Below are 60,700 nucleotides of genomic sequence, written 5' to 3' on the forward strand. Positions count from 1 at the left end.
TTCCCCCCCCCCCCCCCCCCGCCACCCACCCCCACTGGGGGGACAAGCAGTTCAGTATAGGTTGTACATGTGTGGCTAATGCAAAACAATAATATAGTAGATGTATTGTAAAAGACTGACTATTTTTCCCTCCCTCCTATCCCACCTCCCACTTGTTCTATTCTCTACTTTGATCCTGTCCCTTTTCAAAAGTGGGTGCTTCCAACTTCCCTCCCCCCGAGCCTGCCCTCCCTTCCATCATCCCCCCTCACATCCCCTTCCCCCCCTATTCTCCTGGAGGGTGAGATCCCCTATTTAGTGTGTATTTCCCTCCCTTCTCAAGCCAGATTCAATAGGAATAATGTTGACCTATTCCCTTTTGCCTTCCTATTCTTCCCCTCCATTGTAACCATTTTCCCTTGCCTCTTCTGTATGAGATAGTTTGCCCCACTCTGTCTCTCCCCATCTCCTCCCATTATATTCCTCTCACCTCTTAATTTCACCTTTTAAGTATCATCCCTTCCTGTTAAATTGGTCCCATGCCTTCTATCTATGTATACCTGTAAACGTATATATACACATTCACATATGTATTCATATGCCCACATACCCTCATATAAAGACATATATATTTCTAATCCCTTCAACTACTGAGAAAAGTTTCATAGGTTACAATTATTGTTTTTCCATGTAGGAATGTTAATAGTTCAACTTTGGCCAGGTGGCTCAGTTAGCAAGAGCACCGGCTCCAGTGCCGGGACGACCCGGATCAAATCCGGGCCCAGAGACTCAGCACCACACCCAGAAACAACAACTGGCCATGCAACCCCGAACAAGCCACTCAACCCCGATTGATTCAAACAAAAAAATAGTTCAACTTTGATAAGTTCCTTATGATTTCTTTTCCCTGTTTACCTTCTCATGCTTCTCTTGCTTCTTGTATCTGAATGTCAAATTTTCTATTCAACTCTGGTATTTTCAGCAAGAATGCTTGAAAGTCCTCTATTCCAATGAATGACCATATTTTCCCCTGAAACATGATACTCAGTTTTGCTGGGTAGGTGACTCTTGGTTTTAATCCCAGCTCCCTTGATCTCCGGAATATCACATTCTAGGCCCTTCGATCCCTCAGTGTAGAGGCTGCTAGATCCTGGGTTATCCTGATTGTGTTTCCACAATATTCAAATTGTTTCTTCCTGGCTACTTGTAATATTCTCTCCTTAATCTGGGAATTCCGGAACCTGGCTATAATATTCCTAGGAATTTTCTTTTTGGGATCTTTTTCAGGAGGTGATTGGTGGATTCTTTCAACCTCTATTTTGCCCTCTCGTTCTAAAACATCAGGGCAGTTTTCTTTGAGGACTTCCTGGAGGATGCTTTCCAGGCTCTTACTTTGGTCATGGCTCTCAGGCAGTCCAATAATTTTTAAATTATCTCTCCTGGATCTATTTTCCAGGTCAGTGGTTTTTCCCATGAGATATTTCACATTGCCTTCTATTCTTTTATTTGTTTGGATCTGTTTGACCGCATCTTGATTTCTCATAAAGTCATTAGCTTCCATTTGCTCCAATCTAATTCTGAAGCAATGATTCTCCTCAGTGAGCTTTTGAGATTCTTTTTCCATCTGACAAATTCGACTTTTTAAGGCATTCTTCTCCTCATTGCCTTTTTGAGCCTCCTTTGCCATTTGAGTCATTCTGTTTTTTAAGGTATTATTTTCTTCAGTCAGGCTGTTGACTCTCATTTCATAATTTTCTTGCATTGTTCTCATTTGTCTTCCCAATTTTTCCTCCACTTCTCTTATCTGCTTCTTAAGGTCCTCTATGGCCTGTAACCAGCTTGTATTTTCCTTTGAAGCTTTTGGTGCAGGAGTTCTGACTTCACTGTTTTCCTCCTGTTCCATGCCTTGCTCCTTCTTATCCCCAAAATAGGAGTGTCATGTTGGAATCTTCTGTCTGCTTTGTTTCCTTTGCCTGCTCATTTTGCCACTCAATGATTTGACTTTTGGGCTTTTTGTCACAGTAGGACTCTGCCACCAGACAGGGGAGTTTTCGTCCCAAATGCTGGGGTTTTCTCAGCTGCTGGAGGTATTAGATGGGTGCCCTCTCTGAGGTCTCCACACGCTCTGGCAAGCTGGACACACACCCCAGGACCTCCACCCTAGACTGCAATCCAGATCCAAACAGGTTAAAGCAAGAGCAATGACCCCTCAGACTGGTGCTTGGTCCCCCTACACTCTGCAGGCCAGGAGCTGAAGCCGCCATGTGGGGCTGGCAGGCTGTGCTGGCGTCTCAGTGGTTTCTCGCTCCGGGGGTAAAAGCCACGCACTCCCACTTCCTGGGTCCCAAAGTCCAGACTGCACTGGCCTCTCACCTTGTCCTTCGCATCTATGTATTGATAAATCTGGAAACGGCCACAGCTGCTGCTGATCTGGAGTCCCTCTGGCTGGCGGCTGGTCAGACCCGCCCTGGGGGCTAAAGCCTCGGCGTGGTGCTGGGCTCGGCTCCCAGAGCATTGCGCTGGCTGATTCCTGCTGGTCTGCCGGGATGTCCTCAGCGGGAGGTTAGCTTCTCTGTGTCATTTTGTGGGTTCTGCAGCTCCAAAGTTTGTTTAGAGTCCCCTTTTTACATGGATTGGGGAGGGTGAAAGCCGGAGCCGCGGGAAGGTCGTGCTTCTACTCCGCCATCTATATTTTAATTTCTTAATTTTAAATTTACCAATACATAATAAATCTAGAAAAATTCAACTCTTTTTTTAAATGCTTATATTAACTTCTGATTTACATCATTCATTTCCGCCAGATTGAGTTACAAATTTTCTCCCCGTTTTTCCCCTACCCATCCCCCCAAAAAAGCAGTCCCACAGGATATCCCCTCCTCCAATCTGCTCTCTCCCATATTTTCTCCGATACCCCTTTCGACTTTTCCAGTGGATCTCTATGCCCCAGTGTGAAAAATTCAATTCTCAATTTTAGTATAATTTTGTTCTCATTATACCATGCATTTATATTCAAAGATCGTATCTGATTTTATTCATGTATTTTCTTCTACAAAGTCATAAATTTAGAACCTTTTCCATAAATCTCAAGCAATAAAGATTAAGCACCTACTGTGTGCCGGGCACTGTGTAAAACTTAGAAGAGGAACATCTTTTCCCAACTCAACTTTATTCCTATTATTTTGTGTGATATCTTTCTGTCCCCTGGTTGACCAGACAAAGGGAAGGAAGAGATCTCTTCCTCCAAACAAGGAAAATTCCTGTTTTCTTTTTTACTTGGTTTTAATGTTTATCCCTTATCAATTAAAGTTTAATAATACATATTCATGATCAAGAAAAACAAATTCTTAGAAATATTTGCTAATAAAAAAGGGCAATAACTGGTCAGTTTTTTCTGGAATACATTTCAATTTTAGCTTTGGTAGACTCTCAGCACTAACAATCATGTAGGCTTTTCTTTCTTTTCTTTTTATCATAGACATTTAACTTTTCTGTTCCTTTTTTTTTCCTTTGCAAAAGGTTTAATTCTTACCAGGTGCTACTATCTGTGAGACCTTGAATGTGTCATACACACTCTGGAATAGTTTGTATGTCTGTCATCCAGACCAGATGAGGGTTTTGGACTAAATGAGGAACCTTAGTTACTAGATAAGGTTCCTTCCAGCTCTGAGTTGTAATGCTACAGGACTGTGCTTGATTCAAAAAGCTGCTTTTATTTCCATCTGTCACCATATGAGGAAGATTGCTGTTAAAAATATGAGCTTTTGTTTCTGGGAGAAACTGAAGTCATTAAAAAAACACTGCGACTAATCAGTTCAGCTAAGATGACAAAAAGGAAAATGACAAGTGCTGGAGGCAATGTGGGAAAATAGGTTCACTAATGCACTGCTGGTGTGAGCTGTGAACTAGTCCAACCTCTCTAGGAAGCAATTTGGAACTTTTCGCAAAAAACTATTAAACTGAACATACTCTTTGACTCAGCAATGCCACAACTAGGTTTATGCTTCAAAGAAATAAAAGCAAGAGGAAAAGGGCCCATATGTGTAAAAATATTTATAGCCACTCTTTTTGTGATGACAAAGAATTGGAAATTGATAGGAAGCCCAGTTGGGGAATGGCTGAACAAGTTAGAGTATATGAACGCTATGGAATACTAAAGTACTTTAGGAAGTGAGGAAGAGGAGGGTTTCAAAAAACCTAGGAAGACTTGTATGAACTAATGCAAAGTGAGCAGAACCAGAATAATTTATATAGTAGTAGCAGTATTATAAAGATAATTGATTCTGAAAGACTTAATAAACTCTGATCAGCATAAACCAACCACAATTCCAAAGAACAGTTTTTTTTTTTTTTGGAACATGGCTAACACAGCAATTTGTTTTGCATGTCTATCTGTATTTGTAACAGGTTTTATATTTTGCCTTCTCAATGAATGGAAAGGGGGAGGAGAAAATTTGGAACTGAAAACAAAATAAAATTGAATTTTTTAAAACTGTTCGATTCCCCAAAGGCAATCTATTCTTCTTTCTTCCTTCTGTTCATTTTTGGGTCCATCTTCTTTTCTGATTATATTATATAGCTGAAACATGGAATATCAGATTCTGATGAAATAACTGTGTGGGTTATCCAAATGCAATGGAGAAGTTCATAGTTTTGTGAGACTAGGCTGCAATACATTATTGACCTAGAATTATGAAAAAGTTCCAAAATGAGGTCATCAGGGATATTGGTCCAGAAAGCAGGTGGACCATTTGGTAGTAAGAATGAGGAATAACTGACAAACAATCCATTTCTTCCACTTTTATCTACTTAATATCCAGATGACTCAAGTGGGGACTCCTTGCAAAAGGATTTCTGGGAAGGTATGAACAGGAGCCAAATAGGATGAGAAATTGGTGGGCCTTAGATTCACTGAAGTATCCAAGGCAAACAAGGAAAACCACACACCAGGTAAAGAGTGCAAGTCACAGAGGAAGATGTTACCTGAAAGGATCATATGTTCCTTTCTCGGGGGGGTAAACTTAGAAACATGGCCAAGTGTAAGGGTTATGGGATTTAAAGATCTTCCATGCCCCATTGGACTTGCTGACGTAGCAGGAAGGGGCAGAGCAAGAGGAAGCGGAAGCCAAGCTAGAGTTCCTGCGGTGGCTAGCAGTGGCGGCGACGTCGACGGCAGCAACAGAGGCAGCAGCAGCGCGAAGCCCTTTTTGAGTCAGCCAGAATTTCTGCTAAGGACTACTGCTGAGGACTGCCAGGGGCCGGAGCTGCTGGGAGCACGCTTCCTGGAAGCTGGGTGGTTGCTGTGAGTGGGGAGAGGAGGACCTTTGCCTGAGGTAGCCTGTTCTGTTTTAAAGGCTTGAGAATGTGGGTGCTTTCTACTTTATCTACCTGTGCCAATGTCATAACTACTCTGATGGCTTTCACTTTCTGGTTTTGGGACTCAGTCTTTTGGTATTTTAATAAATTTTCTAGCTTATGCCCCCATATGGCAAGCATGATGTATTTTGTGATGGATAATTATATCAGCATATCTGTAATTTCCATAGGCATTGTGAATATGGCATTGCTGATACACCAAGTGAAAACGCATTTGTCATGTATTTCTGTAACTGCCAAATCTCTCACAAATTCAAGACAGATCAGGCTATTGCTTATACAGCATTCTCAAGGTTTACAAAGTGCTTGTCCTGAAGGATTGTATGTTATTTTGGAATCTTTCATCTGTGTGCTAAAAATAAAAGTTTCAAGCTCTTCTCAATTATAATATTCCTTCCCATTGCACTTTACAATGCAATGAAAACTGTTTTTTTTTCCTGTCTCTATGACTACTAGTAAACCTTTCTGAACATAACTTATAATTACTTTTTCTTCCTACAACACAATGAATTGCCTAATGTTTTAAATTTTAAAGTGTAAGTCTAGAACTATTCAAAGCCTGACTTGTGAATATTTTTAATGGATTGGGGCTTATTTTTTTGCCTCATTTTCTCCCTTTTTTTTGGAGGGGGAAAGGCAAGGCAGTTGGAGTTAAGTGATTTACCCAAGGTCACACAGCTACCGTGTTTCCCCGATAATAAGACCTATCCCGAAAATAAGCCCTCCCCTTACTAAGATTCCTCTAAAATAAGCCCTCCCCCGAAAATAAGCCCTATTGAGATTGCCACTGTAGTGAAGGTGATCCCCTGCACTACATGCTACATTACAGTATCCTCTGTATGCACCGTCCCCCCCCCAGTGAAACGCACGCCGCGCTCCGAGCTGCATCCAATCAGAGCTGCAGCAGTGAGCATGTCATCCTGTTCTTTATTGAATTCATTATTGAATAAAGGTACATTTTTTTGTTCACATTTACCTGTTTATTAAAATTGCTGTCAATGTTCATTAAAATAAGCCCTCCCCTGAAAATAAGCCCTCTGGTGTTTTTCTGTCCAAAAAAAAATAATAGGACAGTGTCTTATTATCAGGGAAACACGGTAGTAAGTGTGATCAAGTGTCTGAGGTTGTATTTGAACTCAGGTCCTCCAGACTCCAGGGCTGGTGCTCTATTCACTGTGCCACCTAGCCACCACTCCCTTTTCTTTCCATTCTCTAACAGGTTAAATCTTAGCATGTCATTTTCTATTCCCATAACTGGTTGTATATTTTTGTATGGCCAGTGCCTTGAATACAGGTGCTTAATGAATGCTGATCCAGGTGACTCAGGGTCCTAGATTGCCTATGTAAAAACCACCTTTGCCCTTCTCACCCTCCTCAGATCTATCCTGTTCTGCCTCCCCTTCTACTGTGCTTCCTAGAAACCTATTCTATTATAAACTGTCCTTCATGCTATAAAGCTATACGGCCGCCTCTCATATGCCTTCCATTTTCGTGCAATCCCAGAAAACTAGCTCCACCAGAAGAGGTGATATCCTTGATCACTGTAAGACTCTGTGCCATTGTCTTCTACAACAGCCCCTCACCCCACTCCACCCCCATGTCATATGCACTGCACTGGGAGGAAGAAGTGTATTATATGTTGCTACCTGGGTTTTATTCATAATATTGCCACCATCACTACATTATTTTTCCTTTGAGTTTCAATCCATCCAGATGTAACATCCTTTCCAGATCCTGGTACCAGTTAACTACCAGTCTTTCTCAAGAAGTTCAAGACCTGGCCATTAATCTCTCTACCTCAAGCTTTATCCTTCTACTTGGGGAAATTAATATATATGTCAAAAGTTCCCTCAAAAAACAGGCAGACCTGACATCACAAAGTCCTTATTGTTATAAAATAGCACTCCTGGTTGTGCTCACTGCACTTGGCATCAGTACATCCAAGTCTCCCCAGGTTTCTGGTCTCAACCCCTTTAGTAAGGGGTGACTCCCTCAGTCTGTTTCCTCATCTGTAAAATGGGGATGATTATAACACTTACTTCCCAGGACTGTTGAGGATAAAATATTTAAGTACTTTGAAAACCTTAAAGAACTATATAAACGCTAGTTATTAGGTTTTTCCTGTATGACTTTTCAGTGCAAACACCTCAATACCCTCAACTGCGTCTTCACTCCACCTCAGCCACCCAGGTGGACTCCTTTGCTATAATCACCCCAAATTGTCACACCTACATGCTATGTATCTCTGAGATCCTGATCAATGCCTTCTAACCCTTCCATCTTTTCCTATGCTTGACTCCTCTTAAACCTGCCCTCATCCTAGTGATAAGGATATTATTCCATTAAATCAAGTAACTATTCAGAAAGACCTGAAATGCAGTTAGAAGACACCTTCCAGACTGTAGGACATCTTTTATTACAAAGCACCAATGACTAAAGAAAGATGACAGCATACAGGCTCGTTTAAAAAAATTTAAATTGTATATTTTCCCATCACCAAAATCTGCCTTCTCCCTCTCCACATCTCCCCCCCACCCCTCCCCCACACACACTGAGAAAGAAAAGCAAAACCTGGGGCGGCCAGGTAGCACAGTGAGTAAGAGCACCAGCTCCAGTGTCAGGATGACCTGGGGATCAAATCTGGGCTCAGATACTCAGCACCACACCCAGAAATAACTGGCTGTGTAACTTTGAGCAAGTTACTTAACCCTGATTGCTTTAAAATACAAAAATTAAAAAAAAAAAAAAGGCAAAACCCCTGCTATAAAGGTGTAGTGAAGGAAAAAAATTCCTGCATTGGCCATGTCCCCTAAAACATGCCTCCATTTACACACTTAAGTCTTTCATCAGGAGGTGGGAGGCATGTCTCATCATGAGTCCTCTGAAATTGTGTTTGGTCCTCGTGCTGATTGGAATTCCCAAGTCTTTCAATGTAAATTGTTCTGGTTCTGCTTGTTTCACACTGTATCAGGTCATACAAGTCTTTCCAGGTTTTTCTGAACCACCCCTTCATTTCATGCAGCATAACAGTATTCCATCATATTCACATGCCATAGCTTATTCAGCCATTCCACAATTGACAGGCATCCTCCAAGTTTCCAAATCTTTGCTGCCACAAAGAGCTGCTCTAAGTAATTTTGTATATCTTTAGGAATTTGTTTTCCTTGGGATTAATTCCTCCCTTAATCTATTATCCCTCTTTCTCCCCACACCTTTCCCTATCAAGTGAAACGTATTATGGTACCAATCTGGTTTTTTTTTTTTTGTTTTGTTGATTTTTTTTTATTACATTTGCAAATTACCACTTCACGTCTCTTATGACAAAGTTAGTGATGTAAAAGTAATAATATAGTAATCTCATCTGAAAGTACATGTAGTATTTCATTAATTGTTGGCATAGTTCGGCAAAGACAATATCCTTTATTCATTTGCTGTGAATCCTCTTCTTTAATTTTTGATACTAGTGATTTGGTTTTCCTTTCTTTTTTAACCAAATTAGCTAATAATTTATTGGTTTTCTTTAAAAAAAAAAAGCAAAGCAGCTCCTAGTTTTATTTTTGTTTTCAATTTTGCTAATTTTGTTTTGGCATTTAGTAGATATTTAAAAAATTTTTTTTAAAGTATTTTAAGTTTCATTCCCAACTCATTGAACTTTTCTTTTTTTGTTGTTGTCAATATACATTTTCCCCTAGGAACTGCTTAGGCTAAATTCCAGTAATTTGGGAATGTTGTTTCATTTTTACTGAAATTATCACTTCTATAATTTGTTCTTTGACCCAACAGTTCTTTCGAATTTTGTTAAGTGTGTTAGCCTTAAATATTTTTTTTTAGCAAATCTTTGATATAAATTTTATTGCATTGTGATCAGTAAAGTTTGTATATATTTCTGCTTTTTTGCATTCGTGAAGTTTTTGTGTTCTAAAACATTCATTTTTTGTAAAGGTGTAAAGTGTATTCCTATTTATACTTGTTGCCTCCATTTTCTAGTCTACTACTTGCTTCAAAATCCCTTTCGATATGATTTCTAACTCCACCACTCAATTCAAAGTGCTCTCCAAGGTTATTAATGAGTAATTGCCAAGTCTACTAGGAAGTCTTTTCTCAGTTCTCATCCTTCTTGAACCTTTTAGATTCTTTCTAGTTTTCTTGACACTGTTCTCTTCATACCTTCTGGGATTGTCTACCCACTAACTGTGGGTGTCCCCCAAAGCTGTCTTAAGTCCTCTATTCTGTCTATATTCTTTGGGGAATCTCATTAACTTCTCCTGGGTTCGATTATGTCTCTGCAAGTCAACTATGTATTAAGCACCTGTTTTGTACCAAGTATCTATTAGGTGATAGGTGTCAAGGATACAGATATAAATAGCAGTCCCTCTCCCCTTCCTTTTCCTCTCCCTCACTTTCCACATTGTCTTTGGTCAAAATATTGTCAATTCTCCCCCGAAAGAACCTCATCTCTGCACTAATGAAGCAACCAATCTAGGTCAAGAATATTATTGTCTCTTGCGTAGATTACTGCAACAGCCTTCTATTTCAACTGCAAGCGTCCAGTTTCTCTCCCCTCCTCAAACCACTCTTGATATGGGGGACCAAAATAATCTTCCTAAAATACAAATCTGATGTTATCTCCTACTCAAAAATATTCACTTATTTCTAAATGCTTCTAACTCCCCAGGTTAGCATTTATAGCTCTTCACAATCTGGCTCCATTCTATCTTTCCAGACTTACTGCATGCTCCTACTACCTTTCAAGATCTCTGTGTGCTGGCCTAAGCTGCCACTGAATGAGGCACTCCATCCCACGCCAACGTCTTTGTATAAGCCACTTTCTTTTCACCTTCAAGGAATTCCTAGCTCAGCACAGGGGCCAGAGAAGGCACTTAATTAATGCTTGTTGGATTGGATTAAATAATGTTATCTTCATATTACATGCCATGAGAGCAGTACTAATTTTAGAGGATAATGATGAAATACTTTCCCTTCTTAAGTGGAGATAGGAAACAGGCCACTGATAGTGACAGGAGACAACACTAACAGAAGAAGTTGTAATTTTTTTGTTTAACTGTTTTTATTAGGAGAGGTCTGAGGGTGGGGAAAGATACACTGGGCAAGTAACAAAATCACAGGCACATGGTCAGTTTGTTTTGCTTTTTTGCTTGATTCATAGTTACAAAGAAAGAATCTGTTGGGGGGACTGTAGGGAAGTGACAGTGTTGTGATAAAACAAAAGGAAAACAGTAGTTGGCTAAGTGTTCTACTATTTATGTACTTGTGGAATGAGAGAAATCCAGCAACATTTGATGAACTGGTAAATATTACAAATTCTCTCAGAGCATCAAAATTATTTTAATTTCTTAAATTTTAATCATAAATTGACACCCATTTGTCAGTGGGAGCTTGTAAGTGCTAACGGGTAACTATGTTATTTGACAATGTCTCCTACGTTAAGGGGAAGAGATGAAAGTCTCTTAAAACATGGCTCTAGTATATTCTTTTTAAGACAACTGGCTAAAGAGGTGTGAGCAAACAAAGCTCAACATAGAGAATTTCCACTGTTTCTTTGTAGGATTGTACTACAAAAGGATACATATCAGATATAGAGTATAAATTAAACACTACATATATCAAAAAGTTAAAAACACAGTATGAAGAGACACCACAGAGTAACATATAAAACCTAATTTTATTTATTTAGCTGTAACAAAGACAAAAGGATTCTCATCTTCAGTATTTTAAGGAACTCATCCCAGCCTCTCTAAATCTTCAGAGGTATCTAAGAGGGGATAGCTTTTGAGGCCAATTTGTCACAACAGACTGGAATTATAAAATTCATTTTTCAGACTAAAGTGAACTGTGAAAAAAGCAAAAGCTTGTCAGAAGCTCCCAGCTTATGTTAATGGAGGTCGGTGGGACATGGCAGAATAGTTAATTAGGCTACTCATAGAAGTAGGAACAAGCTAATCAGGCTTTGATATTCCCTATGGGTAGTTACCTGATTGATCCAGAGTACAAAAGAACAGAGGCAAGCCTCTGAGACCTCTTAATCTCCTCTTCTTGAGGAGCAAGTTCTGCTATATACACTTATGCACACACACATGTATACATGTATGTGTATATACATACACATGTGTGTAGATGTACATATGTATATGCATACATGGCATATTCTGGTTGTACATCCTCCCACCTCTTATTCTTTTCCATATCCCTGCACCATGTGGGCCTCCTACCTTACTGTGAGATGAATACTGTGAGAGGAGGATTTATAGGCCTAGATGACTGCAACTGGGTATGGAATTTTTGAGTCAATAAGCTACAAATATCCTCTTGGGTGATCCAGTCACTTCTGTTAATAAAGACTGTAAGCTTCTGCTGGTGGTGATTTATATGGCCTCAGTATAAGTCTGTCTGAAGAAAGAACTGGTTTAGGTCATTTTTGCAGAGGGGAAAAAGATGTTTCTTCTCCTGTCTCTCCACTGTGGAAAGATAGAAAGTTCCCTCCTTCAGTAATATGTGGAATCTGAAAAAGAAGTTGGCAGTTTTAAAAATAGCTAATTTATAGTATCTTTTAGTGGTAAAAATCAGTGTTGGCATGGTTATTTTAAACACACAGTAATTCCTTGTTTATTCTTCTAACATATTTTTAAACTACCCACTTAAAAGTTTTGTACAATCCTGGGAATTTTCAGTCAGTCACCAGTTTTAAGATGTTCAATTTTTACTAACACAGTATCTCCGGTTCTCTGGTGTGAAGAAAATAGAAAAGCAGACAATTTTATCATTAGGAGCTCTGTGATGTTATCATAATTACTTTGTTATTACACAGTATCTTCAGAATTCTAACCAGAGCATTACAGGAACACCTCACCTAGGTAATGAGCAGGCTATGTTCTGTGATCCTGGCAAATGAAGGTAAGAGATCAAGCTACTTTTGAAGTTTTTTTCATTACTTTCAGAATGAAGAAAGAAACCTAATGAAATCTAAAAATGTGCTTCCCTTGCAAGACAATGTGAAATTCCAACAATTATACCCACTGAGTTATCTGAATAGTATAAAGTCTGACTAAAAATAAGAAAACAATAAATAGTTAGCATCTTATTACAGTGAGAGTTAAAAGCCGATCTAAGAACAAACAATATGGAAAACCTGGGTGTGGAGGCTGGTTGATGGTCCACCTCTAGAACAAAGGGTTGGAGGAAGAGGGGTGGAGAAAGGGGGAAGTAGATATCTCAAAAGAAGCAAATTCAGGAGGGAGAGAGGGAGAGGGAAAGAAAGAGAAACAGAGAGTGAATGAGAACATGGGAGGGTGAGAAACGGGGATAGAACCTTAGGGTTCACTTATTCTAAAACTCTTATGACATTTGAGACAAATGGGCATACTACCTCTCAAGATGGTTCATTCCTCTTTTAGATATAATTGTGAATTCAATGAAAGTCATGAAATTAGTGTCAACAATCACAAGCATTTATTTATCAGTCAGTAGTCAGAAAACTGGTAGGAAAGTTTAACTGCAGGTAAATGCAGAGTAATGCACCTAAGGGAACACAGTCTAAACCTATTCCAATTACACAATGAATCTATTATCTGTGTGGAGAGAGGCCCCACAACTTATAATGTTGTGGTTCCTTTGAGAACCACATGGTCCTGTATTTAGTGCTAGAAAGATGAAAAAACTAAACAATCTCTCCTCCTCACCCCATAACTGTAGTCCTTATCTCTAAGGAATCAACAGACTAAGGCAATATGACATACATTTAAGGTTTAGGTTCTTCTCATCCATGTCTCACATCAGTCCTCTGACCATTGGACAGTCACCCAATGTGGATCACTTTTGATGTTGTGGGGAGACAAAGGAACCCATGAATTATCTATCTCTTGCACTCATCAGAAGACTAGCCCACCTCCTTTTCTGGTCATACATCTGGTGATAAACTTTACACAGCTGTTTCTGTACAATTCTTCATTGATATTATGTTACTACCTACTCACCCTGTACCTTCTCCATTGCCCTGTGGGTAATCTAAAGCTTAATTCTTCAGAAACTGTGGTATTCCAAGACTCCTAGGCACTGAGGATAACTGGAAGAATATTGATGTTAATAAGATGGTCCTTTGCTTCAAGGAAAAGCACTGTGCAACTTCCCAAAGGTAATCCAGCCTGTTTTCTTCCTCCTATTGAATTCTGGACCCAGCTCTTTCTTATCTGCAGTATCTGTCCAAGAGGTATGTACTAAGGGACCAATCCTCTGGGATGTACATCCAAGTAACTGTGATCTTAAAATGCACAAACAGAGGCACAGTGACTCAATCTACTCTGCCCTAGTCAGATTACATCTGGAATACTGGGGGGTCATTAGTTCAACAGACCATATTTAGGAAGGACATTAATAAGATGAAGTGTTCAGGGAAAGGCAAGTAGGATGCTGGACAGCCTCTAATTTAAGCAAAGGGGTATTCAGTGTGAAGAAGGACTTAGAGAGGACATGACAGCTGTTCTGAGGTATCTAAAGGATTGTTATGTAGAAGTGGGATCAGTTTTGCTCTGCTAGGTTCTAGAGAATAAGAGCCCTAGAAGGAACATGACCAAAAAGTACAGCAGCAAATTTAATCCTGATATAAGGAAAAACTTCTTACAATGAGAGCTACCGAAATGAGGTAGAGGCTGCCTAGTTGGATGACCAGCTCATGGGTATGGTGTAGAAGGGATCTTCATTCAGACAGGGGTAGGATTAAATAAATTCTCTTCCAAGACTGACATTTGATGAATATCAATGTAATTAAGTACCACAATGCAATTAAGAATGCTAAAAACAATCAAACCAACATTTATTAAGTACCTATTGCATATACCAAGCTCTCTACTAGAGCTTGGGAATGAAGATAAAATATTTAGCAGTTCTTCTCCCTCAAGTCAATTACATTCTTTTGGGGAAGATAACATGTACTTAAATAAGTGGTTGAGACCAACACAGATAGATAATTTATATTTTTCTAGTTTATTAACACAACTGACATTGCATAGATTTGCCAAGTACCTTCCTCACAATAACCTTGTGGTTGTTGCCCAATTAGTAGATGAGGAAACAGTCTCTGAGAGACGAAGTGACTTGCTTATAGTAAATGTCCAAGGAAGGAATCTGAACCCAGGTTTTCAGATTCCAAGACAAATAATTTTCTTTCACTGTATTATTTTGTGGACCTGGGTTCTCATAATGGGCTATGTCAGCAGGATATGAGCTCTGGCACTTTCTATAGCAATCTAGAAAGGACATGAACGAAAGCCTGGCAAAAGACCCTTAGAGTCACCCATTCTTCTAAGAATCACCCTAGAGATTTCAGGCAGGACCCACATCTAGAAGACAAATTTTTTTGGCTATAACAACTAAAAAAAAAATGTTTTAAATTAAGATACAAAAGGATTGTGGATTGTATGTAATTAGAATACCCACAGTGATGAAATCACAAATATTTAAAACATTCAAGTATTACTCAGTGTCAATCTCCAGAATTTCTAATATATTTTGACCACTGTGCCACCTAGCTGCCCCTCGCATATATAATTAAAGAGGGTTTCATCTCCTAACAAACCCTTCTAGGAGCCAGGGAGTCTGCTATGTATGGTCCACTAACAATGTCCTCAGGATGCAGATGGATCTAATAATCAAACATTTCTTTATGTCAGAGAAGGGTGGTTACTAGCCCCACATAAGTACTAGTCTACTCTGCTTAATGTAACCAATCATGTTGTCCTCACCCCCATCATGCTGTCTATCCTGTAACTAATCACATTGTCTTCCCAACCTACCCAACTCCATTCTTTCCAAAACTATATTAGGGCTAGTGAACCCTATCTCTGGGTATTTTGGTTATCAAGAAGTCAATGACCCAATTTATTGGTTATTGCTAGTCTATTACTAACTAATAAATCAATCGTGCTCAGACCATTGTCTCTCAGTTTACCTTAATTTTCAAATGTAACACCTAGCACAGTTCTCTGCATAAAGTAGATACCTAATATTTCCTGAATAAAAGATGTGCAAATGAGTATCTTAACCAGGTCATGAAAAGTAAAATTTAGTATTTCATATTATTAATTAATTTTCATATTCAAAGTCAAGTAAGAAAACAAACCACTCACTCACCTAATTTTGGCATAAGTAATCTTCAATGATCAACATCTGCATCCTCAAACTGTCCAGCAACAGTTGGTGTGGTATCTATCTCCATCCCATCTTGGAAAAAAAGCAGAGAGCCAAGAGTAAGACAAAATTATTTTAAACTGTTTAGTAAATACTCAGAAAAAGGAAGCAGTGTTCACAAAGTGCCACTGTGGCCTCATAAAGAACAGATTAAGAAAGACTAACTTCATTTCCTTTACCGACAGGGTTACTAAAGCTGGTAGGTCAAAAGAATGCCATAGATAGAGTTTAACTAAATTTAGCAAATATTTGGCAAAGTATTTCATACTATTCTTGTGAGAAAGATGTGGAATATAGCAGTGGTCTTCAAAATTGGGTGCATGATAATATATTGGGGTAGAAGAAAATATGATAACTATAATTCATATTTTTTTATCTAAAAACAAACTTTACCGATATTTAATATACACAGTGAAAATGGCACCCTCATTTGGACGTACGTAAGATGGTCTTGTGTCATAGTAGTAAGTGAAGTCTCCTACAAGTAGAGTGGAAATCTCACAATGGGAGGGGGAATGACAACGGCACTTTCATTCTATATTTCAATGCACTACAGTTTACATGAGCACAATTAAGTGGATTCACAAATATTTTCTTTGACCCTTTAAAATGTCAATTTTTTATAAAATACAGAATATTTAGCATAGTGGTAACAAGTATGCAATTTAAAAATAAATATACATATATTGGGAGAGTATTTGTTCAATTTTTTTATTGGAGTTAATAAAACCCCTTTTAAGTAAAATCAAAAAAGTTTAGAGATTGCTGGACAATTATAGAATTAGATGGATTAAGAAATGATTGAATAGTTGGATTCAAAAAGTGGTCAGCTATTAATGTCCTGCATCAGTCAACTTGTTAGGTAATGCAGGTTTCTAGTGGGGGTGCTTAGCCTTGAGCTGTATAACATTTTTATCAGTAACATAAAGGTATCTGCACCATAGGTAGGTAGATGGTATACTTATCAATCTGAAAGTGACATAAAGGGATAGCTAACCCAGTAGAGGACAGAGTAGGGATCCAAAAAGATACTTCCAAGTTTAGAGCACTGAAGCAGATAAAATGCAATAAAGGTAAGTGTAAAATTTTATACATAGGTATAAAAAGTTTACTACAAAATGGGAATGACACAGTTAAGTCAGCAATTTGTCTAAAAAAGGTGTGTGGGGCGGGGAGGTGTCTTTGTAGACTACCAGCTTAATAAAAGCCATTATGTGTCATTAAAGCGTTATGTACCAGCTGAAATCTTATGGCCAGTGGCTGCACTGAGAGTGGCACGGCAGTGCTTCTAGGAGTAAGCAGACCAAATGGGAACACTTTGTTCAGTTCTGGAAGGATGCTGCTAAGCTAGGGGATCTTGCAGAGAAAAGCAATTAGGATGGTAAAAGATCAGAACTCATGTGAAGCAGAAATGTTTAACCTGAAAAAAACTCAGGGACACACTATATAAATGTCTTCAACTACCTTCAGGGTTGTCATGTGGAAGAGAGGACTTGTTCTGTCTGACCCCAGAGGAAAGAACTAGAAACAATAGGTGGAAATGGCAATTTAGGCTGGCTATCAGAAATGATTTCTTAACTATCAGAAATATCTACAAGAAGAATTAGCTGTTTTAGGAATGGTGAGTTCCCCATCACTGGAGGTCTTCAAGCAGAGACTGGATTACCAGTTTGTCAAACACATTGTCATGGGAAGTTCTTTTCAGATATGGTTGTGGTTGCCTCTTTAACTTTAAAATTTTGTGAATTGTGAATACTTTTGTTCAGAGTAAGTTACATTATATAGAAAGAGCTGGTATTCTCTGATGGCAAGAAGCTGGTTATAATTTAAAATATAACATAAAGGAATTGTGGGGGGAAAATGGTACTGGAAAATTGTAACAAAGCTGAAATTACCATTTTAAATTTTATTTGGTCTTTTTGGAGTGGCAGAGTACTAAGCTCTTAATTATAATAACAAAAGAATACCATGAAGCCCTACTATAGTCAAATCTCATTTGCAAGATGTTAATTAATAGGGCACTCTATTAAAAGTTCTACTTTTATTTCTTATTGTGGCACGAAGAAGCCTTGACTACTAAAATATTGTACCAACAAACCACAAACTCTAGCAGGCTCTATAACAAGATGAAAAAGCTTCATAGTATGGGTTCATGATGAATGCATTTCTTCTAAGGACCAGCCCAGCTAAATTTGAAGTGGAACCACTACTAGGTGATGAATTTAAAGAGTTGCTGAGTTATGGAGGAATTTGCAATCTGTTTTGAAGGAAGGTGCAACCCCACCAAGATTACAGCTTCTGAAAGCATTAATTAGTGGGGCATACATGGAGAAGGTGGACAAAATAAATTCACAAAAACCCCCTCTAAAATATAATCTTAACTACTAGTTCCTACAGCATATACAAGATATCATACAGTTAACAAAAAAATGAAGAATCATTTCTATAGGAGATCAATACTCTAGTTATAACCACTTGTGAGGTTTTAAAGAATAAAGACAAATCTCTAGTCCTCCATTTGTAACGTAAGAGGTTATTCCAAGTTAGAAGGATTAGCATATAGTTATAGTGAATAAATCACTGGAGTAGTAAACAGTAGGCCTGACTTCTTGTCTTGACTCCAAAATTAATTGTATCACATCATTAATTTTTTGCCTTGATCTTTAATCAGTTCCTTATCCTATGTTAAAAAAAACCAAAACCCTAGGGGCGGCTAGGTGTTACAGTGAAAAGAGATGCAGCCCTGTAGTCAGGAGGACCTGAGTTCAAATCCGACCTCAGGCACTTAACACTTACTAGCTGTGTGACCTTGGGCAAGTCACTTAACCCCAATTGCCCTGTTCTCCCCCCTCCAAAAAGCAAAAAAACCCCAAACAAACCAAAAAGCAAAACCGTAGATGATCTCAAAATTTTCCTCCAATTCTAAAATTCTGCAATTTATACAATGAACTCCAAAAATGGAGAGATCTTCTAGGTAATGACCATATAAACTAGGTACATATAAACATGAAATGAAAGATCATTACAGGAAAAGAATTGTATTCTGAAGTCCCATTTCCGCCTCAATTCAAATCCTTTTTCAATAGGTGCAGTAACACTGCCTGGTCTGTGCTTTGCATGTACCTTTTCCCCCTGGAAGGGGAAGTTCAAGTTTAGATAAAAGACTCCTTAAAAATTAAGTGTGGACTGCTACAAGTCTCTTATCTTTTCCCACTATGATCCCACGCATGTTCTCATTTGTGATTCCTCCCTATCCACTGGTGCCTTCTCTGCTGCCTCTAAGAATGATGCTTCCTCCATCCAATTATTCTTCTCCACTCATCCTCAGCCATACTCCTTAGGAAATGACTGATATGAGAAGCTCCCTTTCTTTTCCTTTCTCCCTCTTTTTTTTTTTTGCTTTTTGGAGGGAGGAAGGTAGGGCAATTGGGGTTAAGTGACTTGCCCAAGGTCACACAAGCTAGTTTTTGTGTTAAGTGTCTGAGGCTGCATTTGAACTCAGCTGGTGCTCTACACTGCGTCACCTAGCCGCTCCTGTTTCCCCCTCTCTTAAACCCTCAGCACTCTACCTTCTGACTCAGCACTGAACTGAAACTGCCCTCACTAAAGTGACCTGTGATAGCTGAATTACACATTTCACTGTTCTCTCCATCTCCATGCCTGCTGACCTCTCTGCAGCTTCAGATGCTGCGGAGCACGCTCTAGTCCTTCAAGCTTTTGTTACACTACTCTCTGGCTCTCCTACCTGTCTGACCTCTCCTCCCAAGTCTCTTTTGCTGCTTCTTCATCCAGGTCATGCTCACAAATTGTGGGTGCCCTCAAAGCTCTGTCCTGGCTTTTCTCTCCATTCCTTTATTCTCCATCTGCTGCTCTCTTCTGCTTCCTTGGATTCAATGACTGTTTCTATGCAAATGATTCCCAAAACTATATATCCTTCCCTAGTTCCTCTCCTGAATTCTAGTCCCTCATCACCAGCTGTTTGGATATCTAGAACTCAAATGTCCCTTAAAATGAACATGTCCAAAATAGAATTCATTATAATTCCCCCTAAAGCCTCTCCCATTCCAAACTGTCAAGGACACTACTTACCCTCTTAAGACCCAAAGGTTTACATCCTCAGCATGACTCTTACTCACTCCACAAATCCACTGTTTCACAGCCTCTCCTGTCTGTCCCCTTCCCTCCACTCACACAGCTGCCACACTAGCTCAAGCCCACACTACCTCTCACCTAGACTCTTGCAATGACCTCCTTAGGTGTCCCAGAATAGTTTCTCACCACTCTTAAGTTCTTTCTCAGCTATTCCTAAGCTTCCTACCTTCCTTCAAGGCTCCGTTCAAATCCCACCTTTTCCAGGAGGCCTTTTCTGACTCCCTGGCTGCTAGTACCTTCCTCTAGAAGAGCAGCTCCTGCCTGCTCAGAAACTAAATTTGGAGATTCTGATGCCATTTTTGCAAGATGTAAGTGTCTAGCATTTGGGCAAACCCTGGTCTCCTGACCTCTAGTAGTTTCAGCATTAAAACTATACAGAACACTCAATACAACTTTCACTCCCTATGAGCAACCACCATACTTTGGTCAAAGTTTAAACTGTCAGCTTCGTAGAAAGCATCCAAAAGGACTTATGTAACATGTACCAGAAGCAGAGTGATACAGTGGATACTGGATTTGGAGTTCCAAGGCCTGGATTCAAATTCAGACTGAAGTGGTGCTTTACTACCTATGTGACCTTGGGCAAGTCAATTTCCTCTCACTGGGTCTCAGTTTACTCATCCCTAAGATGAGGAGATTGGACTACCTGACCTTCTCAGGCCCCTGCCAATTCTAAAACTATGAACCCAAGAAGAAAAGACTGAATGTCTGATAGTAATATTCAGGTCAAATATAAAAATTTTGGAAAAGACTCACCTTCATAATCCCTAATTGAGTCTTCTGTTCTTACTCCAGCCATGTTATATTGGCTGCTCACAGACTGAGCAAGCATTCCTTCCAATCGCTCCAGAGTGGCTTGTCCTTCTGCAGTTAAATGAGACAATCCTTCTTCATAGGTGTAAAATGTAGGAATATCCCCCTGTCCTTGTTCTGAATGCACAAATTTTTTAAAATTCAAATGAGATAACATAAAGTACTTTACAAACCTTAGAGCATTATGTAAATGCTAGCTATAATTATTTCAAGTTATAGCATAATTCTTAGAACAAAAAAAAAAAAAATCCATGTTATTAACAAGTTTTCTCCTGAAAAGAAAATAGTTAAATCTGGCTCCTAGTGGGGTTCAGAACTTAAGCAGGAGGGCACTGGAGAAATAAATCTAATAGGTATATAGCCCAGGATGCAGTAATCTTTCCCAAAAGGACCAAAAGCATGAGAGGGTGAAGAACATTTTGTGAACAAAGGAAAATGTTTTATACAAGAAGTAAATATTCTGCCATGAGGGGCAAAATCCCCAGAAGAGGGGTTTGTGTCAGAGATGACACAGCATATAAAGGAAAGGAAGCCTTAACATACGTGGAAGTAAATTATTTGTGTGTACATAAGACCAATCGGGAATAGGACAGTTGTTTCAGGATACTGACTATCCTAAGACAAGGAATGTCTCATGGTCAGGGTCTATCCTACAGAAATGACAAGAGTTTTTATAAAAGTGGAAATGATCCATTAAAGTGGGTAAGAAACATGACTCAGTCTTGGGAGGAGGTTCTGAGACATCATCCCAGGTTCCTTTTTCATGCCTTTTTTTTCTACTGATGCCTTTTTCTCACATGCTCTGGCCTAAGTATGTGATATCCTGCATGTGTTTATTTATTCAAAAGATAAAAAGAATAAACTGTGACATTAATCTTTTCTATATGTAGAAAAAATAATACAAATACCAACACTACACTACATAACACATATACCTATAAAAGATTATAAACCCCTGCCACAATAGTTAAGTTGAATCAAAACTGAAATAAACTGAAGTACAAAATTGTACTAACCATGTGCTTCCACATCATATTCTTCTCCATCATAATCATCTGAATCTTCATCCTCAGGATCTGGATGTAAAGCTTGACATTCACACATTGCAGCAAACAATGCTTCCACTAAACAATACATAAATAAAGCATCTTTTCTTTAGTCCACAAGAAAAATGAACTTAATGAGATTATTATGAATACACACTACATGAATACAGCTTTAGAGCTGGAAGGGACCTTAGAATCCATCTCCCCTCAAGTAAGTTGTGGGACTGGAAAGACTGTGAATTGGTCCAAGTGCTCTTGAAACAACTGGGAATTATGTAAGAAAAGTCACTAAACTGTTTATACCTTCTGATTCTGTCCTCCCACTACTGGATAACTATTACTTGCTCTAACACTACCTCTCCAAAAAAGTCAGCGACAGAAAAGATCCAATGTACAGGACAAAATGCTGTCCTGCAAAATATTCATAGCAATATTCTTTGGGGAAGCAAAACACTAGAGACAAAATATGTGCCCAGTGATCGCTATATGGCTGAAAAAGCTGTGGTATATAAACATGTAATGGAATACTATGGTGTCATAGGAAAACGATGAACTGTAACGAACAGTCTGTCCTGAAAAACATTAGGAAACCTTCCTCCCCTCAGAAGAAAAGGGAGGATTATGGATATGGAATGTGACATATATACTGCTAGACTAATGTTAGACTGCTCAATTCTTAGCTTCTTTCCTTTGTTAAAAGGAAGGGTTCAATGAGCAGACAATAAAGAACTGAGTATGGAATAACTAAAGGCAACAATAAAACTTTTTTTAATAGAGCACTGGGGGAAAAAAAAAATCACCAGAACTGTCTACTTCTCTGGCATGCTGAACAATTGGTAATTAAATATGTTTTCTGAAAACAAATATCCCTCAGTGTTCATTGATCACAACACTTAGAACTTTAAGATTTTAAAAATCATTTAGGGGCGGCTAGGTGGCACAGTGAATAGAGCACTGGCCCTGGAGTCAGAAGAATCTGAGTTCAAATCCAACCTCAGATGCTTAATACTTACTAGCCGTGTGACCTTGGGCAAGTCACTTAACCCCAATTGCCCTTCCATTCCCCCCTCCAAAAAGAAAAAAAAAATCATTTAGCACAACCCTCCACCTCTTCATCTGACAAATGACCAGCTCAAGATCACATAGGAAGTAAAAGAGAGATAAATATCCAATCCCAGGTCTTCTGACTCCAAATCCAGCCTTTCCCCCTCCCCCACAATATCCCACTGCTCTGACCCTGTATTACTGTGTTATCACAGATACTTAAATGGAGAATAAGCACACATGGAGGCTATAAGTTTTTACTCAATGAAAGGAAAACCACTGAACAGGAGTATACTCACATGCTGACTTATCACTTGGTACAAATCTGAACTCAGCAATTGGTTCAATATCTTCATCACTGTCCTCATCTTCTTCCCCTTCTGCCATTGGAGTTTCTTTTAGTTCTTTTGGTTCTTCCTCTAAGAGTATGGGGCGGGGGGGGGGGGGGGGAAACAAATTTTTAACATTATACTGTCCTGTTTTTAACTGGACTACTGAAACTATCCCAAAGAAAATTTAATGAGATGTCTAGATATTATAAATGTAATTTTTATTTAATTAACTATGAAACGTTTTTGGGTCAAAATGTGAAAACTGCTTGGCAACAGCTTTATGTTGCCTTTTGTTCATAATATGTTCTACTATTTTTCTTAATGGATACAAAGTTCTGTCATTGCTTCAACAGCTAGAATGTGGTCAATAAATATGGTGTGATGCAAGTAAACTGTGGGACAGAGGGCTGATAAAAAAGAGAATTAAGGGAAAAAGAGGGCCATGAAGAAAAAGAGGCTAGCTAATTTCTCAAAAAGACTGGAATATAACAAGCTAATCAGAAAGACTATAACACCATTAGAGACACAAGGTCAATACTGCTACTTCCCAATAATATACTACAAATAAAATTGAAATCTACTTATTTTTCCCTCAAAAAATAAATCATAATCACCTCAGCTTCCAACAAGTTGATATAAGCAATCACTTGTACATTTAGAAGGATTTTTTAAAAAGATTATACATGTATAATAAGAACACATGTTTAAAGTTGAATACAATTCCACACTCCTATTCAAGAGGTCACAGGAAGATCCTGAAAGTGCTGCAGAAATTATGTCTAAGAAGTCTAGCCAATGCAAAAAAAAATCGATATTAGGTACAGAGAAGGGAGGGGAAAAGATATAACAAAGAATGCTATTTTAAATTATTCATCTAGTCTGGATGAAATGCTATAGGGGCTATATGGTCAATCTTAGCAATCCACAAAGGGAGAAATGGCTTTCATTTAAAGAGTTAGAAATTCTGGGGAAAGGTAAAAATCAAGTAATGTTTTTAAAAAAAGGTATAAATCTTTTACCACCTGAACACAGAAAGTGGCAGTGGTATCAAGACTCACAACAAAGCAAGAGGATACTTACTGGTAGATTCAGGGAAACAAAGTTGTTAATGAATTCTAACCTGGCAACCCAACACATTCCTATCTCTAAAAGCTGGAAAGTTTTCTTCTTCCACAATCTAGAGAATAGTTTTTATAAAATTTTGTTTACTAGCAAATACTGAAAAAAAATTCAAGATCATATGTATATGTATATATACACATACACATATATATGTGTGTATGTGTCTGTGTGTGTGTATACACCACAGCCAAATTCAGTGTTCTCTGAATATGCCCTGCACTTCCCATGCCCCCAACCCTGTGCTGAAGTATTATAAAAGCATCAGCTACCATCATTCTGCCATTCCATCCAACCAAAATGCTCTCATCTCTCAATCATCTTTTTTTTTTTTTTTGCTTTTTGGAGGGGGGAGGGCAGGGCAATTAGGGTTAAGTGACTCGCTCAAGGTCACACAGCTAGTAAGTATTAAGTGTCTGAGGCTGAGATTTGAACTCAGGTCCTCCTGACTCCAGGGCCTGTGCTCTATTCACTGCACCACCTAGCCACCCCTCCCCCCCATCATCTTTCAATGCCCAGTTCCAAAGCCGCCTCCTTCATCGTCTTCTCTGATCCTTCAGGTCAAAAACAATTTCTCTCCTCTAAACTTCTATTATCTTGTTTTTCACTCTCTTAACAGCACCTACAGCATACAATCTTCTAGGAGCTATAAGAGTCCTTTTCAATCCTATAATCTAAGCTTATATATACAATTACTTGTACATATATTTCTCTTATGTTCGGTAATAGACAGAACTAGAGATTATTTTATTGCTATTTGAATCCCAATAACTTCTAAAGCATTATGTCTTACATACTACAAATATTACATGTATTGAATGAATAGTAACATTAAACCAAATGCAATATACAACACTTCAATCAAAACAGCTGAAGAATGAAATGGAATTTTGGTTTTGTGTCTTAGGTCCTACACTTGGGTAGTTACAATCATATTTTTAAATGTGATATCTCCAATCTTTAGAGGATCTTCAACAGTCATAATTTAGGATCACATAACAAAAATATAAATTACTTTGGTAATATGAATGAATTTAAAATATTCATTTAGAAATTTAGGAGAAATTAAATGAATTCAATTTTAAAATGGCAACTGGAATAAACAAGAGACATCCATATGGACACTGTCAAATACTTCCTCTAATACTAAAGAGAAACTGTAATCTATAAGGGAAAATTTATTTAATAGGCAAAATAATTGCTGAATTAATCTTAACTCCAATAAAAATTCTTTCTTAAAAAAAAAAATCTTCCTTAATCACCTGAAAAACAAAGGGCTGTGACCCAAATCTTTAAGTATGCCTATTCAGCACTTCTAACAAAAGTAGGGCAAAGCTGAACAAAAGAGACAGAGTCATTCTATAATTAAAGGATTCTAAGTGGTGAGTACAAAGAAAACAAGGGGCAGGGAAAGACAAAGAATGTAACAATTACCCTTCATAAATAATGTGCCAAAATGTAAAATTCCCATTCCACATGATGAAATACAATTCAAGTCCATGACAAAGAACTCCAAAGAGACTTCCATGTTTAACTAAATGGAAAAGAGTATTAAAAACAAGTGGTGCAACCAGCTATTAATCCCAGAGTCTTCAAAATGTTTGTCTTTTTGTACTAAGGATTTCAATGGAAATTCATTTGAAGGAGATCTGACCCAAATTCTTTGTCCAAAAATCTAAATTAAGAGCCCTCAAAGGAATGCTACCATCTCTCAATAACACATTAGATTATCTTTTGTAACACAATTTTGCTGGAAAAGGGGGATAAGATTAAAGAAGTAATACTGTACCTCCAAATCGAGCATTGACCATAACATATAGGTGCTCTTGCGGATATGCATTCAGGTCCCTGGAGACAGCATGTAAACTAATGGTGGGATAGTCCAGTGAAAATCCTATTCCAGCGCCATCTAACCACGACAGGCGGCTGAAAAATATAGTTAAGCAAGTTAGTTATAGAACTTGTACTGATTTAATATACCAAAGTTTATTAAAATATTATGGTTTCATGTACATATCACACACAAGCCTTCAAAACAATTACTTAAAATTTGGCAGCAGGTATATAATTATTTGAGTCCTACTTTTCTTTGAAACCTATTTCTTTTCCCAGTTTTGTTTCTGACAGAAGTTAAAACATGAAATTCTACATTTCTCTAGGTTATATCAATGCTAGTACTTGCATAGTATGATACCAAAAAATTAGTAACTAGGGGCGGTCAGGTAGCACAGCGAGTAAGAGCACTGGCTCCAGTGTCGGGATGACCTGGGGATCAAATCCGGGCTCAGATACTTAGCACCACACCCAGAAATAACTGGCTGTGTAACCTTGAGCAAGTTACTTAACCCCAATTGCTTAAAAAAAAAAAAAACAGTAACTAGCAGAAAAATTATCATGCTAGGTTCAGAGTGTTTTCTTGTGATTTTCTCACTGAACAATGCTTCAATTTCACCATTCTTTTTTCTCACAATCAGGTCCCTGTCATTCCTTTCCCAAGAAGGGTGTGATAAAGGCCAGTTGAGCTAAATAGCCCTGAGAGTAAAAAAAAATTTCTTTTGTATAATATGAGTATGTACCAACCAGTATAAAGTAATTTTTGTTGTCAAACTATAAAAAGAATTTTAGTTTAATGTATCATATTAAGAATCTCCCCTGGGATAAGAACTCATTATTTAACAAAAACTGCGGGGAAAAGTGGAAAACAGTACAGTAGAAACTAGGCATAGACTAACATCGTATACCCTATACCAAGTCAAAATGGGTACATGATTTAGATATAAAGGCTGATATAAGCAAATCAGGAGAGCAAGGAAGAGTTTACCTGTTAAATCTATGGAGAAGGGAAGAATTTGTGATCAAACGAGATAGAGAACATTATGAAATGTAAAATGGATGATTTTTATTACATTAAATTGTAAAGTTTTTGCACAAACAAAGCCAATGCAACCAAGATTAGAAGGGAAGCAGAAAGCTGGGAAACAATTTTTACAGACGTCTCTGATAATGGCCTCATTTCTAAAATATATAGAGAACTGAGTTGATTTTATAAGAATACAAGTCATTCCTCAACTGATAAGGGATCAAAGGATGTGAACTGGCAGTTTTCAGAGGATGAAATTAAAGCAATCTATAGTTATATGAAAACATGTTGTAAATCACTAATGATTAGAGAAATGCATGTCAAAACAACTCTGAGGTGTCATATCATACCTATCACGTTGGCTAACATGACAAAACAGGAAAATGATAAAAGTTGGAGAAGATGTGGGAAAACTGGAACACTTAATTCAATGTTGTTGGAGCTATGAACTGATCCATTCAGTCTGGAGAGCAATTTGGAACTATGCCCAAAGGGCTATAAAACTGTGCATACATACCCTTTGACCTAGCAATACCACTTCTAGGGTGGTATCCCAAACATTATAAAAATGGGAAAAAGACCCACATGTACAAAAATATTTATAACAGCTCTTTTTGTGGTAGCCAAGAACTGGAAATTGAGGGAATGTCCATCAATTGGGAAATGGTTGAACAAGTTGTGTTATGTGAATATAATGTAACACTGTTGTACTATGAGAAATGATGAGGAGAGGGCAGAGCCAGGATGGTGAAGTAAAAGCAGCAACTTGCTGAGCTCCCATTCCAACTACCTCCAATACCTGTAAAATATGACTCTAAACAAATTTTAGAGTTACAGAACCCACAAAGTGACAGAGAGAAACAAATCTCCCGCTGAAGGCAGCCTGGCAGGCAGGGTCTATCATACCAAGCTGGGAGCTGAGCACAGTCCCCCGTGAACCATGCTCGCCCAGACCCTGGGTAGCTCCAACCAGTGGCCCAGACTAGCCAGGAGTCTTCAGGAGAGTGAATCACTGGCAGCTGTGGAGGTTTCCGGACTTCTTAACCCATAAATACCAAACAGTAAATAAAAGGTCAGTGGGGAACTCTGTTGGAACTGAGTGATAGAAGAGTACAGTCTGGCCCCTGCCTCTAGGGCAAGAGTTGGTGGAGATGTGGCTGCCACATGGCTGGCTCAGGAGCTCCCTGCAGATTGTAAGGGGACCAAACCACCATTCAGATTGTAATTGCTTTTCCTTTGACCTACTTGTATCTGGGTCGCAGTCCTGGGTGGTGGTCTTGGGGTGTGTGACCAGTGTACCAGAGGTTGTGGTGGCTGTGGAGAGAGTGCCCTCCTCATAGCTCAGACAACATCTGCAAAAACCCCAGCGATTTGGGACACAGCTCTTTCCACTCTGGAAGCAAAGTTCTACAGTGGCAGAGTTCAAAAGTCAAGTAATTGTCTGGCAAGATGAGCAAGTAGAGGAAGTGCAATCAGACCACAGAATCCTTTTCTGGGGACAAAAAGGATCAAAACATAGAAGCAGAAAAAGACAACAAAGTCAAAACTCCTGCATCAAAAGCTTCCAAGAAAAATATAAACTAGTCGCAAGCCATGGAAGAGCTCAAAAGGATTTGGAAAATCAAGTAAGAGAATTGGAGGAAAAACTGGGATTAGAAATGAGAATGATGCAAGAAAATCATGAAAAGTGAGCCAACAGACTGCTAAAGGAGACCCCCCAAAATACGGAAGAAAATAACACCTTAAAAAATAGACTAATTCAAATGGCAAAAGAGGCCCAAAAAGGCAATGAGGAGAAGAATGCCTTAAAAAGTTGAATTGCCCAGATGGAAAAGGAACTTCAAAAACTCATGGAAGAGAATAATTCCTTCAAAATTAAACTGGAGCAAATGGAAGATAATGACTTTATGAGAAATCAAGATACTATAAAACACATCCAAACAAATGAAAAAATAGAAGGAAATATGAAATATCTCACTGGAAAAACCACTGACCTGGAAAATAGATCCAGGAGAGATAATTTAAAAATTATTGGACAACCTGAAAGCCATGATCAAAAAAAGAGCCTAGAAATCATCTTTCAAGAAATTATCAAGGAAAATTGCCCTGATATTTTAGAACCAGAGGGCAAAATAGAAATTGAAAAAATTCACCAATCTCCTCTTTAAAAAGATCCCCAAAAGAAACTCCTAGGAATATTATAGCCAAATTCCAGAGTTCCCAGGTCAAGGAGAAAATATTACAAGAAGTCAGGAAAGAAACAATTTGAGTATTGTGGAAATACAATCAGGATAACACAAGATCTAGCAGCTTCTACATTAAGGGATCAAAGGGCTTGGAATATGATATTCCAGAGGTCAAAGAAGCTAGGACTAAAACCAAGAATCACCTACCCCGCAAAACTGAGTATAATACTTCAGGGGAAAATATAGATATTCAATGAAATAGAAGATTTTCAAGCATTCTTCATGAAAAGACCCGAGCTGAACAGAAAATCTGACTTTCAAATACAAGAAGCAAGAGAAGCATGAGAATTTAAACAGGAAAAAGAAATCATAAGGAACTTATTAAAGTCGAACTATTTACATTCCTACATGGATATGTATGATAAAAAAAATAACTGTAATTCATGAGATTTTTCTCAATATGAGGATAGTTGAAGGGAATATATATGTATGGGAGGGTGTATGTGTGTATAAATACATATATCAGTGTGTGCATATGTATGTACATGTATACATAGAGGGCACAGGATCAGTTGAATAGGACAGGATGATAATCTAAAAAATAAAAATCAAGAGGTGAGAGAGAAATATAATGGGAGGAGAAACGGAAAAATAGAATAGGTTAAATTATCTCATATGAAAGAGGCAAGAGAAAACTGTTACAATGGAGGGGAATAGCAGGAAGGTGAAAGGGAATGGGTCAAACTTCTCTCATTGAATTTGGCTTAAGGAGGGAATAACATACACTTAATTGGGTATCTTACCCTACAGGAAATTAGGGGGGAAAGGAATAAGAGGGCAGATGATAGAAGGGAGGGCAGATTGGGGGACAGGGTAGTTAGAAGCAATCACTTTTGAAAAGGGACAGGGTCAAAGTAGAAAATAGAATAAGTGGGGGCAGGATAGAAAGGAGGGAAGTATAGTTAGTTTTTCACAATATAAGTACTATAGAAACATTTTGCATAACTACGCATGTACAACCTATATTGAATTGCTTGTCTACCCAGTGGGGGTGAGTGAGGAGTGAAGAAAGGAAAGACTATGGAAATCAGTTTCAAAAACAAATGTTAAAAAAATTTTTTTTAAATGATGAGAGGGCACAGTGACTAGAGCACCAGTCCTGGAGAGTCAGGAGGACCTGAGTTCAAATCTGACCTCAGACACTTGACACTTAACTAGCTATGTGACCTTGGGCAAGTCATTTAGCCCCAATTGCTTTGCCTTCCCCCTCCAAAAAAATTTTAAAAAAAGAAAGAAAATGATGAGCAGGCAGATTTCAGAAAAACCTGGAAAGTTACATGAACTGATGCTAAATGAAATGAGCAGAACCAGGAGAACACTGTATGCATTAACAGTCACATTTTGTGTGATGACTGACTTTGATAGACTTAGCTCTTCTCAGCAATGCAAGGATTTAAGACAACTCCAAAAGACTCAAGACGGAAAATGATATCCATATCCAAAGAACTCTGGAGTCTGAATGCAGACAGAAGCATACTATTTTCTCTCCCTTTCTTTTGTTTTGTTTCTTCTTTCTGATGGTTTCTCCCATTAGTTCTAATTCTTCCTTACATCACTGACTAATGTGAAAATATGTTTAATATGAATATATAAGTAGAGCCAATATAAGATTGCATGCCGTCTTGGGGAGAGGGGAGGAAAGGGAGGGGGAGAAAATTTAAAACTCACAATCTTATTGAAGTGAATGTTGAAAACTAAAAAGAAATTAATTATTTTTAAAAAATCTACCTCAATACTATTTGCAAATAAATAGCTCATTAAGACTGAAATAAAAAATTTTGTACCATTTCCCCCCCCTCTGTATGTTTATATTTAATAAACAGACTTCTCATTTTACATAAATTCTCAGCACACAAATTCTACTTCCTGACAGGGAGTGGCTGGGCTCAGCTCTGGCTCCCTAGCAGGTGATGGTGTGTAAGGGTTATGGGATTTAAAGATCTTCCATGCCCCATTGGACGTGCTGACGTAGCAGGAAGGGGCGGAGCAAGAGAAAGCGAAAGCCAGAGAAAGCGAAAGCCAAGCTAGTGTTCCTGCGGTGGCTGGTGGTGGTGGCCACGGCTGCGGCAGCAGCAGAGGCAGCGGCAGTGCGAAGCCCTTTTTGAGTTAGGACTGCTAAGGACTTTCTGCTAAGGACTCCTGCTGAGGACTGCCAGGGGCCGGAGCTGCTGGGAGCGCGCTTCCAGGACGCTGGGTGGTTGCTGTGCGTGGGGAGAGGAGGACCTTTGCCTGAGGTAGCCTGTTGTTTTAAAGGCTTGAAAATGTGGATGCTTTCTACTTTATCTACCTGTGCCAATGTCATAACTACTCTGATGGCTTTCACTTTCTGGTTTTGGGACTCAGTCTTTTGGTATCTTAATAAATTTTCCAGCTTATTCCCTTATATGACAAGCATGATGTATTTTGTGATGGATAATTATATCAGCATATCTGTAATCTCCATAGGCATTGTGAATATGGCATTGCTGATACATGGTGGTAGCAGCACAGGTGAAGCTCCCTGCAAGTGTGCCACTTTATGGGAGGGGGTGAAGGGCCATACCCCTAGGAGAAGGGGAGTTCTGGGCAATGGTCTACTTCCATTATGTGTGAACTAGCTCATAAAAACATCACACTAGTAAGAATTCACATTTATATAGGCACTTTTCAGTTCATAACAACCCCAAGGTACACTGTGGAAGCACTCCCTCCTTGTCTCTTCTCCCTATCACTTGCATTATAAGTAAAGAAACCGAAATTCAGAAAGGTTAAATCACTTGGGTACAGTACTTCAATAAGAAGGAACAAAGTTTAGACTTGGAATCAGGTTTTCTAGCTTTTCTTTCAGTGTTCTTTCTACCATACCTTGCTAAGTGTCTTGCAGATTACACATTATGCAGTCTACCAGTGGTAAGCAAACTAAGATGTGTTAGGAATGAATCATGAACCAATGGCTGGCCCAGGGGCAGATTACTCCTGTCACTACTACCCTCCATCAGTTCCTGAGACACCGCAGAAGGAAATGGTCAGAAAAGTCTGAGATACAGAACTAGACCTCAGAATATGTTTTGGGCTAAATAAAGGTCAGAAGACAAAAGCAATCCCTTAGAAGCACTAGGGGAATCTGAAGTTTCAGGCCCAAGAGTAGCTGTGACCTTCAAGGGCAAGAGTGGACAAAGAGCGAGAAAAGAAAAAAAAGGACTGAAGATAGTTGTGGCCAAAAAATTCAACACCCTTTGACTAACCTGGTGATGGGCCTCTTCTGAGCTAGTGTACAGACAATACAGTTCACTCTTGGGTCAGTAGTGGACATTTTTCCAGCTTGGCAGAATATGCCAAGACTCGTGTCCACTAATTTAGCTTTTGCAAAACCCAGTGCTCATTTCACATTATGAGGCCAGAAAGGATTTTATTGAAGGCAAAGGATACTGCAGCATCACACCACTGCCCTCATCAGGAAAGCACCTCTTCACAGTTAATGAAAAACAGGCTCCATCAAACTTTGTTCTATAGCTTTAAGGGGAAATGCCAGATGAGAAAGGGCTCAATTCTGTCTAGGTGATATATGAAGCTAAAGCGGAGAAATCTCAAAAGATCAACTGCAATTATTTACTACAATAACAGTACATCAATAGATGTGTTGATCTCATCAGTTTGGAAGTTCCCTCCAAAGACGCCAATCACAATTCATCCTTATCTGCCCATCTTTCATTCGTGTCCTCTCATAAATTCACTACAGCAAGTCTACCCCATGTCCTAGATGCCTTCCTCATGTTCTCCTGACATCATAAGGGTACAAGTGGGATACTCTAGCTGTCCACCTGTTATCCTCTGCTCTCATCACATGACCAGACACCAACTGTGCCAGTAAAATAACTGGCAAAAAAAGTAGCCAAGGATTAAAGTGGAGTAACTGGAAGGATATTCAGTGCTCATGCCTGGGCTCTACATGGATATGAGTTCTCTGGGAAGGGAAGGGGTATAGCAGTAAATGAGAGTGACACAAAAGGTATTCAATTTTATTTTAACAAATGGAAAGGGGGCCCTTAGAAGGTACTGAGTTACTCATTACAGGAACTCTTTAAGCAGAGACTGATGAGCACTGATCACGGGCAGGATTCATGATTTGGCCAAGCGGTTAGACCAGATTAGTTTTTGGTTGCCCCCCCCCCAAGACGATGATAGTAATGACAGTGAATTATAATACCTTATCTATCTGGACCCAGGTACCCAGCAACCTCATCTATCATATAGACAATAACTTAAAACGAGAGCAAAAAGCCTGGGCAACCAAAACAAATGACACCATGTACACTCACTTAAGCTCATGAATTACTCATTTCATGCACAAAGCTAACAGATGATGTTTGTTTTCCAAGTCCACAGGAGATTAACAGTAGCACCTTCAGCACGAGGTGGGATGCACACTAACAGAATCAAGACAGAACTGCAGACACTGATCTAAAAACAAGAAGGCATAAGGACTCAAAAACTCTAATATACTATCCCATAGTTCTATACACTTTGAGGTATATAAAGAAGAAGGAATAACTATGTACCATAATGCAACATCACATACCATAATATAATAATCAATGCTCACAGTGAAGACAGTGAGCATTCTCATCAAGAGAAGGTTAAATTATTTGGGAAAAGGATCCGTGTTTCATGGAATAAAAGTGACTATCTGGAAAACTTGAGTATCCACAACTCATAACCCACACTTTTTTGTAAAGCCACAGTATTATAGCAGTAATTAGGTTTTGCATCATTCACTCCCTTACCATACACTTTCTTCTGCATATGAAAAACTGGTTTTAATAAATCCTCAGAGAACTGCAATAACCATCAATCTCATTCAAACTACATTCTTTTAAACAAATAAATTTATTTCTTCCCACCTCAAAAATTCTCTGGCTGTTACACTACAATGAACAAAATACCAAATATGGATTGTCAAGAGAATTTCAAACATCCAACACCACAAAATTTTCTCTGTTCTAAGTGCCAGCCCAGTGGTGGACAAAATGTTACCACAGAGCATCCATCAAATTCTGTCCTTATTTTTAAAAGCCACATAACAATGTAGTTCTGAGGCTTCTCCCTTACTGCTGACTGAGCACATACATACACCACAAAACATTTCACTGAAGGCCTTCATATTCATTTTTCAAGTATTTTTAAATGGACAACAACAAATTGTAGAATGGAAATATTTAATGTCAATAAGATAAACATATAAGCAATAAACACTAGTCATTTTCCACACCATCTCCAAATTGAACCATTTTTTCTTTAAAGGATTGAAGCAAAAACATCTAAACATAGGCTCTATCTGTCAACTCTCAGTCCTGGTGGTCCCCCATTTCTCTGATCTAAGGTAGTAAAGAATGTCCATTATTTCTTCTCTGGGACTCTCATTAGTTCTTTCATTACTCAGAGTTCAACTTCCCTTTAGTTATTTTTTCATTTGCGCTGTAATTGTCATTGTATAAACTGTTCTTGTTCTCCTTATTGTACTATGTATGATTTCATACACATCTTCCTATGTTTAATTGAATTCCTCATCTCTGCTATTCTTTATGAATCACATTTCTTTATATTTACATGCCATAGTTTTTCAGCTATTCTGCATTGATGAGAACCCACTTTGCACTTTTTTTGCCACTACAAAGACTGCTGCTAGGAATAGCTGATATATATTGCATCTCTGCTTATGTCTTTGACAGACAGGGGAAGGGGAGTAGCAGCGTAAGATACCTATTAGTAGAAAAGCAGAATCAAAAGGGAAGGACAGTTTAGTCACTTTTCTTTTAGAATTCCTAATTGAAATACAGAAGACCTGCAGCATCTCACAATTCTACCAACTGGGCATCAGTGAGCCTGCTTTTCCACAGCCCCTCCAACCATGACTGTACCACCTTTTGTCATCTTTACCAATTGGATTGAATGAAAGTAAATTGTGAGATAAAATTTTAAGTTTTTTTTTTCATACCAATCAATCAAAAAGTATCTACTACATGTCAGGTGCAGGGAATACAATTGTAAAAAATTAAAGAACTCTTACTTATAAAGAACTTACATTCTAATATAGGAGGTAATTATATCTAAATATAAAACAAATACAAGTAAATATAAGGTGGCTTGAGAGGGAGGGCATTAGCAGAGAATTAGTTAGTCAATAAGCATTTATAAAGCTCAAAGACTTTATGCAGAAAATGTTGCTTGAGCTGTCTTAAAGGAAGCAAAGAACTATGAGGTAGAGGTAAGGAGGAAGTGTTTGGTAGTTATGTGGGATGGCTAATATAAAAAACCCAGAGGTAGGAGAATGTGAGGGCAATAACATATCCAACAGACCCAGGAATACAAAATAGAGCCAGACTATGAACGGCTTTTTTATTTTTCCCCAATTAAATATAAAAACAATTTTTAACATTTGTTGTCTTTTTAAGTTTTGAATTCCAAATTCTATCCTTCCTTTCCTCCCCTTTTCCCCTTCCCTGAGACAGTAAACAGTTATACATGTGCAATCATATAAAACATTTCCATAGTAGTCATTTTGTATAAGAAAATTTGAACAAAAAAAGAAAGTGGAAAACAGTGTGTTCCAATTTGTATTACAAAGGGTTTTTATAAGCTAAATAGAGTTGATTTTTTTTTCCTAGAGGCAACAGGAAGCTATGGCAGTTGACATGGACAGATATACAGATGGCTGAGAAAGGTGAAGAGGGCTTGATCTAAGGTGGTAGCTCTGGAAGTGGAGGAGGGGTCATCAAATATAAACCATGCTGTGGAAGTAGAAAAGGCAAGATTTGTCAAATGACCATGTGGGGTGAAGGACTGAGAGGAGTTAGAGATCATGACAAGATTACAAACCTGAAACATTAAGGATGTTAATGCCTTTGATAGAAATAAGGAAGTTTGGAAGGGGGGAGGGTTTAATTTTGGACATGTTGTGTTTGAGATATCTTTGGATCATCCAACTTGAAAGTACATCATATGTATTTACTACTATTAACGACCTTGAGCATGTTCTCATGTGGTCATTTAGTTTGCAAACCTTCTTTTATAAACAGTTCATTTCCAGGGGCAGCCAGGTAGCCCAGAGAGTAAGAGCACCGGCCCCAGAGTCAGGATGACCTGGGATCGAATCTGGGCTCAGACACTTAGTTTCCACCCAGAAACACCTGGCCATGTAACCTTGAGCAAGTTACTTAACCCCAATTGCTTAAAAAAAAAAAAAAAACAGTTTATTTCCTTTGACCCTTGGAAATTAGCTATTGGTCTACTATATTTATGTCCATGACCTTTCTATTCTGAATACCAGAATATCTAATACAGCTGTCTTCCCACTCTACCTTTTCTCACTTCTCTCTTCACTGATTTTATTCAAGCAAAAGTTTTTATATTTTATGCTGACAAAACCAGTTATTTTCTCTTTTTTGATTGCTATCCTTTATTTAAGAATTCTTTCCCTAGATTTATTTATTATGACAGAGAACAGGCCAGGAACCATAACTCCTCAAATCAAATTTTGAAGTGGTAGAGCCAACTAAAGGTCAGAAGGAGACATTATTTCCAGCCTGAGACTACTTCGGAGGTGAGGAGGAGAGTTCAGTAACACGAGGGTGGACACAGGCCTGAAGTGCAGCAGGAACACCAGCCTTGGAGATGACTGCAACAATAGCAGCATCAGGAGCTCTTACCCCCAAAATAGTAAAAGAATTGGACAACTGATCAGAAAGAAATCTCTCCTGGCACTGGGTTCAGCTAGCACTGACTGGCAACTCTATTGCCCATAAGCAGTTCTGAGTTCCAGTTCCAGAGCAGAGAGGAGAGTTTGTGGTAGGTCATAAGGGAGCAGGGACTTCGGTAACAATTCCAGAGGCAAGAGGAGCATTAGTACTTGTGGCTTCAAGAGAACAGGAGCCTTGGCGGAGCCAAGATGGCGGAGTAGAAGCAAGACCTCCCCGCGACTCCGGCTTCCACCCTCCCCAATCCATGTAAAAAGGGGACTCTAAACACACCTTAGAGCTGCAGAACCCACATACTGACACAGAGAAGCTAACCTCCCGCTGAGGACAGCCCGGCAGGCCGGCAGGAATCGGCCAGCGCAGCGCTCTGGGAGCCGAGTCCAGACCCACACCCAGGCTTTAGCCCCAGGGCGGGCCTGACCAGCCACCAGCCGGAGGGACTCCAGATCAGCAGCAGCTGGAGCCGTTTCCAGATTTATCAACACATAGACACAAAGGACAGAGAGGTTCGAGGCTGGGAAGGTGCGTGGTGGTGACTCGGCGGGCGCAGCCTGGGAAGGCCCTGCGGTGGCAGTGTGGCGGGCGCAGCCTGGGAAGGCCAGGCGGCAGCAACAGCGGACGCAGGCCAGGAAGGCACAGCGGCCTGTGGGGGAAGGCGTGGCGCGGCTGGCAGATGCAGGCCTGGAAGGGGCCTGATCAACTCAGAGGCAAGTCTTCCCACCAACCACAAGGTCCACTACCAGGCCTATCATCAAAGGGCTGGGACTGGAAAGAGCAAGGTAAGAAGCAAATACAGGGGCCCCTATACTGGACAGCAAACACTCCTGGGGCTACCACTTCATAGCCCAGAAATCTTTAAAAAAAAAAAAAAGCCCCTTTCAGGACCTCCAAAGACAAGGATGACAGAGTGAACCCCACTTGCTCCAAACCCCCCCTCTGACCCTGAAAATATAGTAACTCTTGCCCCAGGGCAAAACCCTCTACAGTAAAGGCTTGGGATCCTAGAGGAAGGGCGTGGCTAGGACACTGCCTCAAAATGGGTAGAAAGCAGACTACAAAGGCAAAGACTCTGGAGTCCTACTATCCTCAGAGGGAGGAACCAACCCCAGAGGGAGACAATGTGGACTCCACACCCATAGCTGAGACTTCAACAGGATGGATCCCAAGCACAGAAGGCTCTCCTATATGAGATCAAAAGGAACTTTGAAAGCAAAATGAGAGAGATAGAAGACAAAATGAATCATTCTCTCAAAATGAAAATAGCAGAATTTGAAAAACATTATAATGAGGAAAACATCTCTCTAAAAAGAAAAGTATGATATGGAAAAGGAGCTTCAAAAATTAACCAAGGAAAATGATTTGCTAAAAACCAGAATTAAACAAATGGAAACAAATAACTCTATGAGGAACCAAGAATTAGCCAAGCAAAACAACAAAAATGAAAAATTAGAAAAAGAGGCAAAATACCTCAAAGAAAAAATAACTGACCTGGAAAACAGATCCAGGAGAGATAATCTGAGAATCATAGGCCTACCAGAAAATTATGATGAAAAAATGAGCCTGGACAACATTCTCCAAGAGCTCGTTAAGGAAAACTGCCCTGAGATACTAGAACCTGAGGGGAAAATAGAAATCGACAGAATCCACCGGACACCTGCTGTAAGAGATCCCAGACTGAAAAATCCTAGAAATGTTGTGGCCAAACTCCAGAACTACCAGATAAAAGAGAAAATACTTCAAGCGGCCAGAAAGAAACAATTCAAATATCGAGGGTCCACAGTGAGGATTGCACAGGATTTGTCAGCCTCCACACTGAAAGATCGGAGGCAGTGGAATACTATCTTCAGGAAGGCAAAACAGCTCGGATTACAACCAAGGATCACATACCCAGCGAGACTGAGCATATTCTTCCAGGCAAAGAGATGGTCATTCAATGATATAACAGAGTTCCAGACCTTCTTAATAAAAAAGCCAGAACTCAATGGAAAATTCAACCTCCAATTATGAGAAGCAACAGTGACTTAGAAAGGTAAACAAGGAGAACACACATCATTTTAGAGGTGTGATAGTAATGGCAATTAAAGATTCCCCTGTATTGGCTTGGTTTTCAAATTGATTGTGTTAAAACCCAGAGTTTGTTAATCCCACCTGTGGGATGGGCTTGTTGATGTGAAAAGAAAGTCCTGAACTGGGAGGAGCTGGTGATGTAGATTTGGAGAGACACTAGAGAGAGGCGGAAGATCTTTTTGGAAGCAGCACCTCGTGGAGAGAGAGAGACTAAGAGAATTGCTGGTGGCCACTTTGAATTGCCCTGGACTTTTGAGACCTGCCCCCCTGAGCTGCCAAGGACTGAGGAGACATGGCTGTTTTGCTGGTACTTTGTCTGTCTGTTTTGATGTTATTTTGCCAGATTTGTCCACTGGTGAAAGACTGTCCTGTTGAAGAAGTCCTGGAACCTGGCATTTGGTTAAGAAGCCCTGAGACTGTCCTGCAGACAGAGAGTGAATACTGTCCACTGATGAGGGACAGTACTGTTGTTGCAGGGGTCTGGAGACTGTCCTGCAGACAGAGTGAATACTGTCCACTGGTGAAGGACAGTGCTGTTGTTGCAGGGGTCTGGGAACCTTTCTGTTGGTTCAGAAGCCCTGAAGAAGGATTTTCTTGTTGTATGTTTACAGAAATCCTGGGAGAGGGCTTTGCTAATGTGTTCAGGGGTTCTAGGACTGTTCTACAGACAGAGGATGAATTCATGAAGGGACTGGCAATGTATCTTATGGCCTTGCTAAGCCTTGTCTCCCCAGGAACTAAGATTGCTGAGAACTTGCCTCGTGTCAAGATGAAGAAAAGACCTCCATTTGGGTATTAAGTGCTGTGTTTAAACTTGATGTAACTCTGGGGTAGATTCAATTGTGATCCAGGGGTGGGGAACTTTTGACCTTATTGTGCTCTGTGATTGACAAATGAAGGTACTTTACCTATGTTTTGGAAACTAATCTCCATTTGAGAAGAGGGGTTTTGTGGTGGACTAAAGGAAGGTATAGCCTAGGGGTGGAGTAGTATTTAGAACCAGGACTTTGTAATTGATTGAATGATTGGAAGGTCCTGGGGTGGGGTAGTACTTGGAGATTATTTAATCACACTTAGTAAATGCTGTATTTTGAATGATGTCATGTTTTGATCTTCTCTGTTCTTGGTTTGTCACTGAATAAAATAGAGAGCACCTATGCTGGTATTTTGAACCTGGGAAGTTGCCTTTCCTTGGCATTACATTACAAGAGGGAAAGAGGGGAGGGAGAGGAGCTTCGCATGAGATCTATTCCTGTGATTCTTGATGCGAAGAAAAAATAGCATACCTCATTAAGTATAACAATATCCTACAGGTAGTAGGAGGGGGAAAGGGTTACAAAAGGGGGGTGGGAGTGGTTTGTAGGGAGGGAAGTAGTAAGAGGAAAAGGGGAGGAAAAGGGAGGGGGGCCGAAAAGGGAACACTGAGGGAGGTGGTGGTCAAAAGGAAAACTATTAAGGGGGGGAAGGGAGAAGCGAGGGAAAATACGAACATTAACAGGGGCAGGAATAGGATGACGGGAAAGAAACAGATAACAATCATAACTGTAAATGTGAATGGAATGAACCCTCCTATAAAACGGAGACGGATAGCAGAATGGATTAGAAATCATAATCCTACAATATGCTGTTTACAAGAAACACATTTGAAACAGAGGGATACACACAAGGTAAAGGTAAAAGGTTGGAGTAAAATATATCATGCCTCAGCTAAAGTAAAAAAAGCAGGGGTAGCAATCCTTATCTCAGATAAAGCAAATGCAAAAATTGACCTAATTAAAAGAGATAAGGAAGGAAACTATATCCTGTTAAAAGGCACCATCGAGAATGAAGCAATATCACTACTTAACATATATGCACCAAGTGGTGTAGCATACAAATTCCTAGAGGTGAAGGTAAAGGAATTAGAGGAAGAAATAGATAGCAAAACTATACTAGTGGGAGACCTTAATCTCCCCCTATCTGAACTTGATAAATCCAACCTCAAAATAAACAAGAAAGAAGTTAAGGAGGTGAATAGGATTTTAGAGAGGATAGGTATGATAGATCTCTGGAGAAAACTGAATGGGGATAAAAAGGAATATACTTTCTTCTCAGCGGTTCATGGCACATATTCAAAAATTGACCATGTTCTAGGGCATAAAAACCTCACAATTCTATGCAGTAAGGCAGAAATATTAAACGCATCGTTCTCAGATCATGATGCAATAAAAATTATATGCAATAAAGGGCTAGGGAAAGACAGACTAAAAACTAACTGGAAATTAAACAATTTGACCCTAAAGAATGAGTGGGTCAAACAAGAAATTATAGAAACAATCAGTAATTTCATTCAAGAGAATGATAATAATGAGACAACATACCAAAATCTGTGGGATACATTAAAGGCAGTTCTTAGGGGAAGTTTTATATCCCTGAGTGCATACATGATTAAATTAGAGAAAAGGGAGCTCAACGAATTGGGCATGCAATTAAAAAACCTAGAAAAAGAACAAATTCAAAATCCCCAATTAAATACTAAACTAGAAATATTGAAGACTAAAGGAGAGATTAATAAAATCGAAATTAAGAAAACTATTGAACTAATAAATAAAACCAAGAGCTGGTTTTATGAAAAAACCAACAAAATTGATAGACCCTTAGTCAATATGATAAAAAAAAAAGAAGAAAACCAAATTATGAGTATCAAAAATGAAAAGGGTGAATCTACCTCCAATGAAGAGGAAATCAAAACAATAATTAGGAATTATTTTTCCCAATTGTATGCACATAAATTTGACAATCTTAGGGAAATGGATGAATATTTAGAAACATACAAGTTGCCCAGATTAACTGAAGAGGAAGTAAATTACTTAAATAATCCCATCTCAGAAAAAGAAATTGAACAAGCCATCAGTCACCCCCTAGGAAAAAATCTCCAGGGCCAGATGGATTCACTAGTGAATTCTATCAAACATTTAAAGAACAATTGATTCCAATACTCTACAAATTATTTGGGAAAATTAGTGAAGGAGTCCTACCAAATTCTTTTTATGACACAAATATGGTACTGATACCTAAATCAGGAAGAGATAAAACAGAGAAAGAAAATTATAGACCAATCTCCCTCATGAATATAGATGCAAAAATTCTAAATAAAATACTAGCAAAAAGACTACAGCAACTTATCTCAAGAATAATACACTTTGATCAGGTAGGATTTATTCCAGGAATGCAAGGATGGTTTAATATTAGGAAAACCATCAGTATAATTGATCATATCAACAATAAAACTAGCAGAAACCACATGATCATCTCAATAGATGCAGAAAAGGCTTTTGACAAAATACAACATCCATTCCTATCAAAAACATTAGAAAGTATAGGAATAAATGGAGCCTTCCTTAAAATAATAGGTAGCATCTATTTAAAGCCATCAGCAAGTATTATATGTAATGGGGAGAAACTGGAAGCATTTCCTATAAGATCAGGGGTGAAACAAGGGTGTCCACTATCACCCCTCTTATTCAATCTGGTACTAGAAATTTTAGCAGTAGCAATTAGAGAAGAAAAAGAAATCAAAGGAATCAAGTTAGGCAAAGAAGAGACCAAGCTATCAGTCTTCGCAGATGATATGATGATATACTTAGAGAATCCTAGAGAATCAAGTAAAAAACTGCTTGAGACAATAAATAAATTTGGCAAAGTTGCAGGATATAAAATAAACCCACATAAATCCTCGGCATTCCTATATATTTCCAATGAAATTCAACAGCAAGAAGTAGAAAGAGAAATTCCATTTAAAGTTACTGTAGACATTATAAAATATTTGGGAATCTACCTGCCAAAACAAACCCAGGACCTGTATGATCATAACTACAAAACACTTTTCACACAAATAAAGTCAGATCTAACTAATTGGAAAAATATCAATTGCTCTTGGCTGGGTCGAGCTAATATAATAAAAATGACAATTTTACCTAAATTAAATTATATATTTAGTGCCATACCAATTAATTTACCAAAAAACTATAGAGTTAGAAAAAATAGTAACAAAATTCATCTGGAAGAATAAACGGTCCAGAATATCAAGGGAATTAATGAAAAAAAAATGCTAGGGAAGGTGGACTAGCTTTACCAGATTTCAATCTGTACTATAAAGCAGCAGTCATCAAAACTACTTGGTACTGGCTTAGGAATAGAGGAGTGGATCAATGGAATAGATTAGGCACACGAGATTCAGAAGTCAACGACTACAGTAATGTATTGTTTGATAAACCCCCAGACCCTGGTTTTTGGGATAAGAACTCACTATTTGACAAAAACTGCTGGGAAAACTGGAATATAGTATGGCAGAAACTGGACATAGACCATTATCTAACACCATATACCAAAATCAAGTCTAAATGGGTTCATGATCTAGGTATAAAGGTTGATACTGTAAGCAGTCTGCTAAAACAAGGAATAGTTTACCTATCAGACTTGTGGAGAGGGAATGACTTTATGACAAAACAGGAATTAGAGAACATTATAAAATGTAAAATGGATAATTTTGACTACATGAAATTGAAAAGTTTCTGTACAAATAAAGCCAATGTAACCAAGATTAAGAGGGAGGTGGGAAATTGGGAAAGAATCTTTACAACCTATGTCTCTGACAAAGGACTCATCTCTAAAATATATAGAGAACTGAGTCAAATTTATAAGAATACAAGTCATTCCCCAATTGATAAATGGTCAAAGGATATGAACAGGCAGTTTTCAGAGAAAGAAATTAAAGCTATCTATAAGCACATGAAAAAATGCTCTAATTCACTATTGATTAGAGAAATGCAAATCAAAACAACTCTGAGGTACCACATCTCACCAGTCAGATTGGCTAAGATGACAAAACAGGAAAATGACAAATGCTGGAGAGGATGTGGGCAAACTGGAACACTAATGCATTGTTGGTGGAGCTGTGAACTGATCCAGCCTTTCTGGAGAGCAATCTGGAACTGTGCCCAAAGGGCTATAAATACTTTCATACCCTTTGATCCAGCAATACCACTCCTAGGGTTATATCCCAAAGCGATCATAGAAATGGGAGAAAGACCCATATGTACAAAAATGTTTATAGCAGCTCTTTTTGTTGTGGCAAAGAATTGGAAATTAAGGGGGTGTCCATCAATTGGGGAATGGCTGAACAAGTTGTGGTATATGCATGTTATGGAATATTATTGCGCTATAAGAAACGGGGAGCAGGCGGTCTTCATATTTACCTGGAGAGGCTTAAAAGAACTGATGCTGAGTGAGAAGAGTAGAACCAGGAGGAATTTGTACACAATTACAGACACAACGTATGTGTGATGACCAACTTTGATAGACTGGACTCTTCTCAACAATGCAGGGATATAAGTCAATCCCAAAAGACGCATGATGGAGAGAAAAACGTGCATTCAGAGAAAGAACTAGAAAGAACTAAATTTATATCCAGGTGGAAGCAAAATACCTGATCTTTTTCGTTCTCTTATTTGATTTTATGTCCTCTATACCATTTTTCATCCCAGCGGGTACAATCCATCCTTATAACCTGACCATTGTATAATGTGAAAGTATCTACAGATCCTATACTTGATTATAAGACGCCATGGGGGGGAGGGGAGGGAGGGGGACAAAATGTGAAATTCAGGGAATTGTGGAATTGAATCCTGTAAACTAAAAGGAAAAAAGAATTAATAAAAAAAAAAGAAAAAAAAAGAACAGGAGCCTTTCCTCCATAAAGATCAGAGCAAAGACCGGAAGAGCAATGACATACCTCTTCCATGATAATCCCACCTTGGAAGTACTAAAAAAAAAAAAAATGCAATTTCCAGAACTAGCTTTGAAAATAGAAACATGAAAAAGTGTGAAGCTTGGCACAGTACCTTCCTACCCCGAGGTGAGCAAAGCCCAACTTTAATGTAAAATTCAAACTGAAGAAACAGGCTGGGAAAATGAGCAAACAACAACAACAAAAGTACTTGACCACAAAAAGCTACGGTGGTGGCACGTACACTCAGAAAACAATGTGAAAATAGCTATAAGCAAAGCTGCAAGGAAAAATGCTAATTGGACCCAAGGCCAGCAAGAATTCCTAGAAGAGTTAAAGAAAGTGATAATAGAATAATTGGCGAAAAAATGAAAGAGATGTAAAAAATTACGATGAGAATTAACAGCTTCGTAAGAAGCACAAAAAAAATACTGAAAAAAAAACATCTTAAAAAATCAGAATTGGCCTAATGGTAAAAGAGGCACAAAAATTAAATGAAGAAAATAACTCTTTAAAAAGCAGAATCAGCCAAATGGAAAAGGAGGTATAAAAGCTCAGGGAAGAAAATAACTCCTTAAAAATTAGAATTAGGCAAGTAGAAGCTAATGACTCCATGAGACAAAGTCAAAAGGATGAAAAAATAGAAGAAAATGTAAACTATCTCATTGGAAAAACTACTGACCTCAGAAACAAAATGAGGAGAGAGAATTTAAGAATAAGAGACTACCTGAAAGTTATGAACAAAAAGAGCCTAGACATCATATTTTAAGAAATTATCAAGGAAAACTGTTCGATATTCTAGAACCAGGCAGTAAAATAGAAATGGAAAGAATCCACAAATCACTTCCTGAAAGAGATCCCCAAATGAAAACTCCCAGGGGTATCACTGCCAAATTCTAGAACTTACAGGTCAAGTAGAAACTATTACAAGAAGCCAGAAAGAAACAAATATTATGGAGCCACAGTTAGGCTCACACAAGATTTAGCAGCTTCCATGTTCCACCAAGGAACAGAGGGTTCACTTGGTGATCTCATCAGTTACTATGGTTTCAATCATCTCTATCCAGATAACTCTCACATCCATTTGTCCAGGGCTAACTTCTCTGCAGACCTCTAGTCTCCCATCTCCAAGTGCCTATGAGACATCTCCAACTGGAGGTCCAGCAGATATCTTAAATTCAGCATGTCCAAAACTAAACTCATAATCTTTCTCCCATGCTCTCATAAAGTTAAACATCTACTCTAAAGATAAGGCACATGCCCAGGCAAACTATATTATAAAATACATAAGTGAATTATCCAAGCATAAAAATGGATGGAAAGATGTTGTTCTTGATTGGGAGACTTGAAGATGACTTCATGAAAAAGGTAGAATTTTGAGTTGGTCTGAAAAGATGGGCAGAAAATCCAAAGATGAAGAGGAGAAAGGATATTTCAGGCACAGAGAACATTGTAATAGCAGGAAAACACAGAGCTGTAGTACAGCAGGAAAAGGTTGGAAAGACAGGGTGGTGCCAGATTTTAAGAATCTTGAAAGACAGGCAAAAGAATGAACTTTTTGGCAGAAAGAAGGTTAATCTGGCAGCTGTAAGAAGGAAGGATGGTTCTCCTTGGGCGGCTAGGTGGCACAGTGGATAGAGCACCAGCCCTGGAATCAGGAGGACCTGAGTTCAAATCCAGCCTCAGACACGTAACACAAAAAACTAGCCATGTGACCTTGGACAAGTCACTTAACACCAACTGCCCTCCAAAAAAGGTAAAAAAAGAAAGATGGGAGAAGTCAGTAAATCAGTCAATCAACAAATATTAATCACCCACTGTGTGCCATGAATTGTGCTAGCACAGGGGATACAAATATGAAAAACAGTTCCTGCCCTTAAAGGAGCTTACAAATCTAAAGGGGGAAGACAACATATAAGAGAAAGCTGGAGGTGTGGTGGAGAGGAAATAAAGGGGAGAGGATGATGGAGAAATCCAAAGGAGTACAGTCAGGTGGAAAATGAAGAGATGACTGGTCTGGGCATTTTCCTTAAATGGAGGAAGGGGAGGGGGGAAAGAGATATATCTGGAGCAATGCTCATTAGGGTAAAGGCTTCTTAAATGGATGTTTACTGGTTGAAACTCCAATTATAACAACATGTTCTGAATGACACATTTTAGAGGCAGCTAGATGGCATACTGGATCTGAAGTCAGGAAAACCAGAGTTCAAAACTAGTTTTCACCACTTAATAGCTACAAGTCACTTAACTTATGTCTACTCAGTTTCTCAGTAGATTGTCTACTTTTCAAGTGCTATTCCTTCTACCCCCAGCACTTAGCACAGAGCCTGGCACTTGGTAGGTGCTTTGCTTAATAAATGCTTATTGATTAGGAGGGAAATTTTCACTAGCACATCTAAGGGGAAGGGCACTCAAAACAATATCATGAGGAACAGGAGAAGGGCCTGGGTATGTTTGGCTTGAAGAGAAATCTTATGAAGCATTAACTCTCCCTTTAGAAGGTAGGCTTCTTAAGGACGGGGACTATTTCACCTCTGAATCCCCAGCACATAAAGGAATTGCTCAATAAATGCATGTTGATTGATCCACAGGACCATGATCTTCACATACATGGAGGGCTGTCACCTAGAAGAGGCTTTAGATCAGAGATTCTTAATCTCTACTTGGTTTTTTAACTACTCTGATAACTGTATTTCACTATAATTGGTTTCCTTTGTAGTTTCCACCTTATTACTCAATTAGGGGCTGTCCTCTTATCTAAGTTCTAGTTTCCTTAAAATCTCAGGTTTTGAACTGATAGAATTTTTCGAACTGGCAGTTCCTGCCTTTTTCAAAAAGCGTTTCCCAGTTTCCCTCAATGCCAGGGCATTCCCTGAGATCACCATGGATTTATCCTGGAGACGGCTAGTTTGTTAACAGTTGTTTGTATGCTGTCTCCCCCCTCAGACTGTAAGCTCCCGGAAGGCAGGGCCTGGTTTTTGTTTTTTTGGCACAGATGAAGCCTGTAGGAAGAGCTTATTGGCGACTTTATTTACGAATTTAAAAGCATCACTAAGAGGTCCACAGGCTTCACCGGACTGACTGCCAAAGGGATTCGAGACCCAGACTGTTTTAGGCTTTTTTCTGCTTGGTCCCAGTGGGCAGAAGGAACTGCAAACTAAGTTCCAAACGACGAGCTTCCTAAGGGACCCGTCCTATGTAGGAATGAGCAGCCTCTGCAGGCAGCGAGGTCTATCAGTCAGTCAACAAGCACTCCGCCTACTATGTGCCAGGCACCGTACGGAGCGCTGGGGAAAGAGAAAAGCAGAAGGCAGTCAGGCCCTGCTCTCGAGGAGCTCAGTCTAGTGTCGAAGAGCGCACGCAAGTCGAGTGCAAACGCGGGATATATCGGGGAGCGCCTACAGCTGGAGTGCCCCGTCACTCCCCCAGTCCATGCGGAGGACTCCCTGCACCACCAGCAGGGCTCCTGTAGCCCTCAGGTCATAAGCTGCTGAGAGCGGCCCCAACCGCCCGCGGACCGCCCGGGACCTCCCGGGACAGCCGCGAAGATACTCCGCTGCCGGACACCTGCACACGCGCGCATGCGTGCGTCCCGTCCCGTCCCCCTCCCCCGCCTCCCCGGCTGCAAGAGCGCGCCCACGCACGGGGGCTGGAGTTGGGGGGGGGGGAGCGCTTGGGTCCGCCGTGCCCGCGCTCATCCCCTCAAGCCGGTGCCACTACCTCTCGGCGATGTAGAGGGTGCCGGTGCCCAGGCCCTTGCCGTCCAGCACCGCTTCAGTGTCGGGCTGCTGCTGCCGAAGCCCATCTTCTGGGCTGGGCGGAGGGAAGCTCTTGAGGAAACTCATCATGTCAGAGGTGGCGGTGGCAGTGGCCGCCCAGCGGACAAGGGAGGGGGGCTGGACTGGAGGCGCTGGCTACACGCTAGCCCCGAACCCGGAAGGAAAGGGGCCGTGCGAGGCTCGCCACCCCGGAAGGACAATGGCAGCTAAGCCCCGCCCACCACCTCCGCTGGAGAGTAGTCAGCGCCTTTCTAGGAAGAGTGCTCGGTAGGCTTGGAAGACCGGCGTTCGCTCGCCTTTACTGCTGAACCCCCTCCCCAGCCCATTCTGGTCATGGGGGCGGGAACACGTGGTTTCCAACTCCAAGCTCTTCCCTGGACTCACAGTGTGACTTTGCGCCAGTCATTTCCTCTCGCCTGTCCGAGCCTCAGTTTCCCCAGCTGTGTAATGAGCGCACAGCTGAGGACCACTGAAAAGGGGAGGGATTTGACCCGGCCCTGCCCGAGGCAGCGTGGCCTGGGGGAGCAGGAAGGGGGCTCCCGTCCCTCCAGCAGCCTTTCTGCGGGTGAGGGATTGTGGATGGCTGGGTCAGCACGGTGGTCACCAGAAACGTGCGTCTCCCATCGTCAGTGAACCACGCCCTTGGACTTGCTGTCCATGCTCGGGAAGGCACCTGCTGGACATTGGCCAGATCTTGGAAGGTCTCGGTCCGGCGTGGCTCTGACCCTCCTCAGTATGAAGGAGGCGGTCCCCGCGGTCCGGACCGGCCACGGAGAGCCCCTTCTGCGCCTGGCCTCCATGCCTCTGCCAAGCTGCTGGGCTCTGGGTTCTAGTTTCACTCCCACTCCCCCTCCCCCTCCTGGGCTCCTCGTGGGGAGGCTGTTTGAGCTCCTGAGGTTCTGAAGATTGCTTCAGAAAGTTTAACAAACATTTTTAAATCCACCTCTAAAATGCTAAGAGGGGATCCCCTTCCCAAAGGGTAGGAGGGGTAACAGAATTCTGTTGTGGTCTTCACTGTGACTGCAGCATTTAAAAAGTGATGTGGAAAGTAAAGGGGGTGGGGGAGGGCATAAGGGAACCCTGGGGAAGGGGTATTCATTATACTTGCTATCCTGGGGTGGGGGTAAAAAAATAAGTGACGTGAAAGATAAGTTTGCTGATCTTTTGCATATCAACTTCTTGGCTGCTGCCTACAAACAAAATATTTTAACTAATAGGTAATGCAGAAATGTACTGAACAAAGTTGTAGAGGGAAAAACAGGACATCACAATCATTTCAGAACATATTGATGTCATCTTAGCCAAGCCCCAACCTCCTGGTGGCTAAACATTACGAAGTCTCCTCTCCGGGACCCAAGCGAGGACACCGGAAAGCTTATGGCTGGTCTGAACTACAGCTGTAACAAACACTTGCTGTCCTCTGTTAGGAAAGCCTGCAATTTTGTTTAAAAGGTCTGTTTTCACAACGATAAAAGTATAGTCTCTTCCCTTTGTCTCCAGCCCTAGACCTGGAAGGAATAAATCCTGCCACTGGTATTCCAAATATTCCCCTTTTCTCCCTTGATTGATTTCCCTTTATCCACTTCTCCCTTTGCATAAGAGAAAGGTTTTACTTATCTATGTTAAGTTGCCACAGGTTTCACAGCTGCTGATTGGCTGTGAAAGGTTAAACAAGCCAAATCTGTACTCCACAAAAGCTATTTGCTATTATTAGAAGAGATTCCTTAGGATGTTTTCTGTAAGCCCACCTATCTGACTCACAGTTGTCAACCCCTGATGGGTATGCTTCTCCCAAGAGGTCAAGAAAATGCCCCTATAGTCAAGGCTCAGATTTAGAAGGGTCATGAGATACCAAAGCTGTCCCACAGGGTTCTGTAGTGGGCCCTCTTCTATACTACTCTATTTGATGATTTATCGTTTCCAATGGATTTAATTACTGTCTCTCTACTCATTATTTTCAAATCTGTCTATCCTACCCTAATCTCTGCTGACCTCCAATCTCCCATTTCCAATTCTTTTCAATTATCTCCAACTGGATCCAATTGAATATTTTAAACTTAACACTTCCAAAATGGGACTTAGGGGCAGCTAGGAGGCTCAGTGAATAGAGCAGTGGCCTTGGAGTCAGGAGGACCTGAGTTCAAATTCGGCCTCAGACAACACACTAGCCAGTGTGATCTTGGGCAAGTCACTTAATCCCAATTGCCCTTTGTCCCCCCTCCAAAAAACCAAAATAGAACTCCCTCTCTTTCCCCCTAAACCCTCCCCTCCTCTTCCTGATTACTGTGGAGGACAACACCATCCTCCCAGGTCCTCAGGCTCACAAAGACTCCTCACTTTCTTTCATTCCCGGTATCTGAGCTGTTGCCAAGGTCTGTTGATTTCACTGTTCCAACATCTCTCAAATATGTCCCCTTCTCTCCCCGACAGTGCTACCACCATGGTAGCACTACAGGTAGGACTACAGGTCCTCATCACCTTGCAGCCTGGTGGTGTCTGCCTGCCTCTCCTCACTCCAATCCATCCTCCATTCAGCCACCAAAGTGATTTTCTGAAAGTGCAGGTCCACCAATGTCATCTTCCCCCACCACTCAATAAATTCCAGTGACTCTCTAATGCCTCCGGCAGCGAATACAAAATGTTCTGTTTGGCATTCAAAGCCATTTGTAAACTATCCCCCTTCCACCTTTCCAGGCTTCTTTTCCTTTACTCCCTGCCACATAGTCTTCCTTCTGAGACACTGGCTGTCTCTTGGCTCTGGGCATTCTCTAGGGCCGGCCCAAATGTCCGGGACACTCTCCCTCCTCAGCTCCCACTACAGAGCTCCCTGCTTTCTTTTAAGTCCCATCTAAAATCCCACCTCCCTACAGGAAGCCTTCCCTACCCCCTCTTAATTCCAGTACCCGCCCCCTTGCAAATTCCTTCCTGTTTATCCTGCATATATAGCTTGTTTAGGCATTTTTGTTTGCTAGTTGAAATGTCTCCACAGATTGTGAGTTCCTTAAGGGCAGACTGTCCTTAATAGTAGCTACCGTATTTCCCCGATAATAAGACCTATCCGGAAAATAAGCCCTATTGAGATTGCTACTGTAGTGAAGGTGATCCCCTGCGCTACACGCTACATTACGGTACCCTCTGTATGCACCGTCCCCCCCCCCCCCTGAAACCCACGCCGCGCTCTGAGCTGCATCCAATCAGAGCTGCAGCAGTGTCATCCTGTTCTTCCCCCAGTGATTTGCTTATTGAATAAAGGTACATTTTTTTGTTCACATTTACCTGTTTATTAAAATTGCTGTCAATGTTCATTAAAATAAGCCCTCCCCTGAAAATAAGCCCTCTGGTGTTTTTCTGTCCAAAAATTTAATAAGACAGTGTCTTATTATTGGGGAAACACGGTACTCAATACATCTTGATTGATGGACTGAATTAGTCCAACTCTCTGGTTGGTGGTCCTGTACCAAGCCTGACCAGTGTTCAAGCAAAAACGTCTAGAACATCTCTAATGACAGAACTCACTACCTCTTAAGGCAGTTGATTCCAATTTCATAGCATTGTTATTACCTAGAACTTCTTTTCGATGGGGTACCTGGGGTCTAGGTTGGACCAACTTGTGGAGCCAGTCTGTGAAGTTGTGATTTGTCCTTTCCCGCCCTTGAGATCTGCCCCTTCCCCCTATCCCACATTCCATCTAGGCAATACCCTTCTACCCCTTTGGTTCTTACTTAATCTCTTCATTTCTCCTCAGGCCTGACCCACACCCCCCTTTGCCCTTGCCATTTATCTCCTTAACGACCTGGCCCAAATCTTATCTAAACTACCTAGGCACTAAAGTCACATGCTCCTCTTGGTCAGCTCTGACCTTTGTCTATGCACTGAGGCCCCTCCTGTCAGGTCAGCCCTGATAATGGCAGCCCTACCCTTTAAAAGTAAAAGCATGTACCCCTCTCACTCGCAGGTCCCCTAAAGGACTCTTGCCCGCTGTAATGGCGTGTTAATAAACTTTCTCAACTTTAACTCCAAGCAAGGCTGAGCTGAATTCTTTCCAGACACCCTGTTGAACCTATCGGGATCCCGTTCCCCCCATCATTTTCTATAATGAGCTGCAATCTCTATTTCATTGATTTGTATCTATTGTCCTACTTTTGTCTTCTAGAGTAAAGCAGAATAAGTCTAATTCCTTTTTCACTCGATAGCTTTTCTAATTCCCCAGTACAATCCCTGATTTCTATAGGCTAAATATTCCTTCAATTGATCCTCATATGGTAAGGTTTTAATTCAAACATCATTATTGAAAAAGTCATATGGAGAATTCAACTGGAAAAACCATAAAGGGAGGGGGGAGATGTCAGGGTGATAGAGGTGGTGGAAGAAATGTTTTTAGGATGCACTAAAGTACGAAAGATGACATGCCATGTTGGTAAACTTGGCATATCAAATCAAAATTTCAGGGCTAGAAGAAACTTCAGTGATTATCAGATCCAACCACCTCTTTTTCCAGAATTGTGGAGTGGGGAAAAAAGCTGGGTTTGGAGTCAGTCAAAGCTCGGCTCTACCATTTATTGTGTGATCTTGGGCAAATTACTTCATCCATCTGGGCCTCAATTTCCTCCTCTGTAAAATGGGAGGGTTGGATTTGATAGCCTCTAGATAGGTCCCTTCCAGGTCTAAGTCTTTGATAAAATGGTTCTTCCTCCTCTCCCTCTGCCTTCTTCAGTGAAAAATCCCTTCTGTCACATTCCTGACCACAGGGCCATCTGAATGGACTGGTCTTGTCGAGTGTTTTACTCAGGCATGCTGCAAGCACGAAAGGCAGAATAGGAAATAATGACCAGTCCTTCAAATGGCCACAGCAACAAATCAATGAACTAGCCTCATGTGTATTGTGCAACGTGGAAAAAATGGTCAACTTTTAATGATCATTTTGATAACACAAAGAGCTTTCCACCAGTCTTTGAAAATGGAAGACAGTAATAGTGATGCATATTTAAATTCTCCAGTAATGAATCATTAGAGAAATGCAATTTAAAACAGCTCTGAGATTCTACCTGACTGATTCATCCATCAATTAGGAACTGACTGTTAAAAATGATAAAAATTTAATACTCAAGTAATTGGGCAAAATAGGATCAATATAACACTTCAGGTGAAACCATAAATCTATTTGAAAAGCAACAAAGAAGTATACAATATGGGCTACAAAACTGTTCATACCCTTTAACCTTTCACTTAATCCCTAGGACGACTGCTTGGAAAATGCCCTAAGGGTATTATTGACTGGAAAATAAAAGGGGACACTGAAACAAATAGACCAACTTTGTTACTACTCTGTAAAAGATAATATTAACACTTTTAAAATACCGAGTAATAGAAGTTTACAGTTTCATGTACAATTTGACCTTTTTTCCTAAAGTATAATAATTTTAAAAACATCTCCACTAAAATACCCAATGAATTACTCAAACTAACAATGGCCACACTATGTTCAAAGACTCCAATCAGACACAGCAATCTGGACACTCCCTCTAATATCAGTCCAAAATACTGGACATGGTTCATTACTGAATTAGAGAATGATCATGAATTGTTGTCATTCATCCTTTTTTTTTTTCAGTTGTGTCTGACTCTTGGTGACCCCATTTGGGGTTTTCTTGGCAAAAATACTGGAGTCGTTTGCCATTTCCTTCTCCAGCTCATTTTACAGATGAGGAAACTGAGGCAAATAGGGGTTAAGTGACTTACCCAGGGTAAGTGTCTGAGGTCAGATTTGAACTCATGAAAATGAGTTTTCCTGACTTCAGGCCCAGTAATCTCTCTACTTCACCACCTAGCTGCCCATATATAAATGCATGTGTGTGTATGTATATGTAAATATACGTGTGTGTGTACATATAAATATACATTTTGTTTGTATGTTGTCTCTCCCCCTTTAGACTGTGAGCTCCTCGGGAGTAGAACTGTCTTTTACCTTTCTTTGTATTCCCAGTCCTTAAGTGTAATGCCTGCCATACAACTGGTGTTTAATTAATGCTGGTTTACTGACTGGTTTCCAAAGTCCCTCCTAAATCGGAGATTTTGAAAATGCAGAGTTAAAACATTTTTTTGATAACAGCTTATGTTGACTTAGTACTTTGTGGTTTATAAAGCACTCTCCTCATGACAACCCTAGTCAGGCAAGGAGTATTATTATCCCCATTTTATAGAGGAAAATACTGAGACTCAACGTACACTATCGATGATATTGGAGCTGGTAAAAGTTTCAGAGCTAGAATTCAATCCCAGGTCTCTCAGCTCTAGCCCAGTGCTCTTTTGACCATCACACCGTTGAATGGCCACAACCTAGTAGGAATCTAATGGAAGGTTGTTAGCTCAGGATTTCTAAGGATTTTACTGTCTCTATATAGCCACATTAGCAACAAAAGCTAAGCACCTAAGAATTCAGTTTAACTAGGCTCTGCTACCTCGATATTCTTTAAAAGTAGTATTAGAGGGGCGGCTAGGTGGCGAAGTGAATAGAGCACCAGCCCTGGAGTCAGGAGGACCCGAGTTCAAATTTGGCCTCATACACTTAACACTAGCTGTGTGACCTTGGGCAAGTCACTTAACCCCAATTGATCTTCCTTCCCCCTTCCAAAAAGAAATAAAGAAATAAATGAACAAACAAACAAATAAATAAATAAAAGATGTATTAGAAACATAACCACCATTCATTTATATACTCATTCATTTTTCTATTCATTAGACCATTAATTGATTTCATATCATGGGTGAAGTCCTCTATAACAATGCTGCTGCTTATAACTACTGACATTTATATAATGCTTTTAAAAGTTTGCAAATGATTTTTATTTGAACCTCACAAAAACCCTATGAGGAAGGTACTGTGGGTATTATTAACCTCGTTTGACAGATGAGGGAAATTGAGGCTAAGAGGGATTAAGTATCTTTCCTATAGTTTCATAACCAGTGACAAGGCCAGAATTTGAACTCAGATCTTCTGATTCTACTAAGGGGAATACAAAAAACAATACAGCCCTTGCCTTCAAGAAGCATAAAATCTAGGCCCAGAAATGTAATGGGGATTGTGACAGGATGAGCAGTCTCCCCATTTCTCATCAATAGAAATTAAATTTCCCTAAAAGGCAGCAAAGCAGTCCCTAGGACCCAATTAACCCCTGCTCTGTGGTTACTGAAGAGCAGAGAAAGCCCCATCCACTGGGAAGCGGGCTCCTCTGACTTGGTGGATGTCTAAAGACCACATGGGCTGACCTACCCTGCCCTTCAGACGAGCTTCCACATGGAGATAGGCAGGTGCTATATCCATAGAAGCTACATACCTCCCTATCTTTATTGCATATTCTTGCTAGGTTACAGCTAAGTAAACCTCTTTTTGCTAACTGTTCAGTGACTTATGAGCAACTCGTTTTGTCTTGAAATTAAACTAAGAAGTTGCTGACATAAGGCTTGCCCAAAACAGGGGGCAAAAGGTGACCCCATGATCTGCAGGATCACAGGGAGGTGCTTCAAGATGCTGGACCAATCCCCCCACTGGCTACTGAAGGCTTACTTTCAGGGGGCCCAAAAGGAAAAACAGCTTTCCATTCATGTTCTCACTTTCCTTCCTGCCTTCAGAAGATGAGGCCTAGAATCTCCCTGTATGTTGGCTCCCTGCACACAGCAGTGGGTACATGTGCTGCCCGAGTGAGCCTGACCTGGTCCCCACTTTCCTGGCTGCCTCCTCTGCTTTGTTTCTTTCCCTAAGCATAGATGACCAAAGATGGATTCTGAGGTGGACATTTTCAGGTCTGTGAGTTTGAGAGGTTGGAAGCACCTAGGCTCTTCATTTGTTGCTAGGGGCCTATTAGTGAGAGAGGACAAGTAGCCCAGACTCAACGGTTCTAGCAGCAGACACAAAGTTATTTTGAAAAAGGCAGGGGGGAATGAACAGTTCTATTAGAGAGGGAAAAGGGCTATAGAAATTCATGAGAGAGATTACAGAAGGATTCAGTCAATCACCAAGCACTTATTAAGAACCCAGTATATACCAAGCACTGTGCTAAGTACAAAGCAGATGGGAAAGACTCTGCCCTCAAGAAGCTTACATTCTACTGGGAGAAACAACACGGATGTATGTATGGAGATACATATATGCAAAATAAATACAAGGTGATTTTAATGGGCACTAGTAGCTGGGGGCATCAGGAAAGGCTTCCCAGCCCTTGAGCTGAGTCCTGAGGAAAACTGAAGATTGATTTTTGAATGTGGAGGTGAGGGGATGCATTCCAGACATGAAGGCTAGCCTGTGAGAAAAACAAAAACAACCCCAAAAACATGGCAGCAAGAAATGGAATGCCTTTTGTATGTGGAAGAGGACAAAGGCCTGTTTGACTTGGCTATAGAGGATGCAGAGAAAAGTAATCCATGATGTAGCTACAAGGTAAAGCTGGGGTCATGCTGTGAAAGAAAGGCTCTGCAAGCCAAACCCAGGAGTCTGTGGGTCGTCTCAGAGGTAACAGGGAGGCGCTGGGATTCATGGAACAGGGGAGTGATGGGGTCAGACTTGCACTTTAGGAAAATCATTCTGAGGCAGCTGTATGGATCCACTGAATGCAGTTATCAGGATATCTTCAAATATTTGAAATGCAGTCACGTGGAAGAAGGATTACACTCACTTTGCATTACCCCAGGGACCAATGGGGTGAAGTCACAGACCAATTCAGGCTTGGTGAAAGGCAAAGCTTCCAAACATGAATGAGGTGGCTGCCTCCATAGACAGTGGATTCCCCTCTCTCAAGGTCTTCAGGTAAGGACTGGATAATCATTTGTGTGGGATGTTGTTTAGAGCATCTTTTTTTTGCTTTTTGGAGGGGGTAGAGCAGGGCAGTTGGCATTAAGTGACTTGCCCAAGGTCACATGGCTAGGAAGTGTTAAGTGTCTGAGGCAATGAATGGGTAATGTGGCCTCCGAGGCGTCTTCCAACTCTGAAATCCTGTAAAATAAAAGTGAGCTAGAGCTGGAATGTGGAAGGCCTTTAATGCCAGGCTAAGAAATCTGCCTCTTATCTTGTAGGCTACAGGGAACCATCATGGTGGCGTGGAGTCAGGAGAGATGTGGGTATGAACCGGGCTTCTGGCACTATGCAAGCCACTCAATCCCTCTGAGCCTTGGTTTCTTACCTATAAAATGAGGATCATACTGCTTACATCATCCATACCACAAGGTTATCGTGAGGAAAAGTAAGTCACTATAACATATTGAGAATTTGTGAACCTTCAAGTATTATACAAATATAAATTATTACCACGTTTATAGGAGGGAAGGAACAATGGTCACATATATATATATATATATATATTCATTAGAAACATTAATCCTTTTTTTTTAAAAAGCATTTATTTTAGGTGGTGCTGTGGATAAAGCACTGGGCCTGAAGTCAAAAAGACCTGAGTTCAAATGTCACCTCAGGTACTAGTTATGTGAACCTGGGCAAATTCCTTAACCTTTGTCTTCCCCAGTTTCCTCAACTGTAAAATAAGAATAATGGTAGCACCTGCCTCCCAGATTTGTTGTGAGAATCATATGAAATTTTATTTGTAGAGCACTTGGCATAATTCCTGGCACATAACAGGAAATTAATAAATGCTCCCCCCTCTTTTCCTGCTCCCTTCCTTCTCTCTCTCTCTCCCTTCTTCCTTCCTTCACACATAAGCAAAGCCACTTCCTTCAGTGGTTATATTTAAAAATATGTTGTACATTTTGAGTTCATAATCTGTCAGGAGGTGGTCCTCTGGAATTTTGGTTGGTAATTCGATTGGTTAGAGTTCTAAAGTGTTTCAAAGTTGTTTTTCTTTATTTTTTGCTTTTTGGAGGGAGGAAGGTAGGGCAGTTGGGGTTAAGTGACTTGCCCAAAGTCACATGGCTAGTTTTGTGTTAAGTGTCTGAGGCCACATTTGCACTCAGGTCCTCCAGGGCCAGTGCTCTATTCACTGTGCCACCTAGCCGCCCCAAAGCTGTTTTTTATTTAATAAGGTTGTTATCATTGTTCTGGTTCTGTTCACTTCATTTTACATTGGCTCATACAAGTCTTCCCAGTTTCCCCTGAAACTGTCCATTTTGTTATTTCTTATTGAGTAATAATATTACATTATATTTGTAAATGGGGCTGCTTTAGCACAGTGGATAGAGCATCAGGCCTGGAGTCAGGAAGACCCAGGTTCAAATCCAGCCTCAAATACTTACTAGCTGTGTGACCCTGGGCAAGTCACTTAACCCTCTTTGCCTCAGTTTCCTCATATGTAAAATGAGCTGGAGAAGGAGATAACAGACCACTGCAGTATTTTTGCCAAGAAAACCCCCAAAAGGGGTCACAAAGAGTTGGATACGACTGAAACAACTAAACAACAACATGTTTTTAAATAGGTGGGGTCTACTTTAGTTTCACATTTTTTCCTACTATGAAAAGAACTGCTATAAATATTTTTTGTAGGATGGCTAGATGGCACAGTGAATAGATCACTTGCCCTGAAGTCGGGAGGACCTGAGTTCAAATCTGAGCTCAGACACTTAACACTTACTAGCCATGTGACTGACCCTGGGCAAGTCACTTAACCTCAATTGCCCTACCTTCCCTCCTCCAAAAAATAATAAGTAAATATTTTTGTACATATTTATCCTTTTTTTCTTTCTTTGATTTCTTTGGAGTACAGATCTAGGAGTGGTATTGCTGATTTACAAGGTATGCAAAGTTTCATTACTTTGGGGGAATAGTTCCAAATTGCTTTCCAGAACGGCTCTACGATCTACAGTACCTTAACGTGACTCTTTTCCCAAAGCCCCTCTATCATTTGTCATTTTTCTCTTTTGTCATCTTCACCAATCTGATGGGTCTGAGGTAAAAGCTCAGATTGCTTTTATTTGCATTTCTCTAACTAAGAGTGGTTTGGAACATTTTTCCATGTCCATTTTATTTTCTGTGATTCTCTATCCCTTGTTTGGTAAGGAACCCTTCCCCTATCCATAGATCAGAAAGATAATTTCTTCCTTGGTCCTCTAACTTGCTTATGAAGTTACTTTTGGTGTCAAAGTCACATATCCAGCTGGAGTTTATCTTGGTATATCTTGATGTGAGATGTTGGTCTCTACTTAATTTCTGCCAGATTACTTTCTAGTTCTTCCAGGTTTTTGTCAGATAGTAAATAGGAATTGATTTGACAGTATGTTCTGGACAAACTATCATGGCCCAAGCCTGGAGGCAGGGAGACTATGACAACAGCCCAGGGGAAGGAATGAAGTCCTGACTAGGATGGTGATTTCAGGAATTAAGAGAAGTGGGTGAATATTGGCAGTTGGATGGTGCAGTGCCTGGAGTACTGCTCTTTGGGTCAAGAAGAACTCAGGCCAAATCTGGCTTCAAATCTATGGGACATTAGGCAAATCATTTTAATCTCTTTCTGCCTCAGTTTCCTCCCTTGTAAAATGAAAATAATAATGACCCCTTCCTCTCTGGGTTATTGTAAGGATAAAATGGGGTAAAATATGTAAATCATTTTGCAAACCTTAAAACTATATATAAATTCTAGCTATTATTATTAGCAGCTGAAAGCGTCAGAGGCCCTTTCTGCTTCAGGGATTCCAGTAGTATATAGGAATTTATTGGCATATAAACAGTCTGTTCTCAGGCTGTGGATGAAGCATCTGTACTTGAGATAACTTCCTTGCTTCAGGGTCAATTATTACCACCCCTTTCAAGCCACATTTGCCAATTTTTTTTCCTTCACCTTAATCTTAAAAACCTCTCCCACACCCAGGCAAACTATGAAAGTTTTTGTCATTAAAAATATATTCAATTTTGTTATAAAGGAGCTCTGGTCTCAGAGATCAACACAAAACCTTTGGGAGTGGCAGCATCTCCTGGACCACCGTTCTTCCTTACAGCCATCCTCTGGGAAGTAACTCTTGTGGAAAAGGGGCCAATCATCCCTACCAACTGCCAACCAGTTGGCCCACATTGGGAAGGCAAGCCAGCCTAGCTGAAGCAGCAAGGTACCCTGAGGGGCAGACAGGAGGTGTGCTAGGCAAGTCAAACCACCACCACTACCACCATCCCCTTAACCACTATCACCCCTCAGCCAGGACTCTGAACTGTGTATATATATATATATATATATATATATATATATATATATATATATAT

At 40.1% G+C, this 60,700-nt stretch overlaps 1 protein-coding gene across 2 annotated transcripts; it reads right to left on the reverse strand.

Moving 5' to 3' along the window:
- Positions 1-11,016: 11,016 nt before the first annotated feature.
- CLNS1A (chloride nucleotide-sensitive channel 1A) lies at positions 11,017-48,709 on the reverse strand. Of its 2 annotated transcripts, none has more exons than XM_069070924.1 (7): positions 48,452-48,709; positions 25,848-25,984; positions 22,907-23,026; positions 21,534-21,641; positions 20,461-20,568; positions 15,496-15,585; positions 11,017-11,872 (listed from the first exon to the last, which is right to left on the reverse strand). In XM_069070924.1, exons 1-6 carry the CDS (start codon positions 48,577-48,579, stop codon positions 15,518-15,520), a joined length of 669 nt encoding a protein of 222 aa, XP_068927025.1. In that variant the 5' UTR covers positions 48,580-48,709; the 3' UTR covers positions 11,017-11,872; positions 15,496-15,517. The 2 variants fall into 2 exon arrangements, with proteins under 2 accessions (XP_068927025.1, XP_068927024.1); XM_069070923.1 differs by having other exon boundaries at positions 20,461-20,634; positions 48,452-48,708.
- Positions 48,710-60,700: the final 11,991 nt, after the last annotated feature.

This window comes from Petaurus breviceps, unplaced genomic scaffold, assembly GCF_028583685.1.
Source record: "Petaurus breviceps papuanus isolate PSGF00001 unplaced genomic scaffold, PetGlider_PUasm1.0 90823, whole genome shotgun sequence".
Lineage (NCBI taxonomy): Eukaryota > Metazoa > Chordata > Mammalia > Diprotodontia > Petauridae > Petaurus > Petaurus breviceps.

Excerpts from the sequence above, each read along its gene's own strand:
- CLNS1A (XM_069070923.1), bottom strand. The coding sequence starts at position 48,579 with ATGATGAGTTTCCTCAAGAGCTTCCCTCCGCCCAGCCCAGAAGATGGG. Across the intron at positions 23,027-25,847 it reads GGTCAATGCTCGATTTGGAG|AGGAAGAACCAAAAGAACTA; the intron begins GTACAGTATTAC and ends CCATACTCTTAG. Across the intron at positions 20,635-21,533 it reads ATATGATGTGGAAGCACATG|AACAAGGACAGGGGGATATT; the intron begins GTTAGTACAATT and ends TTGTGCATTCAG.